The sequence below is a fragment of the Mus caroli genome, unplaced genomic scaffold, assembly GCF_978045245.1.
Source record: "Mus caroli unplaced genomic scaffold, Mus_caroli_1 scaffold_5, whole genome shotgun sequence".
In the NCBI taxonomy this organism is placed as follows: Eukaryota; Metazoa; Chordata; class Mammalia; order Rodentia; family Muridae; genus Mus; species Mus caroli.
In genome coordinates this window covers 7,852-78,063 of record NW_028227260.1, presented here as the reverse complement: position 1 = coordinate 78,063, position 70,212 = coordinate 7,852, and the positions used below count along the sequence as shown (strand labels likewise).

The following is a 70,212-nucleotide window of genomic DNA, read 5'->3' as shown; positions in this document are numbered from 1 at the left end:
GCCGGGCCGACTCTGCCTCCATGACCGGTGAGTGCGGGCCCCGGGCCCGGCCCTGCCCGAGCTCCCGACCTCCCTGCTCGCTCCCGGCCAGGCCCCTGCCTCAGACTCAGGCCCGCCCTGCTCCCCACAGGCCCCGCCGTGCCCAGACGGGGCTCCCTCGGCCCGCAGCCGCCGCCGCCAGGTTCCCCGGTTCCCGCCGGGTGACGCGAGGCCCGCCGTGTGCCGCCCGCCCGCCCGGGGTCCCCCGCTGCAGAGCCGTGACGTAAAATCGGGGTCTGGGGCGGCGCGGGGGACGTTTTGGGGCTTTTTTTAATCGCGACCCGACCATGCGGACTTAAGATGGAGGCACTTCCTGTCTGGGACAGGAAGAGAAGGCTGGGTGGGAGCGGGGCATGCTGGGAGCTGTAGTTGCGGTGCGGGAAGGAGCGCGTGCGCGGCTCTCTCTGGGTTTCCACGGCGATGCCGCCCGCCCGGGGTCCCCCAGCCACCCCCGCGCCCGCCCGGGGTCCCCCGCTGCAGAGCCGTGACGTAAAATCGGGGTCTGGGGCGGCGCGGGGGACGTTTTGGGGCTTTTTTTAATCTCGACCCGACCATGCGGTCTTAAGATGGAGGCACTTCCTGTCTGGAACAGGAAGAGAAGGCTGGGTGGGAGCGGGGCATGCTGGGAGCTGTAGTTCCGGTTTTTTTAGTTTTTTTTTTTTCTCTCTCCCTGACTCGGGGGCTCTGGGTTTCGTCCCGAGACGCCCGCGGGGCTCGGGCGCGTCCCCCCGTGGCGGGACCGCGTCACGCGCGCGCCCCGGTGTCTTTAATTATTATTTTTTGGGTGGGGCTCCTCTGGGGTGGGGGATTTCGTCGGCTCTGCACGTCTAACGTGCGTCTCTCTGCGTATGCATCCGGATCCCGCGCCAGCGCCCACCGCCGACCGCCGCCCACCGCCCACCGTGACGTCACCCGCGGACGCAGCACACACGCACACGTGGACGCCGCGGTCAAGATGTCTCTGCCCTCCCCGCTGGACGGACGGACACCCCGAGGTAGGAAGCCCGCGCCGCCCGCACCCGCCACAGCACGCACGACACACACACGCTAGGTCACGCACGAGCACACACGACACGCACACGGCAGGCACATGCATCCGCACCGGGACTCAGGACGCCGACGACACGGACGCCCGCCGCGGTCAAGATGTCTGCGTGAGCCCCCCGCCGCCGCCGTGCTGGACGGACGCCCCGACGAGGTAGGACGCACAGCGCCGACCACCGCCACACACACACACGCACACACAAACACACCCGCCCACAGGGGCTCAGGGACCCGGGCGGGCACCGCGACCTCCCAGCGTGGTTCCGCCCCGAGGAGACCCCGGCTCTGGGGCGCCACCCGGTGGCGACGGGACGTCACTGCCACGCTCCCGTTCTTTTTTTCAGACCTGGTCATTTTTTTTCCCATGATTTTATGTTTTTAATTTTTGGGTGTTCCTGTTGGAAACCTGCTCTGGGGCGCCACCCGGCGGCCACAGGACGTCACTGCGTCGCAACCAATTTTTTCTTAATCCTTTTATTTCAAATTATGATATATTTTTAATTGTGGAGTGTTTCTGACTTGGGATTTCTTTTATAATTGTTATTTTATTTTCATCTTTAGAGTTTTTTCTCTCAGAAATCAGCTCTGCCACGCGAACCCGTTGCAACAGGGCCTCACTGCAATGCTCCAATTTCTTTTTTTTTTTTTTTTGTTTTACGAGATAGGGTTTTTTATTTTGAATTTTATTTTGAATTTGTTGTTTTTTTTTAAATTATAATATATTTTTAATTTTGGAGTGTATCTGACTTGGGATTTCTTTTCCAATTATTATTTTATTTTCATCTTTTGAGTTTTTCTCTCAGAAATCAGCTCTGCCACACGAACCCGTTGCAACAGGGCGTTACTGCAATGCTCCAATTTCTTTTTTTTTTTTTTTTTTTTACGAGATAGGGTTTTTTATTTTGAATTTTATTTTGAATTTGTTTTTTTTTTCCAAATTATGATATATTTTTAATTTTGGAGTGTTTCTGACTTGGGATTTTTTTTTCCAATTATTATTTTATTTTCATCTTTTGAGTTTTTCTCTCAGAAATCAGCTCTGCCACGCGAACCCGTTGCAACAGGGCGTTACCGCAATGCTCCAATTTCTTTTTTTTTTTATTTTGTTTTACGAGATAGGGTTTTTTATTTTGAATTTTATTTTGAATTTGTTTTTTTTTTTCTTCAAATTATGATATATTTTTAATTTTTGCGTGTTTCTGACTTGGGATTTCTTTTCCAATTATTATTTTATTTTCATCTTTTGAGTTTTTCTCTCAGAAATCATTGCAACAGGGCCTCACTGCTCTCTCATATTTGCATAGTGATGCAGTCTGAACCCGCCCAGATATTTAAATTAGACACTCCCACTCTCGTCGTGGCATAGTGAGGCAGTCAGAGGTGCCAATGAGGCTCAGATTTGCCTCATGAGGCTCTCAGGAACCGCCCAGATATTCAAATTAGACACTCCCACCCTCATATTTGCATAGTAGGGCTGTCAGAACCCGCCCAGATATTTAAATTAGACACTCCCACTCTAGTCCTGGCATAGTGAGTCAGTCAGAGGTGCCAATGAGGGTCAGATTTGCATCATGAGGCTCTCAGAACCCGCCCAGATATTGAAATTAGACACTCCCACTAGTGGCAAAGTATCGTAGTGAGGCACTCAGAGGTGATGGGACGTTACTGCAACACTCGATTCTTTTTTTAAGACCTGGTAATATTTTTTCCAATTATTTTATATTTTTAATTTTTGAGTGTTTATGTTAGAAACCTGCTCTGGGGCGCCACCCGGCGGCCACAGGTCTTCACTTCATCACCTCAAATTTTTTTTAATTCATTTTTTTTTCAAATTATTATATATTTTTAATTGTGGAGTGTTTCTGACTTGGGATTTCTTTTCCAATTATTATTTTATTTTCATTTTTTGAGTTTTTCTCTCAGAAAACATCTCCGCCACACGAAACCATTGCAAAAGGGCCTTATTGCAACAGGGTCCAATTTTTTTTTGTCTTCTTTTTTGTTTTACAAGTTAGGGTTTTTTATTTTGAATGTGTAACTGTTGAATGTTTTTTGTAAATTTTTAAAAACGTTCCAATTTTGGGGGATTTTTCTCAATGCTCTATATTTTTTTCTAAAGCAGGAAAACTGGTGCAGGTTTAATTTAGAACAGTGAACACACCTGAAGGTTTAAATTGTGATCAGAGAAACTCGGGCGGGGTTAAATTAGGACCAGAGAAACTCGGGCAAGGTTAATTTAGAACCAGAGAAACTCGGGCAGGGTTAAATTAGAACCAGGGAAACTCGGGCAGAGTTAAATTAGAACCAGGGAAACTCGGGCAGGGTTAAATTAGAACCAGGGAAACTCGGGCGGGGTTAAATTAGAACCAGGGAAACTCGGGCAGGGTTAAATTAGAACCAGGGAAACTCGTGCAGGGTTAAATTAGAACCAGAGAAACTCGGGCGGGGTTAATTTAGAACCAGAGAAACTCGGGCAGGGTTAAATTAGAACCAGGGAAACTCGGGCAGGGTTAAATTAGAACCAGGGAAACTCGGGCAGGGTTAAATTAGAACCAGGGAAACTCGGGCGGGGTTAAATTAGAACCAGGGAAACTCGGGCAGGGTTAAATTAGAACCAGGGAAACTCGTGCAGGGTTAAATTAGAACCAGAGAAACTCGGGCGGGGTTAAATTAGAACCAGGGAAACTCGGGCGGGGTTAAATTAGAACCAGGGAAACTCGTGCGGGGTTAAATTAGAACCAGGGAAACTCAGGCAGGGTTAAATTAGAACCAGGGAAACTCGGGCGGGGTTAAATTAGAACCAGGGAAACTCGGGCGGGGTTAAATTAGAACCAGGGAAACTCGGGCGGGGTTAAATTAGAACCAGAGAAACTCGGGCAGGGTTAAATTAGAACCAGGGAAACTCGGGCGGGGTTAAATTAGAACCACGGAAACTCGTGCGAGTGTAAATTAGGACCAGAGAAGCGGGTTGACTCTCTGATTTGCATAATGAGGGAGTGAGAGGTGCAAAATCAGAAATCTCACACGCATGTTTGCATAAGGAGGCACACTGAGTGCAAATGACTGTCAGATTTGCATAGAGGCAGTGAGGACCCGCCCAGATATGCAAATTATACACAAACTTGAATCAAGTTTCAAAATAGACACTCCTCATCAAACCCTAACCCTAACCCTAACCCTACCCCTAACCCCAATCCTAACCCTAACCCTAACCCTAACCCCAATCCTAACCCTAACCCTAACCCCAATCCTAACCCTAACCCCAATCCTAACCCTAACCCCAAACCTAACCCCAATCCTAACCCGAACCCTAACCCCAATCCTAACCCTAACCCTAATCCTAACCCTAACCCCAATCCAAACCCTAACCCTAACTCTAACCCTAACCCCAATTTTAAACCTAACCCTAAACCCAACCCTAACCCTAATTCTAACCCTAATTCTAACCCTAACCCTAACCCTGACATCTAAACTTGGCTCAGATTTGCATCATGAGGCACTCAGGAACCGCCCAGACACTCCCACTCTCATATTTGCAAAATGAGGCAGTCAGAACCCGGCCATATATTTAAATTAGGGTTACTGAGGGCTAGGGTTAGTGGGGCCTAGGGTTAGTGGGGCCTAGGGTTACTGAGTTCTAGGGTTACTGAGGTCTACGGTTACTGAGTTCTAGGGTTACTGAGGGCTAGGGTTACTGAGTTCTAGGGTTACTGAGGTCTAGGGTTACTGAGTTCTAGGGTTACTGAAGTCTAGGGTTACTGAGGTCTAGGGTTACTGAGTTCTAGGGTTACTGAGGTCTAGGGTTACTGAGGGCTAGGGTTACTGAGGTCTAGGGTTACTGAGTTCTAGGGTTACTGAGTTCTAGGGTTACTGAGTTCTAGGGTTACTGAGGTCTAGGGTTACTGAGGGCTAGGGTTACTGAGGTCTAGGGTTACTGAGTTCTAGGGTTACTGAGTTCTAGGGTTACTGAGTTCTAGGGTTACTGAGGTCTAGGGTTACTGAGTTCTAGGGTTACTGAGGTCTAGGGTTACTGAGTTCTAGGGTTACTGAGTTCTAGGGTTACTGAGTTCTAGGGTTACTGAGTTCTAGGGTTACTGAGGTCTAGGGTTACTGAGTTCTAGGGTTACTGAGTTCTAGGGTTACTGAGGTCTAGGGTTACTGAGTTCTAGGGTTACTGAGTTCTAGGGTTACTGAGTTCTAGGGTTACTGAGTTCTAGGGTTACTGAGGTCTAGGGTTACTGAGGTCTAGGGTTAGGCCTAGGCATTCTCTTATTCAAATTATGTAACACTTGGTGGCAGTCAGCGATGCTAATTAGGCTCTGATTTGCATAATGAGGCTGTCAGAACCCGCCCAGATATTTAAATTAGACACTCCCCCTCTCAGATTTGCATAACGAAGCCGTCTGAGACTCACAATTGGCTCAGATTAGCATGATGAGTCACGTAGGACCGCCCAGATATTGAAATTAGACACTCCTTCTCTCAGATTTGCATAACGAAGCACTCTGAGACTCACAATTGGCTCAGATTAGCAGGACGAGTCACTTAGGACCGCCCAGATATTGAAATTAGACACTCCCCCTCTCAGATTTGCATAACGAAGCACTCTGAGACTCACAATTGGCTCAGATTAGCAGGATGAGTCACTTAGGACCGCCCAGATATTGAAATTAGACACTCCTACTCTCAGATTTGCATAACAAAGCACTCTGAGACTCACCATTGGCTCAGATTAGCAGGATGAGTCACTTAGGAACCGCCTAGATATTGAAATTAGACACTCCCCCTCTCAGATTTGCATAACAAAGCACTCTGAGACTCACCATTGGCTCAGATTAGCAGGATGAGTCACTTAGGAACCGCCTAGATATTGAAATTAGACACTCCCACTCTCATATTAGCATAATGATGCTGTCAGAACCCGCCCAGATATTGAAATTAGACACTCCCCCTCTCAGATTTGCATAACGAAGCACTGTGAGATTCGCAATTGGCTCAGATTAGCAGGACGAGTCACTTAGGACCGCCCAGATATTTAAATTAGACACTCCCACTCTCAGATTTGCATAATGGGGCAGTCTGAGATTCACAATTGGCTCAGATTAGCAGGACGAGTCACTTAGGACCGCCCAAATATTGAAATTAGACACTCCCACTCTCATATTAGCATAATGATGCTGTCAGAACCCGCCCAGATATTTATATTAGACACTCCTACTCTCAGATTTGCATAACGAAGCACTCTGAGATTCACAATTGGCTCAGATAGGCAGGATGAGTCACTTAGGACCGCCCAGATATTGAAATTAGACACTCCTACTCTCAGATTTGCATAACGAAGCAGTCTGAGATTCACAATTGGCTCAGATTAGCAGGACGAGTCACTTAGGACCGCCCAGATATTTAAATTAGACACTCCCCCTCTCAGATTTGCATAACGGGGCACTGTGAGATTCGCAATTGGCTCAGATTAGCAGGACGAGTCACTTAGGACCGCCCAGATATTTAAATTAGACACTCCCCCTCTCATATTTGCATCATGATGCTGTCAGAACCCGCCTAGATATTTAAATTAGACACTCCTACTCTCAGATTTGCATAACGAAGCACTCTGAGATTCACAATTGGCTCAGATTAGCAGGACGAGTCACTTAGGACCGCCCAGATATTGAAATTAGACACTCCCACTCTCAGATTTGCATAACGAAGCACTCTGAGACTCGCAATTGGCTCAGATTAGCAGGATGAGTCATTTAGGACCGCCCAGATATTAAAATTAGACACTCCCACTCTCAGATTTGCATAACAAAGCACTCTGAGACTCACCATTGGCTCAGATCAGCAGGACGAGTCACTTAGGACCGCCCAGATATTGAAATTAAATACTCCCACTCTCATATTAGCATAATGATGCTGTCAGAACCCGCCCAGATATTGAAATTAGACACTCCCACTCTCAGATTTGCATAACGAAGCACTCTGAGACTCACAATTGGCTCACATTAGCAGGATGAGTCACTTAGGAATCGCCGAGATATTGAAATTAGACACTCCCACTCTCATATTAGCATAATGGGGCTGTCATAGATGTAAATTAATCTCAGATTTGCATAATGAGGCAATTAGGACCACCTATTAATCAAATTAGACATTCCCACTGTCATAGACGCATATTCAAATTAGACACTCCCACTCTCAGATTTGCATAATGAGGCTCTCTGAGATTCACCATTGGCTCAGATTAGCATGATGAGTGATTTAGGACCGCCCAGATATTAAAATTAGACACTCCCCCTCTCTTATTTGCATAATGAGGCAGTCGTAGATGCAAAATTAGTCTCATATTTGCATGATGAGGAAATTAGGACCAACCACCTATGAATCAAATTAGACATTCCCACTGTCATAGACGCATATTCAAATTAGACACTCCCACTCTCAGGCTTGCATAATGAGGCTCTCTGAGATTCACCATTGGCTCAGATTAGCATGATGAGTGATTTAGGTCCGCCCAGATATTAAAATTAGACACTCCCCCTCTCTTATTTGCATAATGAGGCAGTCGTAGATGCAAAATTAGTCTCATATTTGCATGATGAGGCAATTAGGACCACCTATGAATCAAATTAGATATTCCAACTCTCATAGATGCATATTCAAATTAGACACTCCTACTCTCAGATTTGCATAAAGAAGCACTCTAAGATTCACAATTGGCTCAGAGCAGCAGGACGAGTTAGTTAGGACCGCCCAGATATTGAAATTAGACACTCCCACCCTCAGATTTGCATAAATTAGACACTCCCACTCTCAGATTTGCATAAAGAAGCACTGTGAGATTCACAATTGGCTCAGATCAGCAGGACGAGTCAGTTAGGACCGCCCAGATATTCAAATTAGAAACTCCCACCCTCAGATTTGCATAAATTAGACACTCCCACCCTCATATTTGCATCACGAGGCAGAGCTAGCTGCCCATTAGGTCAACTGGGGACGTTTTGGATAGCATTGGAAATGTAATGGAGGAAAAACCTAATTAAAAAGAAAAAAGAAAGAAAAAGAAAAAAAACAGATTTGCTTCATGAGCCTCTAGGGAACCGCGCAGATATTGAAATTAGACCCTCCCACTCTCGGACTTGCATAAATTAGACACTCCCACCCTCAAATTTGCATAAATTAGACACTCCCACCCTCATATTTGCATCACGAGGCAGAGCTAGCTGCCCATTAGGTCAACTGGGGACGTTTTGGATAGCATTGGAAATGTAATGGAGGAAAAACCTAATTAAAAAAAAAGAAAGAAAAAGAAAAAAAAAACATTTGCTTCATGAGCCTCTAGGGAACCGCGCAGATATTGAAATTAGACACTCCCACTCTCGGACTTGCATAAATTAGACACTCCCATCCTCATATTTGCATCACGAGGCAGAGCTAGCTGCCCATTAGGTCAACTGGGGACGTTTTGGATAGCATTGGAAATGTAATGGAGGAAAATACCTAATTAAAAAAAAAAGAAAGAAAAAGGAAAAAAACAGATTTGCTTCATGAGCCTCTAGGGAACCGCGCAGATATTGAAATTAGACACTCCCACCCTCAGATTTGCATAATGGGGCTGTCGCAACCCCCCCGTATATTGAAATTAGACACTCCCCCTCTCCTATTTGCATCGTGAGGCAGTCATAGATGTAAATTAGTCTCAGATTTGCTTGAGGAGGCAATTAGGACGGCCTATTAATCAAATTAGATCCTCCCACTCTCATAGACGCATATTCAAATTAGACACTCCCACTCTCAGGCTTGCATAATGAGGCAGCCTGAGACTCACAGTTGGCTCAGAATATAGCTTGACTGACGAGTCAGTTAGGACCGCCCAGATTAGACACTCCAATTAGCATTGGAAATGTAATTGAGGAAAATACCTAATTTAAAAAAAAAAAAAGAGAAAAAAAAAGATTTGCTGAATAGGGATTCAGCACAGACATTGACCGCTCTCTCTCTCTCTCTCTCTCTCTCTCTCTCTCTCTCTCTCTCTCTCTGCCTTTCCCAGTCAGGCGGAGGACACCGCGGGAAGGCTGCCTTCGGGACAGAGGAGGGTCGCGCATCGCCGTGGAGATGGAACCGCCGTCCCTCCCAGTTAATATGCACAAATGCACGCGCATGCAGACGGCGCTGAGACGCGTCTGTGAATGTCCCCTCCAATAAAATTGCTCTCGATGTGAAAACTATTCTGTGTGTCCACGCCTTTAATTCGCATAACACGCCCCTATTCGCATAAGACACGCCCATGGAGCTTTAGGCCACACCCCTACTCCTATAGGAACATCCCTACCTTCCACCCTCCCAACCAGAGATCAGACAGACAGAGATAGAGCACGCCCATCCAGTCAGAACCCGCCCAGATATTTAAATTAGACACTCCTATTTGCATAATGAGGCGGTCTGAGATTTACAATTGGCTCTGATTAGCATGAAGAGTCGGTTAGGACCGCCCAGATATTTAGACACTCCTACTTGCATAATGAGGCAGTCTGAGATTTACAATTGGCTCAGATTAGCATGATGAGTCAGTTAGGACCGCCCAGATATTTAAATTAGACACTCCCCCTCTCAGATTTGCATCCTGAGGAAGTCAGAACCCGCCCAGATATTTAAATTAGAGACTCCCCCTCTCAGATTTGCATAATGAGGCACTCTGAGATTTACAATTGGCTCAGATTAGCATGATGAGTCAGTTAGGACCGCCCAGATATTCAAATTAGACAGTCTCCCTCCCATATTTGCATCTTGAGGCTGTCAGAACCCGCCCAGATATTTAAATTAGACACTCCTACTCTCAGATTTGCATAATGGGGCGGTCTGAGACTCACAATTGGCTCAGATTAGCATGATGAGTCAGTTAGGACCGCCCAGATATTTAAATTATACACTCCCACTCCTATATTTGCATCCTGAGGATGTCAGAACCCGCCCAGATATTTAAATTAGACACTCCACCTCTCTTATTTGCATAATGAGCCTCTTCCCACCTTCCGCGCTCCCTACCAGAGATAACACGGACATACAGAGACAGAGAAAGACACCACGAAAGTGAAAGTTTCAAAAAAAAAAAGTTTCAAAAAAAAAAGTTTCAAAAAAAAAAGTTTCAAAAAAAAAAGTTTCAAAAAAAAAAGTTTCAAAAAAAAAAGTTTCAAAAAAAAAAGTTTCAAAAAAAAAAGTTTCAAAAAAAAAAGTTTCAAAAAAAAAAGTTTCAAAAAAAAAAGTTTCAAAAAAAAAAGTTTCAAAAAAAAAAGTTTCAAAAAAAAAAGTTTCAAAAAAAAAAGTTTCAAAAAAAAAAGTTTCAAAAAAAAAAGTTTCAAAAAAAAAAGTTTCAAAAAAAAAAAAGAGTCCAGCCCGCTCCTCCCCTCACCCGTGCTCCCGGTCTTCCCCCCTCCCTACCGCCCGTCCCCTCAGTCTGTCCTTCTGGTCTACCTCAGACCGACGCTGCCTCATCCCCCACCCGTGTCACCCGCCCAGGTCACCCCAGAGTCACAGTTTGACTGGGTCAGGCGGATGCACGGGTGCAGAGGCTCCGGGATGAGCGGGGACGGACCACGGCCGTGGCCGAGGTCGGAGGTCAGGTCTGTGTTGTGCCAGAAGGACAGACTCAGCCCTGGAGGCGCCCAGGGCTGGCGGGGACGGGCGGTCGGGAGTCGGGAAGACCGGGAGCACGGGCGAGAGGAGGAGCGGGGCTGGCCTCTCTGCCTGGCGGATGCAGGCGCGCGCGGACCTGACAGACAGACGGGTCTGTCTGACGGCGCGGTTGAGCACGGGGTTGGCATCGAGTTAGAGTTAGGCTTGGGGGAGGGACTGAGTGACGGGCGGACTCAGACTCCCACTTGGTATAGAGTTAGAGTTAGAGTTAGGGGAGGGACTGAGTGACGGGCGGACTCAGACTCCCACTTCCTGACAGACGCGTGGTCTGTCTGTCCCTGCCTGGGCCGCTCCAGGCGGGGTTGGTATAGAGTTAGAGTTAGGGGAGGAACTGAGTGACGGGCAGACTCAGACTCCCACTTCCTGACAGACGCGAGGTCTGTCTGTCCCTGCCTGGGCCGCTCCAGGCGGGGTTGGTATAGAGTTAGAGTTAGAGTTAGGGGAGAGACTGAGTGACGGGCGGACTCAGACTCCCACTTCCTGACAGACGCGTGGTCTGTCTGTCCCTGCGTCCCCGCCTGGGCCGCTCCAGGCGGGGTTGGCATAGAGTTAGAGTTAGGGGAGGGACTGAGTGACGGGAGGACTCAGACTCCCACTTCCTGACAGACTCGGGGTCTGTCTGTCCCCGCCTGGGCCGCTCCAGGCAGGGTTGGTATAGAGTTAGAGTTAGGGGAGGGACTGAGTGACGGGAGGACTCAGACTCCCACTTCCTGACAGACGCGTGGTCTGTCTGTCCCCGCCTGGGCCGCTCCAGGCGGGGTTGGTATAGAGTTAGAGTTAGGGGAGGGACTGAGTGGCGGGCGGACTCAGACTCCCACTTCCTGACAGACGCGTGGTCTGTCTGTCCCCACCTGGGCCGCTCCAGGCGGGGTTGGTATAGAGTTAGAGTTAGGGGAGGGACTGAGTGTCGGGAGGACTCAGACTCCCACTTCCTGACAGACTCGCTGTCTGTCTGTCCCTGTGTCCCCGCCTGGGCCACCCCAGGCGAGGGGTAGGAAGGAGCCCTCTCGGGCAGGGCTCCCACACGCACGGGAGGGCGCACACGGCATGTTGAGAGCGAGCGAGGGATCACGGGAGAGATCCAGACCCCGTCACAGACACCGGGGTGGAGCGGGGAAGGACGCGGCGTGCGTTCGGGCGCAGCGTAGGCGAGCGGAGGACGGACGGAAGGGGGGGAGGGTGACACACGGGGGGCGCAGACACAGACCCGAGCTGCACAGGTGGTGGCCAGTCACCAGGCAGGCCGGGTCTGCAGGAAGGGGGCGGGGGTGACGGGGACAGGGACAGACAGGGGGACAGACAGACCCCAGCCGCGCAGGCCACGGGCGACGCCAGGCAGGCCGGGTGAGAAGAGAGGGTGGGAGGGAGGAGGGAGGGAGATGGGACAGAGACAGACGGGGGAGACGGGGAGACGCACGGGCCGGGCCGGTGTCTCTCGGGCGGACGCGGACTCGGGCTGGGCCCCGGCCGGAAGCGAGGACGGCGGGAGAGGGAGAGACAGACAGAGAGGGAGGGAGAGACAGACAGAGAGAGACAGACAGAGAGAGAGGGAGAGACAGAGAGACAGAGAGACAGAGAGGCTCTGCCCCCACAGGGACCACGTGAGCGGGGGCTGCGTGGCTGAGCCGCCGCGGGCCCAGGGATACCCCCGACGCAGCCGTCCGCTTCCACGGGAACCCGGGCCGGGATCCGGGTCCCCGATGCGTCCCCGTGAGGTGGAGGAGGGAGGGAGGCAGGGACAGAGAAAGACCCGGGCTGCATGGGCCACAGGATAAGGCCAGGCCGCCCGGGTCAGAAGGGGAGAGGGGAGAGACCCGGGGTCGCGAGGCACGGGAGAAGCCGGGATGTCGCCTCGCGGTGGGACTCGGGCTCGGGCTTGGTCCCCGGGGAGAAGGGAGAGGGAAGGGGGAGAGACAGAGATAGAGACAGAGATAGAGATAGAGATAGACCCGGGGTCGGACTCGGGCTTGGTCCCCGGGGAGAAGGGAGAGGGGAAGGGGAAGGGGAGAGACAGACAGAGACAGAGACAGAGAGACAGACCCGGGGTCGCGAGGCACAGGAGAAGGCAGGATGTGACCTCGCGTTCGGACTCAGGCTCGGGCTTGGTCCCCGGGGAGAAGGGAGAGGGGAAGGGGGAGAGACAGAGGGACAGAGACAGAGACAGAGATAGAGAAAGAGATAGACCCGGGGTCGGACTCGGGCTTGGTCCCCGGGGAGAAGGGAGAGGGGAAGGGGAAGGGGAGAGACAGACAGAGACAGAGACAGAGAGACAGACCCGGGGTCGCGAGGCACAGGAGAAGGCAGGATGTGACCTCGCGTTCGGACTCAGGCTCGGGCTTGGTCCCCGGGGAGAAGGGAGAGAGGAAGGGGGAGAGACAGAGACAGAGGGACAGAGACAGAGAGACAGAGATAGAGATAGACCCGGGGTCGGACTCGGGCTTGGTCCCCGGGGAGAAGGGAGAGGGGAAGGGGGAGAGACAGAGAGACAGAGATAGAGATAGAGATAGACCCGGGGTCGGACTCGGGCTTGGTCCCCGGGGAGAAGGGAGAGGGTAGGGGGAGACACAGAGAGACTTAGAGACAGAGATAGAGATAGACCCGGGGTCGGACTCAGGCTTGGTCCCCGGGGAGAAGGGAGAGGGGAAGGGGGAGAGACAGAGACAGAGATAGAGATAGACCCGGGGTCGGACTCGGGCTTGGTCCCCGGGGAGAAGGGAGAGGGGAAGGGGGAGAGACAGAGACAGAGAGACAGAGACAGAGATAGAGATAGACCCGGGGTCGGACTCGGGCTTGGTCCCCGGGGAGAAGGGAGAGGGGAAGGGGAGAGACAGAGGGACAGAGACAGAGATAGAGATAGAGATAGACCCGGGGTCGGACTCGGGCTCGGGCTTGGTCCCCGGGGAGAAGGGAGAGGGGAAGGGGGAGAGACAGAGGGACAGAGACAGAGACAGAGATAGACCCGGGGTTGGGCTCGGGCTTGGTCCCCGGGGAGAAGGGAGAGGGGAAGGGGAGAGAGACAGAGAGACAGAGACAGAGACAGAGATAGAGATAGACCCGGGGTCGGACTCGGGCTTGGTCCCCGGGGAGAAGGGAGAGGGGAAGGGGGAGAGACAGAGAGACAGAGACAGAGACAGAGATAGACCCGGGGTCGGACTCGGGCTTGGTCCCCGGGGAGAAGGGAGAGGGGAAGGGGGAGAGACAGAGAGACAGAGAGACAGAGATAGAGATAGACCCGGGGTTGGACTCGGGCTTGGTCCCCGGGGAGAAGGGAGAGGGGAAGGGGGAGAGACAGAGAGACTTAGAGACAGAGACAGAGAGACAGAGATAGAGATAGACCCGGGGTCGGACTCGGGCTTGGTCCCCGGGGAGAAGGGAGAGGGAAGGGGAGAGACAGAGAGACTTAGAGACAGAGAGAGACAGAGAGAACCAGGACCCAGGGGCTGCGGGACCTATGCCGGGATCGGTCTCTCTTTGGCGGACGCCGACGCCAGGCAGCCCCCGGGAGGAGGGAGAGGAGGAGACAGAGAGAGAGACTTAGAGAGACAGAGAGACAGAGAGAGCCTCTGCGCCTACCCTTCCGCAGGTTCAACGGGAGCGGGGGCTGCGTGGCTGGGCCGCCAGGGGCCCAGGGACACCACCCACACAGCCACACCGCCCGCCTGGACCCCGGGTCGGGATTCGGGTGCCAGAAGGGAGGGAGACAGAGGGACGCAGGGACAGACAGAGACCCGAGCTGCGTGGGCCGCGGGTGAGGCCAGGCGGGCCGGGTCAGGAGGGAGGAGGGGAGCTTGGAGCGAGGGAGAGAGAGACAGGCAGGACCAGGGGCGGCGAGGCACCACACGGAAGCCGGGACGGTGCCCCGCGGTCGGACTCGGGCTTGGCCCCTGGTGAGAAGACAGACAGGCAGAGAAATCCTCCATCCCTACATCTCTACAGGTACCACGCTACCCCTACCCCTACCCCTACCCCTAGCTGAGGTCCTGTCCCTAGACCAAACCGTAAGTATAACCCTAACCCCGATTAAAGCCCTAGACCTACCCCTACCCCTACCCTACCCCTACCCCTACCCTACCCCTACCCCTACCCCTACACCTACCCCTACCCCTACCCCTACCCCAACCCCAACCCTAACCCTAACCCTAACCCTAGCCCTAAACCTAACTAGGGTTAGCCCTAAACCTAACTAGCACTAACCCTAACCCTAACCCTAACTCTAACCCTAACCCTAACCCTAACCCCTACCCCTAGTCCTACCCCAAGCTGAGGTCCTGGCCCTAGACCAAACCGTAAGTATAACCCTAACCCCGATTAAAGCCCTAGACCTACCCCTACCCCTACCCCAACCCCAACCCCAACCCTAACCCTAACCCTACCCCTATCCCTGGCCCTAGCCCTAGCCCTAAACCTAACTAGGGTTAGCCCTAAACCTAACTAGCACTAACCCTAACCCTAAACCTAACACTAACCCTAATTATAACCCTAACTCTAGCCCTAACCCTAACCATATCCATAACCCTAACCTAACTCTAGCCCTAACCCAACACTAACCTTAACCTAACACTAACCCTAACCCAACACTAACCCTAACCCAACACTAACCCTAGGGGAGAAGGAAGCCAGGGGGACAGAGAGACTCAGAGACCCCGGGCTGCACAGGCCATGGTAAAGGCCAGGCAGGCCAGGTCAGGAGGAAAGAAGGAAGAAGGAAGGAAGAAGGAAGGAGAACCGGGGCGGGGAGGCACGGAGAATGCACAGCCGGGATGGTGCCTCTCGGTCGGACGCGGACTCGGGCTTTGGTCCCCGGGGAGAAGGGAGAAGGAGGGACGGAGAGACAGGGGGACAGAGAGACAGACAGACCCGGGCTGCGCAGGCCACGGTCGAGGCCAGGCGGGCCGGGTGAGGAGGAAAGAAGGGAGAAGGAAAAAAGAAGGAAGGAGAACCGGGGCAGGCAGACCGGGGAGGCACAGAGGATGCACAGCCGGGATATGGGGCCTCTCGGTCGGACTCGGACTCGGGCTTGGTCCCCGGGGAGAAGGGAGAAGGAAGGGAGGAAGCCAGGGGGAAAAAGAGATGCAGAGATGCAGAGAAGGTAGGAGAAGGTAGGAGAAGGTAGGAGAAAATAGGAGAAGGTAGGAGACCAGGGCAGAGAGACGTGAGGAAGCCGGGATGGGTCTCTCGTTGGCGGACACCTACGCCAGGCAGCCCTGGGTGGAAGGGAGAAGGAGAGGCACAGCGAGACTTAGAGACAGAGAGAGAAACAGAGACACTTAGAGAATTAGAGACTTAGAGACTTAGAGACACAGCGAGACTTAGAGACAAAGACACAGAGACACAGCGAGACTTAGAGACTTAGAGACTTAGAAAAAGACACAGAGGGACAGAGAGAGGCTCTGTCCCTACACTTCTACAGGTACAACGTTTGCAGAGGACGGAGATCTGAGCCGCCACAGGCCCGGGGACGCCACCGACGAAGCCACACCGCTCGCCTGGAACCCGGGCTGGGAATCGGGTCTCAGATTCACCCCCATTCTGCAGAGAAGGGAGGGGGAGAGGGGGACAGAGAGACAACAGAGACCCGAGCTGCGCAGGCCACGGTGAGGCCAGGCGGGCCGGGTCGGGAGGAAAGAAGAGAGAAGGAGGGAGAAGGAGAGGAGAACCGGGGCAGACAGACCGGGGAGGCACGGAGGACGCACAGCCGGGATGGTGCCTCTCGGTCGGACGCGGACTCGGGATTCGGTCCCCGGTGAGAAGGGAGAAGGAAGGGACAAAGAGACAGGGGGACAGAGAGACAGATAGAGACCCGAACTGCGCAGGCCACGGTCGAGGCCAGGCGGGCCGGGTGAGGAGGAAAGAAAAAAGCTTGTCGCCAGGGCCAGCAAGACACAATGAGGCTAGGATGGTGCCTCGCGGTCGGGCGCTGACTCCTGGCTTGGTCCCCTGGGTGGAAGAAGGAAAAAAAAAGGGAGGAAGCCAGGGGGATAGAGAGATGCAGAGTCCCCAGCTGCGCGGGTCACGGTAAAGACCAGGCAGGCCGGGTCAGGAAGAAGGGAGCTCGGAGAGAGAGAGAGACAGACCCGGGGTAGCGAGGCACATGAGAAGCATGGATGTAGCCTCGCGGTCGGACACGGACTCGGGCTTGGTCCCCGGGGAGAAGGGAGAAGGAAAAAGAAGGTAGGAGAAAGAAGGAGAAGGTAGGAGACCAGGGCAGAGAGACGTGAGGAAGCCGGGATGGGTCTCTCGTTGGCGGACACCGACACCAGGCAGCCCTGGGAGGAAGGGAGAAGGAGAGGCACAGCGAGACTTAGAGACAGAGAGAGAAACAGAGACACTTAGAGAATTAGAGACACAGCGAGACTTAGAGACTTAGAAAAAAGAGACAGAGGGACAGAGAGAGGCTCTGTCCCTACACTTCTACAGGTACAACGGTTGAAGACGACGGAGATCTGAGCCGCCGCAGGCCCGGGGACGCCACCGACGAAGCCACACCCCTCGCCTGGAACCCGGGCTGGGATTCGGGTCTCAGATTCGCCCCCATTCTGCAGAGAAGGGAGGGGGAGAGGGGGACAGAGAGACAACAGAGACCCGAACTCGGTCGGACACGGACTCGGGCTTCGTCCCCCGGGAGAAGGGAGAAGGAGGGAGAAGGTAGGAGAACCAGGGCAGGCAGACCGGGGAGGCACGGAGGACGCACACCCGGGATGGTGACTCTCGGTCGGACACGGACTCGGGCTTGGTCCCCGGGAGAAGGGAGAAGGAGGGAGAAGGTAGGAGAACCGGGGCAGGCAGACCGGGGAGGCACGGAGGACGCATATCCGGGATGGTGACTCTCGGTCGGGCACGGACTCGGTCCCCGGGAGAAGGGAGAAGGAAGGAGAAGGTAGGAGAACCAGGGCAGGCAGACCGGGAAGGCACGGAGGACGCACACCCGGGATGGTGACTCTCGGTCGGACACGGACTCGGGCTCGGTCCCCGGGAGAAGGGAGAAGGAAGGAGAAGGTAGGAGAACCGGGGCAGGCAGACCGGGGAGGCACGGAGGACGCACACCCGGGATGGGGCCTCTCGGTCGGGCACGGACTCGGGCTCTGTCCCCGGGAGAAGGGAGAAGGAGGGAGAAGGTAGGAGAACCGGGGCAGGCAGACCGGGGAGGCACGGAGGACGCACACCCGGGATGGGGCCTCTCGGTCGGACACGGACTCGGGCTTGGTCCCCGGGAGAAGGGAGAAGCAGGGAGAAGGTAGGAGAACCGGGGCAGGCAGACCGGGGAGGCACGGAGGACGCACACCCGGGATGGGGCCTCTCGGTCGGGCACGGACTCGGGCTCGGTCCCCGGGAGAAGGGAGAAGGAAGGAGAAGGAAAGGAGAACCGGGGCAGGCAGACCGGGGAGGCACGGAGGACGCACACCCGGGATGGGGCCTCTCGGTCGGACACGGACTCGGGCTCGGTCCCCGGGAGAAGGGAGAAGGAGGGAGAAGGCAGGAGAACCGGGGCAGGCAGACCGGGGAGGCACGGAGGACGCACACCCGGGATGGGGCCTCTCGGTCGGACACGGACTCGGGCTCGGTCCCCGGGAGAAGGGAGAAGGAGGGAGAAGGTAGGAGAACCGGGGCAGGCAGACCGGGGAGGCACGGAGGACGCACACCCGGGATGGTGACTCTCGGTCGGGCACGGACTCGGGCTCTGTCCCCGGGAGAAGGGAGAAGGAGGGAGAAGGTAGGAGAACCGGGGCAGGCAGACCGGGGAGGCACGGAGGACGCACACCCGGGATGGGGCCTCTCGGTCGGGCACGGACTCGGGCTCTGTCCCCGGGAGAAGGGAGAAGGCAGGAGAAGGAAAGGAGAACCGGGGCAGGCAGACCGGGGAGGCACGGAGGACGCACACCCGGGATGGGGCCTCTCGGTCGGGCACGGACTCGGGCTCGGTCCCCGGGAGAAGGGAGAAGGAAGGAGAAGGAAAGGAGAACCGGGGCAGGCAGACCGGGGAGGCACGGAGGACGCACACCCGGGATGGGGCCTCTCGGTCGGACACGGACTCGGGCTCGGTCCCCGGGAGAAGGGAGAAGGAGGGAGAAGGTAGGAGAACCGGGGCAGGCAGACCGGGGAGGCACGGAGGACGCACACCCGGGATGGGGCCTCTCGGTCGGACACGGACTCGGGCTTGGTCCCCGGAAAGAAGGTAGAAGGAGGGAGAAGGAAAGGAGAACCGGGGCAGGCAGACCGGGGAGGCACGGAGGACGCACACCCGGGATGGGGCCTCTCGGTCGGGCACGGACTCGGGCTCGGTCCCCGGGAGAAGGGAGAAGGAAGGAGAAGGAAGGAGAAGGTAGGAGAACCGGGGCAGGCAGACCGGGGAGGCACGGAGGACGCACACCCGGGATGGGGCCTCTCGGTCGGGCACGGACTCGGGCTCGGTCCCCGGGAGAAGGGAGAAGGAAGGAGAAGGAAGGAGAAGGTAGGAGAACCGGGGCAGGCAGACCGGGGAGGCACGGAGGACGCACACCCGGGATGGGGCCTCTCGGTCGGGCACGGACTCGGGCTCTGTCCCCGGGAGAAGAGAGAAGGCAGGAGAAGGAAAGGTTTTTTCGCCACCGGGGGGCGCTGAGATAGGCCCTGTGTCCTATGGAAACTACATCTCCCATGAGCACCCGGTGCTCACTTCCTGTCTAAAATAGAGCCACTTCCAAACTAACTTTAAAAAAAAAATTAAGGTAAAATAAATATTTTTTAAATGTCCAATAAAATTATTTTTTTCAAGCATTACACTTGAAAATAATTTTTTTTTCAAAATCTCACTTAACTAATTTTTAAAAAAATTTTAAAGAAAGTATTTTTAAAATGTCCAAAAAAATTATTTTTTTCAAGCATTACACTTGAAAATAATTTTTTTTTCAAAATCTCACTTAACTAATTTTTAAAAAAATTTTAAAGAAAGTATTTTTAAAATGTCCAAAAAAATTATTTTTTTCAAGCATTACACTTGAAAATAATTTTTTTTTTCAAAATCTCACTTAACTAATTTTTAAAAAAATTTTAAAGAAAGTATTTTTAAAATGTCCAAAAAAATTATTTTTTTCAAGCATTACACTTGAAAATAAAATTTTTTCAAATTCTCAGTTACCCATTTTTTTCTAGGTAAACTGACATTAAGGTTCATTTAAAAATCTCAATCAAAAGGCGCGGGATCGCCCCGCGGAGAAGGAACGAGACAGAGGTACAGAGAGAGACTCTCTTCACCTATACTCCTACAGGTTCAACGGAACGGCGGGACGCGGGTCCGCGCCGCCGCCAGCCCGGGGACTCTGGCGGCCCCGCCACACTGCGCTCCTGGAACTCTGGCCTGGGAGCAGCCGCCAGATTCCTTCCCTTCCGCCGGAGAACCAGCGCGGCGGTTGCGTTTTTTCGCCACCGGGTGGCGCGGAGATAGGCTCTGTGTCCTGTGGAGACTACATCTCCCACGAGCACCCGGGGCTCACTTCCTGTCTAAAATGGAGCCACTTCCAAACTCATTTCTTAAAAAATTTTAAAGTCAAATAAATTTTTTTCAAATGTCCAATGAAATCATTTTTTTTCAAACGTTACGACACTGGAAAGTAAAATTTTCGCCTTTACAATCTTACTACAATCACAATTAAAATCAATTTGTGTCAAATTTAAATGGACGTTAAATTTTTTTTTTACATCTCCCATGAGCACCCGGGGCTCACTCCCTGTCTAAAATGGAGAATCTTAAAATCTAATTTTTAAAAAGTTTTTAAAGTTAAATAATTTTTTATTAAATTTCCAATAAAATTATTTTTTTAGAAAATTTTAAAAAATTGACATTTTTTTAAAATCTCAAAAAAATTTTTTTCAATTAGTATTGACTTTAAAATCTTATTACAATCTCGATTAAAATCCATTTCTGTCAAAATGAGATTGGACGTTAAAATTTTACTAAAATCTCAATTGAAATCAATTTTTTACTTTAAATCGACATTAGAATTTTCTTAAAACCTCAATTAAAATCAATTATCTACGTAAATTGACGTTAAAATATTTTTAAAATCTAAATCTAATTCCCTCATTTTCAATATAAAGGAGAGGAATTAAAACCCTGGGTGGATTCACAGGGAGTCAGTCCTGTGTGGCGAGCCCACCAGCCACCCGGGTCCACAAAAACTACATCTCCTACGAGGACCCGGGGCGCTCAATTCCGGTCCAAACTGGAGGCTCTTCCGGTTGGCCGGCAGTGACCGTGCCTGGTTTGCATAATGAGATTCAAATGAGCGTTGGATTTGCATATTGAGGTTGAGAACTTCATCTCCCATGAGGACGTGGGACTCACTTCCGGTGCAAAATGGAGTCACTTCCGGTTGTAGTCCAAAAGAGAACTACAACTCCCATGAGTACCCGGGGCTCACTTCCGGTCAGAAATGGAGGCACTTCCGGTTGTAGTCCAGCAAAGAACTGCATCTCCCATGAGGAACCCGGGGCTCACTTCCGGTGCAAAATGGAGGAACTTCCGGTTGTAGTCCAAAAAAGAACTACATCTCCCATGAGGACCCGGGGCTCACTTCCGGTTGTAGACCACAGAAGAACTACATCTCCCATGAGGACCCGGGGCTCACTTCCGGTTGTAGTCCACAGAAGAACTACGTCTCCCATGAGGACCCGGGGCTCACTTCCGGTCAGAAATGGAGACACTTCCGGTTGTAGTCCAGAAAAGAACTACAGCTCCCATGAGGATCCGGGGCTAACTTCCGGTGCAAAATGGAGGAACTTCCGGTTGGCCTGCAGTTACACTGCATAAACACCAGGGGGCGCTAGAGAATCTGTAGTCCACACCAAAAAACTACATCTCCCATGAGAACCCGGGGCTCACTTCCGGTCAGAAATGGAGGAACTTCCGGTTGTAGTCCACAGAAGAACTACATCTCCCATGAGGACCCGGGGCTCACTTCCGGTCCAAAATGGAGGAACTTCCGGTTGTAGTCCACAGAAGAACTACAGCTCCCATGAGGACCCGGGGCTCACTTCCGGTCCAAAATGGAGGAACTTCCGGTTGTAGTCCACAGAAGAACTACAGCTCCCATGAGGACCCGGGGCTCACTTCCGGTGCAAAATGGAGGCACTTCCGGTTGTAGTCCACAGAAGAACTACATCTCCCATGAGGACCCGGGGCTCACTTCCGGTTGTAGTCCACAGAAGAACTACGTCTCCCATGAGGACCCGGGGCTCACTTCCGGTTGTAGTCCACAGAAGAACTACAGCTCCCATGAGGACCCGGGGCTCACTTCCGGTCCAAAATGGAGGAACTTCCGGTTGTAGTCCACAAAAGAACTACATCTCCCATGAGGACCTGGGGCTCACTTCCGGTTGTAGTCCAGAAAAGAACTACAGCTCCCATGAGGACCCGGGGCTCACTTCCGGTCCAAAATGGAGGAACTTCCGGTTGTAGTCCACAAAAGAACTACATCTCCCATGAGGACCCGGGGCTCACTTCCGGTGCAAGATGGAGGCACTTCCGGTTGTAGTCCAGAAAAGAACTACAGCTCCCACGAGGACCCGGGGCTCACTTCCGGTCCATAATGGAGAAACTTCCGGTTGTAGTCCAGAAAAGAACTACATCTCCCACGAGGACCCGGGGCTCACTTCCGGACAAAAATGGAGGAACTTCCGGTTGTAGTCCAGAAAAGAACTACGTCTCCCATGAGGACCCGGGGCTCACTTCCGGTGCAAAATGGAGACACTTCCGGTTGTAGTCCAGAAAAGAACTACATCTCCCCTGAGGACCCGGGGCTCACTTCCGGTCAGAAATGGAGGAACTTCCGGTTGTAGATCACTGAAGAACTACATCTCCCATGAGAACCTGGGGCTCACTTCCGGTGCAAAATGGAGGAACTTCCGGTTGTAGTCCAGAAAAGAACTACATCTCCCATGAGGACCCGGGGCTCACTTCCGGTCAGAAATGGAATCACTTCCGGTTGTAGTCCACAGAAGAACTACATCTCCCATGAGGACCCGGGGCTCACTTCCGGTCAGAAATGGAGGCACTTCCGGTTGTAGTCCAGAAAAGAACTACATCTCCCATGAGGACCCGGGGCTCACTTCCGGTCCAAAATGGAGACACTTCCGGTTGTAGTCCAGAAAAGAACTACATCTTCCATGAGGACCCGGGGCTCACTTCCGGTGCAAAATGGAGGAACTTCCGGTTGTAGTCCAGAATAGAACTACATCTCCCATGAGCACCCGGGGCTCACTTCCGGTGCAAAATGGAGGCACTTCCGGTTGTAGTCCACAGAAGAACTACATCTCCCATGAGGACTCGGGGCTCACTTCCGGTGCAAAATGGAGGCACTTCCGGTTGTAGTCCACAAAAGAACTACATCTCCCATGAGGACCCGGGGCTCACTTCCGGTCCAAAATGGAGGTACTTCCGGTTGTAGTCCAGAAAAGAACTACATCTCCCATGAGGACCCGGGGCTCACTTCCGGTGCAAAATGGAGGAACTTCCGGTTGTAGTCCAAAAAAGAACTACAGCTCCCATGAGGACCTGGGGCTCACATCCGGTCCAAAATGGAGGCACTTCCGGTTGTAGTCCAGAAAAGAACTACATCTCCCATGAGGACCCGGGGCTCACTTCCGGTCCAAAATGGAGACACTTCCGGTTGTAGTCCACAAAAGAACTACATCTCCCATGAGTACCTGGGGCTCACTTCCGGTCAGAAATGGAGGAACTTCCGGTTGTAGTCCAGAATAGAACTACATCTCCCATGAGCACCCGGGGCTCACTTCCGGTCCAAGATGAAGGAACTTCCGGTTGTAGTCCACAGAAAAACTACAGCTCCCATGAGGACCCGGGGCTCACTTCCGGTCCAAAATGGAGAAACTTCCGGTTGTAGTCCACAAAAGAACTACAGCTCCCATGAGGACCCGGGGCTCACTTCCGGTTGTAGTCCACAGAAGAACTACAGCTCCCATGAGGACCCGGGGCTCACTTCCGGTTGTAGTCCACAGAAGAACTACAGCTCCCATGAGGACCCGGGGCTCACTTCCGGTTGTAGTCCACAAAAGAACTACAGCTCCCATGAGGACCCGGGGCTCACTTCCGGTTGTAGTCCACAGAAGAACTACAGCTCCCATGAGGACCCGGGGCTCACTTCCGGTTGTAGTCCACAGAAGAACTACAGCTCCCACCTCACTTCCTGTCGGGCACAGGAAGGAAGTCGGGGCTCAGGCCTGCTGGGAGCCGTAGTCCCCACGTGGGTGAGAGCACAGACCTCTCGATCCGTCCGTCTGTCTGTCGGGGGACGACGCCCCGGGGACCGACCGACCCCGACCCCCCAGGGCCCCCCGAGAACCCGGTGTCGGGGCGACCCTGAGGCGGATCTGGGGCCCGGGACTACAACCCCCCGGGGCATGCTGGGAGACGTAGTCCCCCCGTGGGTGAGAGCAGCCCTCTGTCCACCCGTCCTCACCCCTCTCTCTGCCCGCCTCCCCGTCTCCAGGCCCCGCCTCCCGGGAAACCGACCGAGGCCCCGCCCCCCGCGGCCCCCCAGACGTCCGGTCCCGGGGCGACCCCGAGGCCGCCGGGGAGGGCGGGTCCGCGGCCCCCCGAGGCATGCTGGGAGCCGTGGCCGCCACGTGGCCCAAAGCTCCCGTGCGTGTGCGCCAAGTCCACCCCACGCCTCTCACCCCAGAGCCAGAGACCCACTGAGGCAGAGGCAGGGGGATGGCTGAGGTCACACACAGCCCTGGGTGCACGCCGTGAGCCCAAGGACACACAGACACACAGACACACTGTGTGCTCAGCTCTGAGACCTGAAGCCCAGGCCTTTGAAACCTCCCAGGGGGCTCTGCTGGCTGTGTGACTGACTGACTGTGTGACTGACTGACTGTGTGCAGAGGCAGGGGACTGTCTGGGTTCCAGCCCGGCCTGCTGCACTCACTCACACACACACAGACACACACAGACACACAGACACACTGTGTGCTCAGCTCTGAGACCTGAAGCCCAGGCCTTTGAAACCTCCCAGGGGGCTCTGCTGGCTGTGTGACTGACTGACTGTGTGACTGACTGACTGTGTGCAGAGGCAGGGGACTGTCTGGGTTCCAGCCCGGCCTGCTGCACTCACACACACACACACACAGACACACAGACACACAGACACACTGTGTGCTCAGCTCTGAGACCTGAAGCCCAGGCCTTTGAAACCTCCCAGGGGGCTCTGCTGGCTGTGTGACTGACTGACTGTGTGACTGACTGACTGTGTGCAGAGGCAGGGGACTGTCTGGGTTCCAGCCTGGCCTGCTGCACTCACACACTCACAGACACACAGACACACAGACACACTGTGTGCTCAGCTCTGAGACCTGAAGCCCAGGCCTTTGAAACCTCCCAGGGGGCTCTGCTGGCTGTGTGACTGACTGACTGTGTGACTGACTGACTGTGTGCAGAGGCAGGGCACTGTCTGGGTTCCAGCCTGGCCTGCTGCACTCACTCACACACACACACACACACAGACACACAGACACACTGTGTGCTCAGCTCTGAGACCTGAAGCCCAGGCCTTTGAAACCTCCCAGGGGGCTCTGCTGGCTGTGTGACTGACTGACTGTGTGACTGACTGTGTCACTGACACACTGTGTGCTCAGCCCGCCCGGGGTCCCCCAGCCACCCCCGCGCCCGCCCGGGGTCCCCCGCTGCAGAGCCGTGACGTAAAATCGGGGTCTGGGGCGGCGCGGGGGACGTTTTGGGGCTTTTTTCAAACACGAACCGACCATGCGGTCTTAAGATGGAGGCACTTCCTGTCTGGCCCCGCCAGGCGGAGGCCGAGGCAGGGGGATGCCCGCCGTCACGGCGGGCTCGGGGCGCACAGTGGGGTCACGGGACGGCCACGCCCGGCCACGCGGGGAAACCCGGGCTCCGCCCGCACCCCCAGAATCGAGTCTCGGGTTCCAATTCTAGGCCTGGGGCACCACGTGTGTGTGTGGGGGGGATGCGGGCCCGAGGCATGCTGGGAGACGTAGTTCTGAGCCGGAGTCCTGCGGGTCCCGGGCCCGGCCCGTCCTATCAGGGTCCCGCGGGGTGACGTCACGGGGGACCGGGGCTCCCGATTGGCCGCCGGGGCCGGGTGGGCGGGGCGGTCCCCGCCGCGCATGCTCAGTCCGCCCGCCCGTCTCCCAGCATTCCTCACGAGCGCCCAGAGCGTGCGGACGTGCGCACGCCGCTCTGCAGACCGCGGGCTCTGCCCGGCCTCCGCCGCCTCCTCCGCCCGCACCGCGCTCGGCCCAGCATGGCTGCCCCTGCCTCCCTGAGACTCTGCCGCCCCCGCCAACGCCAGGAACCCAGCCTCCCCGGGCCCCGCGCGGGAGACGCCGCCGCCGCCGGGCCGACTCTGCCTCCATGACCGGTGAGTGCGGGCCCCGGGCCCGGCCCTGCCCGAGCTCCCGACCTCCCTGCTCGCTCCCGGCCATGCCCCTGCCTCAGACTCAGGCCCGCCCTGCTCCCCACAGGCCCCGCCGTGCCCAGACGGGGCTCCCTCGGCCCGCAGCCGCCGCCGCCAGGTTCCCCGGTTCCCGCCGGGTGACGCGAGGCGCGCCGTGTGCCGCCGGCCCGCCCGGGGTCCCCCGCTGCAGAGCCGTGACGTAAAATCGGGGTCTGGGGCGGCGCGGGGGACGTTTTGGGGCTTTTTTTAATCTCGACCCGACCATGCGGTCTTAAGATGGAGGCACTTCCTGTCTGGGGCAGGAAGAGAAGGCTGGGTGGGAGCGGGGCATGCTGGGAGCTGTAGTTGCGGTGCGGGAAGGAGCGCGTGCGCGGCTCTCTCTGGGTTTCCACGGCGATGCCGCCCGCCCGGGGTCCCCCAGCCACCCCCGCGCCCGCCCGGGGTCCCCCGCTGCAGAGCCGTGACGTAAAATCGGGGTCTGGGGCGGCGCGGGGGACGTTTTGGGGCTTTTTTCAAACACGAACCGACCATGCGGTCTTAAGATGGAGGCACTTCCTGTCTGGGACAGGAAGAGAAGGCTGGGGGGGAGCGGGGCATGCTGGGAGCTGTAGTTCCGGTTTTTTTAGTTTTTTTTTTCGCTCTCCCTGACTCGGGGGCTCTGGGTTTCGTCCCGAGACGCCCGCGGGGCTCGGGCGCGTCCCCCCGTGGCGGGACCGCGTCACGCGCGCGCCCCGGTGTCTTTAATTATTATTTTTTGGGTGGGGCTCCTCTGGGGTGGGGGGATTTCGTCGGCTCTGCATGTCTAACGTGCGTCTCTCTGTGTATGCATCCGGATCCCGCGCCAGCGCCCACCGCCGACCGCCGCCGCCCACCGTGACGTCACCCGCGGACGCAGCACACACGCAGACGTGGACGCCGCGGTCAAGATGTCTCTGCCCTCCACGCTGGACGGACGGACGGACACCCCGAGGTAGGAAGCCCGCGCCGCCCGCACCCGCCACAGCACGCACGACACACACACACGCTAGGTCACGCACGAGCACACAAGACACACACACGGCAGGCACACGCATCCGCACCGGGACTCAGGACGCCGACGACACGGACGCCCGCCGCGGTCAAGATGTCTGCGTGAGCCCCCCGCCACCGCCGCCGCCGTGCTGGACGGACGCCCCGACGAGGTAGGACGCACAGCGCCGACCACCGCCACACACACACACACACACACACACCCGCCCACAGGGGCTCAGGGACCCGGGCGGGCACCGCGACCTCCCAGCGTGGTTCCGCCCCGAGGAGACCCCGGCTCTGGGGCGCCACCCGGTGGCGACGGGACGTCACTGCCACGCTCCCGTTCTTTTTTTCAGACCTGGTCATTTTTTTTCCCATGATTTTATATTTTTAATTTTTGGGTGTTTCTGTTAGAAACCTGCTCTGGGGCGCCACCCGGCGGCCGCAGGACGCCACTGCGTCGCAACAAATTTTTTTTTTTAATCCTTTTATTTCAAATTATGAAATATGTTTAATTGTGGAGTGTTTCTGACTTGGGATTTCTTTTATAATTATTATTTAATTTTCATCTTTAGATTTTTTTCTCTCAGAAATCAGCTCTGCCACGCGAATCTGTTGCAACAGGGCGTTACTGCAATGCTCCAATTTCTTTTTTTTTTTTTTTGTTTTACGAGATAGGGTTTTTTATTTTGAATTTTATTTTGAATTTGTTTTCTTTTTCAAATTATGATATATTTTTAATTTTGGAGTGTTTCTGACTTGGGATTTCTTTTCCAATTATTATTTTATTTTCATCTTTTGAGTTTTTCTCTCAGAAATCATTGCAACAGGGCCTCACTGCTCTCTCATATTTGCATAGTGATGCAGTCAGAACCCGCCTAGATATTTAAATTAGACACTCCCACTCTCGTCGTGGCATAGTGAGGCAGTCAGAGGTGCCAATGAGGCTCAGATTTGCATCATGAGGCTCTCAGAACCCGCCCAGATATTCAAATTAGACACTCCCACCCTCATATTTGCATAGTGGGGCTGTCAGAACCCGCCCAGATATTTAAATTAGACACTCCCACTCTCGTCGTGGCATGGTGAGGCAGTCAGAGGTGCCAATGAGGCTCAGATTTGCATCATGAGGCTCTAAGAACCCGCCCAGATATTCAAATTAGACACTCCCACCCTCATATTTGCATACTGAGGCAGTCAGAGCTGCCAATTAGGATCAGATGTGCATCATGAGGCAGTCAGAACCCGCCCAGATATTGAAATTAGACACTCCCTCTCTCAGGTTTCCATGATGAGGAAGTCAGAACCCGCCCCGATATTTAAATTAGACAATCCCACTCTCAGATTTGCATCATGAGGCAGTCTGAGATTCACAATTGGCTCAGATTGGCATGATGAGTCAGTTAGGACCGCCCAGATATTTAAATTAGACACTCCCACTCCCATATTTGCATAATGAGGGAGTCAGAACTGCCCAGAGATTCAAATTAGGGTTAAACCTGCTCTGGGGCGCCACCCGGCGGCCACAGGACGTCACTGCGTCGCAACAAATTTTTTTTTAATACTTTTATTTCAAATTATGATATATGTTTAATTGTGGAGTGTTTCTGACTTGGGATTTCTTTTATAATTATTACTTAATTTTCATCTTTAGATTTTTTTCTCTCAGAAATCAGCTCTGCCACGCGAATCTGTTGCAACAGGGCCTTACTGCAATGCTCCAATTTCTTTTTTTTTTTTTTTTTGTTTTACGAGATAGCGTTTTTTATTTTGAATTTTATTTTGAATTTATTTTTTTTTCAAATTATGATATATTTTTAATTTTGGAGTGTTTCTGACTTGGGATTTCTTTTCCAATTATTATTTTATTTTCATTTTTTGAGTTTTTCTCTCAGAAAACATCTCCGCCACACGACACCATTGCAAAAGGGCCTTATTGCAACAGGGTCCAATTTTTTTTTGTTTTGTTTTTTGTTTTACCAGTTAGGGTTTTTTATTTTGAATGTGTAACTGTTGAATATTTTTTGTAAATTTTTAAAAACATTCCAATTTTGGGGGATTTTTCTCAATGCTGTATATTTTTTTTCTAAAGCAGGAAAACTGGTGCAGGTTTAATTTAGAACACTGGACACACCTGAAGGTTTAAATTAGGGCCACAGGAAGTCACTGCATCGCAACAAAATTTCTCTTAATCCTTTTATTTTCAATGTATGATATATTTTTAATTGTGGAGTGTTTCTGACTAGGGATTTCTTTTCCAATTATTATTTTATTTTTATATTTTGAGTTTTTCTCTCAGAAATCATTGCAACAGGGCCTCACTGCTATGGTCCAATTTTTTTTTTAAGAGATAGGGTTTTTTATTTTGATTTAAATTTTGAATTAGTAACTGTTGAATATTTTTTGTAAATTTTTAATAAACGTTCCAATTTTGGGGGATTTTTCTCAATGCTCTATATTTTTTTCTAAAGCAGAGAAACTGGTGCAGGTTTAATTTAGAACACTGAACACACCTGAAGGTTTAAATTAGGACCAGGGAAACTCGGGCTGGGTTAAATTAGAACCAGAGAAACTCGGGCTGGGTTAAATTAGAACCAGAGAAACTCGGGCAGGGTTAAATTAGAACCAGGGAAACTCGTGCGGGGTTAAATTAGAAGCAGGGAAACTCGGGCAGGGTTAAATTAGAACCAGGGAAACTCGGGCGGGGTTAAATTAGAACCAGGGAAACTCGGGCGGGGTTAAATTAGAACCAGGGAAACTCGTGCGGGGTTAAATTAGAACCAGGGAAACTCGGGCGGGGTTAAATTAGAACCAGGGAAACTCTGGCGGGGTTAAATTAGAACCAGGGAAACTCGGGCGGGGTTAAATTAGAACCAGGGAAACTCGGGCAGGGTTAAATTAGAACCAGAGAAACTCGGGCAGGGTTAAATTAGAACCAGGGAAACTCGGGCTGGGTTAAATTAGAACCAGAGAAACTCGGGCAGGGTTAAATTAGAACCAGGGAAACTCGGGCGTGTTTAAATTAGAACCAGGGAAACTCGGGCGGGGTTAAATTAGAACCAGGGAAACTCGGGCAGGGTTGACTCTCTGATTTGCATAATGAGGGAGTGAGAGGTGCAAAATCAGAAATCTCACACGCATGTTTGCATAAGGAGGCACACTGAGTGCAAATGACTGTCAGATTTGCATAGAGGCAGTGAGGACCCGCCCAGATATGCAAATTACACACAATCTTGAATCAAGTTTCAAAATAGACACTCCTCATCAAACCCTAACCCTAACCCTAACCCCAATCCTAACCCTAACCCTAACCCTAACCCTAACCCTAACCCCAATCCTAACCCTAACCCCAAACCTAACCCCAATCCTAACCCGAACCCTAACCCCAATCCTAACCCTAACCCTAACCCTAACTCTAACTCTAACCCTAACCCCAATTTTAAACCTAACCCTAAACCCAACCCTAACCCTAACCCTAATTCTAACCCTAATTCTAACCCTAACCCTAACCCTGGCATCTAAATTTGGCTCAGATTTGCATCATGAGGCACTCAGGAACCGCCCAGACACTCCCACTCTCATATTTGCAAAATGAGGCAGTCAGAACCCGCCCATATATTTAAATTAGGGTTACTGAGGGCTAGGGTTAGTGGGGCCTAGGGTTAGTGGGGCCTAGGGTTACTGAATTCTAGGGTTACTGAGTTCTAGGGTTACTGAGAGCTAGGGTTACTGAGTTCTAGGGTTACTGAATTCTAGGGTTACTGAGTTCTAGTGTTACTGAGTTCTAGGGTTACTGAGTTCTAGGGTTACTGAGTTCTAGGGTTACTGAGTTCTAGGGTTACTGAGGTCTAGGGTTACTGAGTTCTAGGGTTACTGAGGTCTAGGGTTACTGAAGTCTAGGGTTACTGAGTTCTAGGGTTACTGAGTTCTAGGGTTACTGAGGTCTAGGGTTACTGAGTTCTAGGGTTACTGAGGTCTAGGGTTACTGAGGTCTAGGGTTACTGAGGTCTAGGGTTACTGAGTTCTAGGGTTACTGAGTTCTAGGGTTACTGAGGTCTAGGGTTACTGAATTCTAGGGTTACTGAGTTCTAGGGTTACTGAGGTCTAGGGTTACTGAGGTCTAGGGTTACTGAGTTCTAGGGTTACTGAGTTCTAGGGTTACTGAGGTCTAGGGTTACTGAGGTCTAGGGTTACTGAATTCTAGGGTTACTGAGGTCTAGGGTTACTGAGTTCTAGGGTTACTGAGTTCTAGGGTTACTGAGGTCTAGGGTTACTGAGGTCTAGGGTTACTGAGTTCTAGGGTTACTGAGGTCTAGGGTTACTGAGTTCTAGGGTTAGTGGGGCCTAGGGTTACTGAGGTCTAGGGTTACTGAGGTCTAGGGTTACTGAGGTCTAGGGTTACTGAGTTCTAGGGTTACTGAGGTCTAGGGTTACTGAGTTCTAGGGTTAGTGGGGCCTAGGGTTACTGAGGTCTAGGGTTACTGAGGTCTAGGGTTACTGAGGTCTAGGGTTACTGAGTTCTAGGGTTACTGAGTTCTAGGGTTACTGAGTTCTAGGGTTACTGAGGTCTAGGGTTACTGAGGTCTAGGGTTACTGAGGTCTAGGGTTACTGAGTTCTAGGGTTACTGAATTCTAGGGTTACTGAGGTCTAGGGTTACTGAGTTCTAGGGTTACTGAGGTCTAGGGTTACTGAGTTCTAGGGTTAGTGGGGCCTAGGGTTACTGAGGGCTAGGGTTACTGAGGTCTAGGGTTACTGAGTTCTAGGGTTACTGAGGTCTAGGGTTACTGAGGTCTAGGGTTACTGAGTTCTAGGGTTACTGAATTCTAGGGTTACTGAGTTCTAGGGTTACTGAGGTCTAGGGTTACTGAGTTCTAGGGTTACTGAGTTCTAGGGTTACTGAGTTCTAGGGTTACTGAGGTCTAGGGTTACTGAGGTCTAGGGTTACTGAGTTCTAGGGTTACTGAGGTCTAGGGTTACTGAGGTCTAGGGTTACTGAATTCTAGGGTTACTGAGTTCTAGGGTTACTGAGTTCTAGGGTTACTGAGGTCTAGGGTTACTGAGGTCTAGGGTTACTGAGGGCTAGGGTTACTGAGGGCTAGGGTTACTAAGTTCTAGGGTTACTGAGTTCTAGGGTTACTGAGGTCTAGGGTTACTGAGTTCTAGGGTTACTGAGGTCTAGGGTTACTGAGGTCTACGGTTACTGAGTTCTAGGGTTACTGAGGTCTAGGGTTACTGAGTTCTAGGGTTACTGAGTTCTAGGGTTACTGAGGTCTAGGGTTACTGAGTTCTAGGGTTACTGAGGTCTAGGGTTACTGAGGTCTAGGGTTACTGAGGTCTAGGGTTACTGAGTTCTAGGGTTACTGAGGTCTAGGGTTACTGAGTTCTAGGGTTACTGAGGTCTAGGGTTACTGAGTTCTAGGGTTACTGAGGTCTAGGGTTACTGAGTTCTAGGGTTACTGAGGTCTAGGGTTACTGAGTTCTAGGGTTACTGAGGTCTAGGGTTACTGAGTTCTAGGGTTACTGAGTTCTAGGGTTACTGAGGTCTAGGGTTACTGAGGTCTAGGGTTACTGAGGTCTAGGGTTACTGAGGTCTAGGGTTACTGAGTTCTAGGGTTACTGAGGTCTAGGGTTACTGAGTTCTAGGGTTACTGAGTTCTAGGGTTACTGAGTTCTAGGGTTACTGAGTTCTAATTTTTTTTTAATTTTTAAAAACGTTCCAATTTTGGGGGATTTTTCTCAATGCTCTATATTTTTTTCTAAAGCAGGAAAACTGGTGCAGGTTTAATTTAGAACACTGAACACACGTGAAGGTTTAAATTGTGACCAGAGAAACTCGGGCGGGGTTAAATTAGGACCAGAGAAACTCGGGCAGGGTTAATTTAGAACCAGAGAAACTCGGGCAGGGTTAAATTAGAACCAGGGAAACTCGGGCAGGGTTAAATTAGAACCAGGGAAACTCGGGCAGGGTTAAATTAGAACCAGGGAAACTCGGGCGGGGTTAAATTAGAACCAGGGAAACTCGGGCAGGGTTAAATTAGAACCAGGGAAACTCGGGCGGGGTTAAATTAGAACCAGAGAAACTCGTGCGGGGTTAAATTAGAACCAGGGAAACTCGGGCGGGGTTAAATTAGAACCAGGGAAACTCGTGCGAGTGTAAATTAGGACCAGAGAAGCGGGTTGACTCTCTGATTTGCATAATGAGGGAGTGAGAGGTGCAAAATCAGAAAAATCACACGCATATTTGCATAAGGAGGCACACTGAGTGCAAATGACTGTCAGATTTGCATAGAGGCAGTGAGGACCCGCCCAGATATGCAAATTACACACAATCTTGAATCAAGTTTCAAAATAGACACTCCTCATCAAACCCTAACCCTAACCCTAACCCCAATCCTAACCCTAACCCTAACCCTAACCCCAATCCTAACCCTAACCCCAACCCTAACCCCAACCCTAACCCTAACCCTAACTCCAACCCTAACCATAACTCTAAACCTAACCCCAATCCTAACCCTAACCCTAACCCCAATTCTAACCCTAACCCTCACCCCAATCCTAACCCTAACCCTAACCCCAAACCTAACCCTAACCCTAATTCTAACCCTAACCCCAACCCTAGCCCTAACTCCAATCCTAACCCTAACCCCAAACCTTACCCTAAACCTAACCCTAACCCTAACCCCAATCCTAACCCTAACCCTAACCCTAGTTCTAACCCTAATTCTAACCCTAACCCTAACCCTGACATCTAAATTTGGCTCAGATTTGCATCATGAGGCACTCAGGAACCGCCCAGACACTCCCACTCTCATATTTGCAAAATGAGGCAGTCAGAACCCGCCCAGATATTTAAATTAGGGTTACTGAGGGCTAGGGTTAGTGGGGCCTAGGGTTAGTGGGGCCTAGGGTTACTGAGGGCTAGGGTTACTAAGTTCTAGGGTTACTGAGAGCTAGGGTTACTGAGTTCTAGGGTTACTGAGTTCTAGGGTTACTGAGTTCTAGGGTTACTGAGGTCTAGGGTTACTGAGTTCTAGGGTTACTGAGGTCTAGGGTTACTGAGTTCTAGGGTTACTGAGGTCTAGGGTTACTGAGTTCTAGGGTTACTGAGTTCTAGGGTTACTGAGTTCTAGGGTTACTGAGTTCTAGGGTTACTGAGGTCTAGGGTTACTGAGTTCTAGGGTTACTGAGGTCTAGGGTTACTGAGTTCTAGGGTTACTGAGGTCTAGGGTTACTGAGTTCTAGGGTTACTGAGGTCTAGGGTTACTGAGGTCTAGGGTTACTGAGGTCTAGGGTTACTGAGTTCTAGGGTTACTGAGGTCTAGGGTTACTGAGTTCTAGGGTTACTGAGTTCTAGGGTTACTGAGTTCTAGGGTTACTGAGTTCTAGGGTTACTGAGGTCTAGGGTTACTGAGTTCTAGGGTTACTGAGGTCTAGGGTTACTGAGGTCTAGGGTTACTGAGGTCTAGGTTTACTGAGGTCTAGGGTTACTGAGTTCTAGGGTTACTGAGTTCTAGGGTTACTGAGGTCTAGGGTTACTGAATTCTAGTGTTACTGAGGTCTAGGGTTACTGAGTTCTAGGGTTACTGAGAGCTAGGGTTACTGAGTTCTAGGGTTACTGAGGTCTAGGGTTACTGAGTTCTAGGGTTACTGAGTTCTAGGGTTACTGAGTTCTAGGGTTACTGAGTTCTAGGGTTACTGAGTTCTAGGGTTACTGAATTCTAGGGTTACTGAGGTCTAGGGTTACTGAGTTCTAGGGTTACTGAGTTCTAGGGTTACTGAGTTCTAGGTTTACTGAGTTCTAGGGTTACTGAGTTCTAGGGTTACTGAGTTCTAGGGTTACTGAGGTCTAGGGTTACTGAGGTCTAGGGTTACTGAGTTCTAGGGTTACTGAGTTCTAGGGTTACTGAATTCTAGGGTTACTGAGGTCTAGGGTTACTGAGTTCTAGGGTTACTGAGGTCTAGGGTTACTGAGGTCTAGGGTTACTGAGTTCTAGGGTTACTGAGTTCTAGGGTTACTGAGGTCTAGGGTTACTGAGTTCTAGGGTTACTGAGTTCTAGGGTTACTGAATTCTAGTGTTACTGAGGTCTAGGGTTACTGAGTTCTAGGGTTACTGAGAGCTAGGGTTACTGAGTTCTAGGGTTACTGAGGTCTAGGGTTACTGAGGTCTAGGGTTACTGAGGTCTAGGGTTACTGAGGGCTAGGGTTACTGATTTCTAGGGTTACTGAGTTCTAGGGTTACTGAGGTCTAGGGTTACTGAGTTCTAGGGTTACTGAGTTCTAGGGTTACTGAGGTCTAGGGTTACTGAGGTCTAGGGTTACTGAGTTCTAGGGTTACTGAGTTCTAGGGTTACTGAGTTCTAGGGTTACTGAGTTCTAGGGTTACTGAGTTCTAGGGTTACTGAGGGCTAGGTGGCAGTCAGAGATGCAAGTTAGGATCAGATTATCATAATGAGTCAGTTAGGACCGCCCAGATATTTAAATTAGACACTCCTACTCTGAGATTTGCATAACGAAGCACTCTGAGATTTGCATAACGAAGCACTCTGAGACTCACAATTTGCTCAGATTAGCATGACGAGTCAGTTAGGACCGCCCAGATATTGAAATTAGACACTCCCACTCTCTGATTTGCATAACGAGCACTCTGAGATTCACAATTGGCTCATATTAGCATAATGAGTCACTTAGGACCATCCAGATATTTTAATTAGACACTCCCACTCTCAGATTTGCATCATGATGCTGTCAGAACCCGCCCAGATATTTAAATTAGACACTCCTACTCTGAGATTTGCATAAAGAAGCACTCTGAGAGTTGCAATTGGCTCAGATTAGCAGGATGAGTCAATTAGGACCGCCCAGATATTGAAATTAGACACTCCCCCTCGCAGATTTGCATAAAGAAGCACTGTGAGACTCACAATTGGCTCAGATTAGCAGGACGAGTCACTTAGGACCGCCCAGATATTGAAATTAGACACTCCCACTCTCAGATTTGCATAATGAGGCTGTCAGAACCCGCCCAGATATTTAAATTAGACACTCCTACTCTGAGATTTGCATAAAGAAGCACTCTGAGAGTTGCAATTGGCTCAGATTAGCAGGATGAGTCACTTAGGACCGCCCAGATATTGAAATTAGACACTCCCCCTCGCAGATTTGTATAACGAAGCACTCTGAGATTCACAATTGGCTCAGATTTGCAGGATGAGTCAGTTAGGACCGCCCAGATATTGAAATTAGACACTCCCACTCTCAGATTTGCATAAAGAAGCACTGTGAGATTCACAATTGGCTCAGATTAGCATGACGAGTCACTTAGGACCGCCCAGATATTGAAATTAGACACTCCCACTGTCAGATTTGCATAAATTAGACACTCCCACTCTCAGATTTGCATCATGATGCTGTCAGAACCCGCCCAGATATTTAAATTAGACACTCCTACTCTGAGATTTGCATAACGAAGCACTCTGAGATTCACAATTGGCTCAGATTAGCAGGACGAGTCACTTAGGAACCGCCGAGATATTGAAATTAGACACTCCCACTCTCAGATTTGCATACATAATGAGACAGTCTGAGATTCACAATTGGCTCAGATTAGCATAACGAGTCACTTAGGACCGCCCAGATATTCAAATTAGACACTCCCACCCTCAGATTTGCATAATGAGGCTCTCTGAGATTCGCAATTGGCTCACAGTAGCACGATGAGTCATTTAGGACCGCCCAGATATTGAAATTAGACACTCCCACTCTCATATTAGCATCATGATGCTGTCAGAACCCGCCCAGATATTGAAATTAGACACTCCCCCTCTCAGATTTGCATAACGAAGCACTCTGAGACTCACAATTGGCTCACATTAGCAGGACGAGTCACTCAGGAATCGCCCAGATATTGAAATTAGACACTCCCACTCTCATATTTGCATAACGAAGCACTCTGAGATTCTCAATTGGCTCAGATTAGCATGATGAGTCACTTAGGACCGCCCAGATATTCAAATTAGACACTCCCACCCTCAGATTTGCATAATGGGGCTGTCATAGATGTAAATTAGTCTCAGATTTGCATAATGAGGCTATTAGGACCACCTATTAATCGAATTAGATACTCCCACTCTCACAGATGCACATTTAAATTAGACACTCCCACTCTCAGATTTGCATAACGAAGCACTCTGAGATTCACAATTGGCTCAGATTAGCAGGATGAGTCACTTAGGACCGCCCAGATATTGAAATTAGACACTCCCACTCTCAGATTTGCATAATGAGACAGTCTGAGATTCACAATTGGCTCAGATTAGCATGACGAGTCACTTAGGACCGCCCAGATATTCAAATTAGACACTCCCACCCTCATATTTGCATCATGAGGCAGAGCTAGCTGCCCATTAGGTCAATTGGGGACGTTTTGGATAGCATTGGAAATGTAATGGAGGAAAAACCTAATTAAAAAAAAAAAAGAAAGAAAAAGGAAAAAAACAGATTTGCTTCATGAGCCTCTAGGGAACCGCGCAGATATTGAAATTAGACACTCCCACCCTCAGATTTGCATAATGAGACAGTCTGAGACTCACAATTGGCTCAGATTAGCATGACGAGTCAGTTAGGACCGCCCAGATATTCAAATTAGACACTCCCACCCTCAGATTTGCACAAATTAGACACTCCCACCCTCATATTTGCATCATGAGGCAGAGCTGCCCATTAGGTCAACTGGGGACTTTTTGGATAGCATTGGAAATGTAATGGAGGAAAAACCTAATTAAAAAAAAAAAAAAGAAAAAGGAAAAAAAAAGATTTGCTTCATGAGCCTCTAGGGAACCGCGCAGATATTGAAATTAGACACTCCCACCCTCAGATTTGCATAATGAGACAGTCTGAGACTCACAATTGGCTCAGATTAGCATGACGAGTCAGTTAGGACCGCCCAGATATTCAAATTAGACACTCCCACCCTCAGATTTGCACAAATTAGACACTCCCACCCTCATATTTGCATCATGAGGCAGAGCTGCCCATTAGGTCAACTGGGGACTTTTTGGATAGCATTGGAAATGTAATGGAGGAAAAACCTAATTAAAAAAAAAGAAAGAAAAAGGAAAAAAAAAGATTTGCTTCATGAGCCTCTAGGGAACCGCCCAGATATTGAAATTAGACACTCCCACTTTCCTATTTGCATAATGGGGCTGTCGCAACCCCCCCGTATATTGAAATTAGACACTCCCCCTCTCCTATTTGCATCGTGAGGCAGTCATAGATGTAAATTAGTCTCAGATTTGCTTGAGGAGGCAATTAGGACCGCCTATTAATCAAATTAGATGCATATTCAAATTAGACACTCCCACTCTCAGGCTTGCATAATGAGGCAGCCTGAGACTCACCATTGGCTCAGAATAGCATGACGAGTCAGTTAGGACCGCCCAGATTAGACACTCCAATTAGCATTGGAAATGTAATGGAGGAAAATACCTAATTTTAAAAAAAAAAAAAAAAAAGAGAAAAAAAAAAAGATTTGCTGAATAGGGATTCAGCACAGACATTGACCGCTGTCTCTCTCTCTCTCTCTCTCTCTCTCTCTCTCTCTCTCTCTCTCTCTCTCTGCCTTTCCCAGTCAGGCGGAGGACACCGCGGGAAGGCTGCCTTCGGGACAGAGGAGGGTCGCGCATCACCGTGGAGATGGAACCGCCGCCGTCCCTCCCAGTTAATATGCACAAATGCACGCGCATGCAGACGGCGCTGAGACGCGTCTGTGAATGTCCCCTCCAATAAAATTGCACTCGATGTGAAAACTATTCTGTGTGTCCACGCCTTTAATTCGCATAACACGCCCCTATTCGCATAAGACACGCCCATGGAGCTTTAGACCACACCCCTACTCCTATAGGAACATCCCTACCTTCCACCCTCCCAACCAGAGATCAGACAGACAGAGATAGAGCACGCCCATCCAGTCAGAACCCGCCCAGATATTTAAATTAGACACTCCTATTTGCATAATGAGGCGGTCTGAGATTTACAATTGGCTCTGATTAGCATGAAGAGTCGGTTAGGACCGCCCAGATATTTAGACACTCCTACTTGCATAATGAGGCAGTCTGAGATTTACAATTGGCTCAGATTAGCATGATGAGTCAGTTAGGACCGCCACGATATTTATATTAGACACTCCCCCTCTCAGATTTGCATAATGAGGCACTCTGAGATTCACAATTGGCTCAGATTAGCAGGATGAGTCAGTTAGGACCGCCCAGATATTTAAATTAGACACTCCCCCTCCCATATTTGCATCCTGAGGATGTCAGAACCCGCCCAGATATTTATATTAGACACTCCCCCTCTCAGATTTGCATAATGAGGCACTCTGAGATTTACAATTGGCTCAGATTAGCATGATGAGTCAGTTAGGACCGCCCAGATATTTAAATTAAACACTCCCACTCCTATATTTGCATCCTGAGGATGTCAGAACCCGCCCAGATATTTATATTAGACACTCCCCCTCTCAGATTTGCATAATGAGGCACTCTGAGATTTACAATTGGCTCAGATTAGCATGATGAGTCAGTTAGGACCGCCCAGATATTTAAATTAAACACTCCCACTCCTATATTTGCATCCTGAGGATGTCAGAACCCGCCCAGATATTTAAATTAGAGACTCCCCTCTCAGATTTGCATAATGGGGCGGTCTGAGACTCACAATTGGCTCAGATTAGCATGATGAGTCAGTTAGGACCGCCAAGATATTTAAATTAGACACTCCCCCTCCCATATTTGCATAATGAGCCTCTTCCCACCTTCCGCCCTCCCTACCAGAGATAACACGGACATACAGAGACAGAGAAAGACACCACCAAAGTGTGAAAGTTTCAAAAAAAAACTTAAAAAAAAAAACTTAAAAAAAAAATAAATTTAAAAAAAAATAAATTTAAAAAAAAATAAATTTAAAAAAAAATAAATTTAAAAAAAAATAAATTTAAAAAAAAATAAATTTAAAAAAAAAAAGAGTTTCAAAAAAAAAGAGTTTCAAAAAAAAGAGTTTCAAAAAAAAGAGTTTCAAAAAAAAAGAGTTTCAAAAAAAAGAGTTTCAAAAAAAAAGAGTTTCAAAAAAAAAGAGTTTCAAAAAAAAAGAGTTTCAAAAAAAAAGAGTTTCAAAAAAAAAGAGTTTCAAAAAAAAAGAGTTTCAAAAAAAAAGAGTTTCAAAAAAAAAGAGTTTCAAAAAAAAAGAGTTTCAAAAAAAAAGAGTTTCAAAAAAAAAGAGTTTCAAAAAAAAGAGTTTCAAAAAAAAAGAGTTTCAAAAAAAAAAAGAGTCCAGCCCGCTCCTCCCCTCACCCGTGCTCCCGGTCTTCCCCCCTCCCTACCGCCCGTCCCCTCAGTCTGTCCTTCTGGTCTACCTCAGACCGACGCTGCCTCATCCCCCACCCGTGTCACCCGCCCAGGTCACCCCAGAGTCACAGTCTGACTGGGTCAGGCGGATGCACGGGTGCAGAGGCTCCGGGATGAGCGGGGACGGACCACGGCCGTGGCCGAGGTCGGAGGTCAGGTCTGTGTTGTGCCAGAAGGACAGACTCAGCCCTGGAGGCGCCCAGGGCTGGCGGGGACGGGCGGTCGGGAGTCGGGAAGACCGGGAGCACGGGCGAGAGGAGGAGCGGGGCTGGCCTCTCTGCCTGGCGGATGCAGGCGCGCGCGGACCTGACAGACAGACGGGTCTGTCTGACGGCGCGGTTGAGCACGGGGTTGGCATCGAGTTAGAGTTAGGCTTGGGGGAGGGACTGAGTGACGGGCGGACTCAGACTCCCACTTGGTATAGAGTTAGAGTTAGGGGAGGAACTGAGTGACGGGCGGACTCAGACTCCCACTTCCTGACAGACGCGTGGTCTGTCTGTCCCTGCCTGGGCCGCTCCAGGCGGGGTTGGTATAGAGTTAGAGTTAGGGGAGGGACTGAGTGACGGGCGGACTCAGACTCCCACTTCCTGACAGACGCGCGGTCTGTCTGTCCCCACCTGGGCCGCTCCAGGCGGGGTTGGTATAGAGTTAGAGTTAGGGGAGGGACTGAGTGACGGGCGGACTCAGACTCCCACTTCCTGACAGACGCGTGGTCTGTCTGTCCCCACCTGGGCCGCTCCAGGCGGGGTTGGTATAGAGTTAGAGTTAGGGGAGGGACTGAGTGACGGGCGGACTCAGACTCCCACTTCCTGACAGACGCGTGGTCTGTCTGTCCCCGCCTGGGCCACTCCAGGCGGGGTTGGTATAGAGTTAGAGTTAGGGGAGGAACTGAGTGACGGGCGGACTCAGACTCCCACTTCCTGACAGACGCGTGGTCTGTCTGTCCCCACCTGGGCCGCTCCAGGCGGGGTTGGTATAGAGTTAGAGTTAGGGGAGGGACTGAGTGACGGGCGGACTCAGACTCCCACTTCCTGACAGACGCGTGGTCTGTCTGTCCCTGCCTGGGCCGCTCCAGGCGGGGTTGGTATAGAGTTAGAGTTAGGGGAGGGACTGAGTGACGGGCGGACTCAGACTCCCACTTCCTGACAGACTCGGGGTCTGTCTGTCCCTGCCTGGGCCGCTCCAGGCGGGGTTGGTATAGAGTTAGAGTTAGGCTTGGGGGAGGGACTGAGTGACGGGAGGACTCAGACTCCCACTTCCTGACAGACTCGCTGTCTGTCTGTCCCTGTGTCCCCGCCTGGGCCACCCCAGGCGAGGGGTAGGATGGAGCCCTCTCGGGCAGGGCTCCCACACGCACGGGAGGGCGCACACGGCATGTTGAGAGCGAGCGAGGGATCACGGGAGAGATCCAGACCCCGTCACAGACACCGGGGTGGAGCCCCGAGCCGCCAGCGAGGGACGGCGGGGAAGGACGCGGCGTGCGTTCGGGCGCAGCGTCGGCGAGCGGAGGACGGACGGAGGGGGGGAGGGTGACACACGGGGGGCGCAGACACAGACCCGAGCTGCACAGGTGGTGGCCAGGCACCAGGCAGGCCGGGTCTGCAGGAAGGGGACGGGGGTGAGGGGGACAGGGACAGACAGGGGGACAGACAGACCCCAGCCGCGCAGGCCACGGGCGACGCCAGGCAGGCCGGGTGAGAAGAGAGGGTGGGAGGGAGGAGGGAGGGAGATGGGACAGAGACAGACGGGGGAGACGGGGAGACGCACGGGCCGGGCCGGTGTCTCTCGGGCGGACGCGGACTCGGGCTGGGCCCCGGCCGGAAGCGAGGACGGCGGGAGAGGGAGAGACAGACAGAGAGGGAGGGAGAGACAGACAGAGAGGGACAGACAGAGAGAGAGGGAGAGGGAGAGACAGAGAGACAGAGAGGCTCTGCCCCCACAGGGACCACGTGAGCGGGGGCTGCGCGGCTGAGCCGCTGCGGGCCCAGGGATACCCCCGACGCAGCCGTCCGCTTCCACGGGAACCCGGGCCGGGATCCGGGTCCCCGATGCGTCCCCGTGAGGTGGAGGAGGGAGGGAGGCAGGGACAGAGAAAGACCCGGGCTGCATGGGCCACAGGATAAGGCCAGGCCGCCCGGGTCAGAAGGGGAGAGGGGAGAGACCCGGGGTCGCGAGGCACGGGAGAAGCCGGGATGTCGCCTCGCGGTGGGACTCGGGCTCGGGCTTGGTCCCCGGGGAGAAGGGAGAGGGGAAGGGGAGAGAGACAGAGAGACAGAGATAGAGATAGACCCGGGGTCGGGCTCGGGCTTGGTCCCCGGGGAGAAGGGAGAGGGAAGGGGGAGAGACAGAGACAGAGACAGAGACAGAGAGACAGACCCGGGGTGCGAGGCACAGGAGAAGGCAGGATGTGACCTCGCGGTGGGACTCGGGCTCGGGCTTGGTCCCCGGGGAGAAGGGAGAGGGAAGGGGAGAGACAGAGACAGAGACAGAGACAGAGATAGACCCGGGGTCGCGAGGCACAGGAGAAGGCAGGATGTGACCTCGCGTTCGGACTCAGGCTCGGGCTTGGTCCCCGGGGAGAAGGGAGAGGGAAGGGGAGAGAGACAGAGACAGAGATAGAGATAGACCCGGGGTCGGACTCGGGCTTGGTCCCCGGGGAGAGGGGAGAGGGGAGAGGGGAAGGGGGAGAGACAGAGGGACAGAGACAGAGACAGAGACAGAGATAGACCCGGGGTAGGACTCGGGCTTGGTCCCCGGGGAGAAGGGAGAGGGGAAGGGGGAGAGACAGAGAGACTTAGAGACAGAGACAGAGACAGAGATAGACCCAGGGTCGGACTCGGGCTTGGTCCCCAGGGAGAAGGGAGAGGGGAAGGGGGAGAGACCGAGGGACAGACACAGAGACAGAGAGACAGAGATAGACCCGGGGTCGGACTCGGGCTTGGTCCCCAGGGAGAAGGGAGAGGGGAAGGGGGAGAGACAGAGGGACAGACACAGAGACAGAGACAGAGATAGACCCGGGGTCGGACTCGGGCTTGGTCCCCGGGGAGAAGGGAGAGGGGGGAGGGGGAGAGACAGAGGGACAGAGACAGAGACAGAGATAGACCCGGGGTCGGACTCGGGCTTGGTCCCCGGGGAGAAGGGAGAGGGGAAGGGGGAGAGACAGAGAGACAGAGAGACAGAGAGACAGAGACAGAGATAGACCCGGGGTTGGACTCGGGCTCGGGCTTGGTCCCCGGGGAGAAGGGAGAGGGGAAGGGGGAGACAGAGAGAGACAGAGATAGAGAGACAGAGATAGACCCGGGGTCGGACTCGGGCTTGGTCCCCGGGGAGAAGGGAGAGGGGAAGGGGGAGACAGAGAGAGACAGAGATAGAGAGACAGAGATAGACCCGGGGTCGGACTCGGGCTTGGTCCCCGGGGAGAAGGGAGAGGGGAAGGGGGAGAGACAGAGGGACAGAGACAGAGAGACAGAGATAGACCCGGGGTCGGACTCGGGCTTGGTCCCCGGGGAGAAGGGAGAGGGGAAGGGGAAGAGACAGAGAGACAGAGACAGAGACAGAGATAGACCCGGGGTCGGACTCGGGCTTGGTCCCCGGGGAGAAGGGAGAGGGGAAGGGGGAGAGACAGAGAGACTTAGAGACAGAGAGAGACAGAGACAGAGAGAGAACCAGGACCCAGGGGCTGCGGGACCTATGCCGGGATCGGTCTCTCTTTGGCGGACGCCGACGCCAGGCAGCCCCCGGGAGGAGGGAGAGGAGGAGACAGAGAGAGAGACTTAGAGAGACAGAGAGACAGAGAGAGCCTCTGCGCCTACCCTTCCGCAGGTTCAACGGGAGCGGGGGCTGCGTGGCTGGGCCGCCAGGGGCCCAGGGACACCACCCACACAGCCACACCGCCCGCCTGGACCCCGGGTCGGGATTCGGGTGCCAGAAGGGAGGGAGACAGAGGGACGCAGGGACAGACAGAGACCCGAGCTGCGTGGGCCGCGGGTGAGGCCAGGCGGGCCGGGTCGGGAGGGAGGGAGGAGGGGAGCTTGGAGCGAGGGAGAGAGAGAAAGGCAGGACCAGGGGCGGCGAGGCACCACACGGAAGCCGGGACGGTGCCCCGCGGTCGGACTCGGGCTTGGCCCCTGGTGAGAAGACAGACAGGCAGAGAAATCCTCCATCCCTACATCTCTACAGGTACCACGCTACCCCTACCCCTACCCCTACCCCTAGCTGAGGTCCTGTCCCTAGACCAAACCGTAAGTATAACCCTAACCCCGATTAAAGCCCTAGACCTACCCCTACCCTACCCCTACCCCTACCCCTACCCCTACCCCTACCCCTACCCCTACCCCTACCCCTACCCCTACCCCTACCCCTACCCCTACCCCTACCCCAACCCCAACCCCAACCCTAACCCTAACCCTAGCCCTAGCCCTAAACCTAACTAGGGTTAGCCCTAAACCTAACTAGCACTAACCCTAACCCTAACCCTAACTCTAACCCTAATCCTAACCCCTACCCCTAGTCCTACCCCAAGCTGAGGTCCTGGCCCTAGACCAAACCGTAAGTATAACCCTAACCCCGATTAAAGCCCTAGACCTACCCCTACCCCAACCCCAACCCCAACCCTAACCCTAACCCTAACCCTACCCCTATCCCTGGCCCTAGCCCTAGCCCTAAACCTAACTAGGGTTAGCCCTAAACCTAACTAGCACTAACCCTAACCCTAAACCTAACACTAACCCTAATTATAACCCTAACTCTAGCCCTAACCCTAACCATATCCATAACCCTAACCTAACTCTAGCCCTAACCCAACACTAACCCTACTAACCCAACACTAACCCTAACCCAACACTAACCCTAGGGGAGAAGGAAGCCAGGGGGACAGAGAGACTCAGAGACCCCGGGCTGCACAGGCCATGGTAAAGGCCAGGCAGGCCAGGTCAGGAGGAAAGAAGGAAGAAGGAAGGAAGAAGGAAGGAGAACCGGGGCGGGGAGGCACGGAGAATGCACAGCCGGGATGGTGCCTCTCGGTCGGACGCGGACTCGGGCTTTGGTCCCCGGGGAGAAGGGAGAAGGAGGGACGGAGAGACAGGGGGACAGAGAGACAGACAGACCCGGGCTGCGCAGGCCACGGTCGAGGCCAGGCGGGCCGGGTGAGGAGGAAAGAAGGGAGAAGGAAAAAAGAAGGAAGGAGAACCGGGGCAGGCAGACCGGGGAGGCACAGAGGATGCACAGCCGGGATATGGGGCCTCTCGGTCGGACTCGGACTCGGGCTTGGTCCCCGGGGAGAAGGGAGAAGGAAGGGAGGAAGCCAGGGGGAATAGAGAGATGCAGAGATGCAGAGAAGGTAGGAGAAGGTAGGAGAAGGTAGGAGAAGGTAGGAGACCAGGGCAGAGAGACGTGAGGAAGCCGGGATGGGTCTCTCGTTGGCGGACACCTACGCCAGGCAGCCCTGGGTGGAAGGGAGAAGGAGAGGCACAGCGAGACTTAGAGACAGAGAGAGAAACAGAGACACTTAGAGACTTAGAGACACAGCGAGACTTAGAGACTTAGAAAAAGAGACAGAGGGACAGAGAGAGGCTCTGTCCCTACACTTCTACAGGTACAACGGTTGCAGAGGACGGAGATACTGAGCCGCCACAGGCCCGGGGACGCCACCGACGAAGCCACACCGCTCGCCTGGAACCCGGGCTGGGAATCGGGTCTCAGATTCACCCCCATTCTGCAGAGAAGGGAGGGGGAGAGGGGGACAGAGAGACAACAGAGACCCGAGCTGCGCAGGCCACGGTGAGGCCAGGCGGGCCGGGTCGGGAGGAAAGAAGAGAGAAGGAGGGAGAAGGAGAGGAGAACCGGGGCAGACAGACCGGGGAGGCACGGAGGACGCACAGCCGGGATGGTGCCTCTCGGTCGGACGCGGACTCGGGATTCGGTCCCCGGTGAGAAGGGAGAAGGAAGGGACAAAGAGACAGGGGGACAGAGAGACAGATAGAGACCCGAACTGCGCAGGCCACGGTCGAGGCCAGGCGGGCCGGGTGAGGAGGAAAGAAAAAAGCTTGTCGCCAGGGCCAGCAAGACACAATGAGGCTGGGATGGTGCCTCGCGGTCGGGCGCTGACTCCTGGCTTGGTCCCCTGGGTGGAAGAAGGAAAAAAAAAGGGAGGAAGCCAGGGGGATAGAGAGATGCAGAGTCCCCAGCTGCGCGGGTCACGGTAAAGACCAGGCAGGCCGGGTCAGGAAGAAGGTAGCTCGGAGAGAGAGAGAGACAGACCCGGGGTAGCGAGGCACACGAGAAGCCTGGATGTAGCCTCGCTGGCGGACACGGACTCGGGCTTGGTCCCCGGGGAGAAGGGAGAAGGAAAAAGAAGGTAGGAGAAAGAAGGAGAAGGTAGGAGACCAGGGCAGAGAGACGTGAGGAAGCCGGGATGGGTCTCTCGTTGGCGGACACCGACACCAGGCAGCCCTGGGAGGAAGGGAGAAGGAGAGGCACAGGGAGACTTAGAGACAGAGAGAGAAACAGAGACACTTAGAGAATTAGAGACACAGCGAGACTTAGAGACTTAGAAAAAAGAGACAGAGGGACAGAGAGAGGCTCTGTCCCTACACTTCTACAGGTACAACGGTTGAAGACGACGGAGATCTGAGCCGCCGCAGGCCCGGGGACGCCACCGACGAAGCCACACCCCTCGCCTGGAACCCGGGCTGGGATTCGGGTCTCAGTTTCGCCCCCATTCTGCAGAGAAGGGAGGGGGAGAGGGGGACAGAGAGACAACAGAGACCCGAACTCGGTCGGACACGGACTCGGGCTTCGTCCCCCGGGAGAAGGTAGAAGGAGGGAGAAGGTAGGAGAACCAGGGCAGGCAGACCGGGGAGGCTCGGAGGACGCACACCCGGGATGGTGACTCTCGGTCGGACACGGACTCGGGCTTGGTCCCCGGGAGAAGGGAGAAGGAAGGAGAAGGTAGGAGAACCGGGGCAGGCAGACCGGGGAGGCACGGAGGACGCACACCCGGGATGGGGCCTCTCGGTCGGGCACGGACTCGGGCTTGGTCCCCGGGAGAAGGGAGAAGCAGGGAGAAGGTAGGAGAACCGGGGCAGGCAGCCCGGGGAGGCACGGAGGACGCACACCCGGGATGGGGCCTCTCGGTCGGGCATGGACTCCGGCTCGGTCCCCGGGAGAAGGGAGAAGGAGGGAGAAGGTACAAGAACCGGGGCAGGCAGACCGGGGAGGCACGGAGGACGCACACCCGGGATGGGGCCTCTCGGTCGGGCACGGACTCGGGCTCTGTCCCCGGGAGAAGGGAGAAGGCAGGAGAAGGAAAGGTTTTTTCGCCACCGGGGGGCGCTGAGATAGGCCCTGTGTCCTATGGAAACTACATCTCCCATGAGCACCCGGTGCTCACTTCCTGTCTAAAATGGAGCCACTTCCAAACTAACTTTTAAAAAAAATTTAAGGTAAAATAAATATTTTTTAAATGTCCAATAAAATTATTTTTTTCAAGCATTACACTTGAAAATAATTTTTTTTCAAAATCTCACTTAACTAATTTTTAAAAAAATTTTAAAGAAAGTATTTTTAAAATGTCCAAAAAAATTATTTTTTTCAAGCATTACACTTGAAAATAATTTTTTGTTCAAAATCTCACTTAACTAATTTTTAAAAAAATTTTAAAGAAAGTATTTTTAAAATGTCCAAAAAAATTATTTTTTCAAGCATTACACTTGAAAATAATTTTTTTTCAAAATCTCACTTAACTAATTTTTAAAAAAATTTTAAAGAAAGTATTTTTAAAATGTCCAAAATAATTATTTTTTTCAAGCATTACACTTGAAAATAATTTTTTGTTCAAAATCTCACTTAACTAATTTTTAAAAAAATTTTAAAGAAAGTATTTTTAAAATGTCCAAAAAAATTATTTTTTCAAGCATTACACTTGAAAATAATTTTTTTTCAAAATCTCACTTAACTAATTTTTAAAAAAATTTTAAAGAAAGTATTTTTAAAATGTCCAAAAAAATTATTTTTTTCAAGCATTACACTTGAAAATAAAATTTTTTCAAATTCTCAGTTACCCATTTTTTTCTAGGTAAACTGACATTAAGGTTCATTTAAAAATCTCAATCAAAAGGCGCGGAATCGCCCCGCGGAGAAGGAACGAGACAGAGGTACAGAGAGAGACTCTCTTCACCTATACTCCTACAGGTTCAACGGAACGGCGGGACGCGGGTCCGCGCCGCCGCCAGCCCGGGGACTCTGGCGGCCCCGCCACACTGCGCTCCTGGAACTCTGGCCTGGGAGCAGCCGCCAGATTCCTTCCCTTCCGCCGGAGAACCAGCGCGGCGGTTGCGTTTTTTCGCCACCGGGTGGCGCGGAGATAGGCTCTGTGTCCTGTGGAGACTACATCTCCCACGAGCACCCGGGGCTCACTTCCTGTCTAAAATGGAGCCACTTCCAAACTCATTTCTTAAAAAATTTTAAAGTCAAATAAATTTTTTTCAAATGTCCAATGAAATCATTTATTTTCAAACGTTACGACAAATGAAAGTAAAATTTTTGACTTTACAATCTTACTACAATCACAATTAAAATCAATTTGTGTCAAATTTAAATGGACGTTAAATTTTTTTTTTTACATCTCCCATGAGCACCCGGGGCTCACTCCCTGTCTAAAATGGAGAATCTTAAAATCTAATTTTTAAAAAGTTTTTAAAGTTAAATAATTTTTTATTAAATTTCCAATAAAATTATTTTTTTAGAAAATTTTAAAAAATTGACAATTTTTTTAAAATCTCAAAAAAATTTTTTTCAATTAGTATTGACTTTAAAATCTTATTACAATCTCGATTAAAATCCATTTGTGTCAAAATGAGATTGGACGTTAAAATTTTACTAAAATCTCAATTGAAAGCAATTTTTTACTTTAAATCGACATTAGAATTTTCTTAAAACCTCAATTAAAATCAATTATCTACGTAAATTGACGTTAAAATATTTTTAAAATCTAAATCTAATTCCCTCATTTTCAATATAAAGGAGAGGAATTAAAACCCTGGGTGGATTCACAGGGAGTCAGTCCTGTGTGGCGAGCCCACCAGCCACCCGGGTCCACAAAAACTACATCTCCTACGAGGACCCGGGGCGCTCAATTCCGGTCCAAACTGGAGGCTCTTCCGGTTGGCCGGCAGTGACCGTGCCTGTTTTGCATAATGAGATTCAAATGAGGGTTGGATTTGCATATTGAGGTTGAGAACTACATCTCCCATGAGGACCCGGGGCTCACTTCCGGTCAGAAATGGAGGAACTTCCGGTTGTAGTCCAGAAAAGAACTACAGCTCCCATGAGGACCCGGGACTCACTTCCGGTGCAAAATGGAGGCACTTCCGGCTGTAGTCCAGAAAAGAACTACAGCTCCCATGAGGACCCGGGGCTCACTTCCGGTGCAAAATGGAGGAACTTCCGGTTGTAGTCCAGAAAAGAACTAAATCTCCCATGAGTACCCGGGGTTCACTTCCGGTCCAAGATGGAGGAACTTCCGGTTGTAGTCCACAAAAGAACTACATCGCCCATGAGGACCCGGGGCTCACTTCCGGTCAGAAATGGAGGAACTTCCGGTTGTAGTCCACAAAAGAACTACGTCTCCCATGAGGACCCGGGGCTCACTTCCGGTCCAAAATGGAGGCACTTCCGGTTGTAGTCCACAAAAGAACTACACCTCCCATGAGGACCCGGGACTCACTTCCGTTCCAAGATGGAGAAACTTCCGGTTGTAGTCCAGAAAAGAACTACATCTCCCATGAGGACCCGGGGTTCACTTCCGGTGCAAAATGGAGGAACTTCCGGTTGTAGTCCACAAAAGAACTACATCTCCCATGAGTACCCGGGGTTCACTTCCGGTCCAAGATGAAGGAACTTCCGGTTGTAGTCCACAAAAGAACTACATCGCCCATGAGGACCCGGGGCTCACTTCCGGTGCAAAATGGAGGCACTTCCGGTTGTAGTCCACAGAAGAACTACGTCTCCCATGAGGACCCGGGGCTCACTTCCGGTGCAAAATGGAGGCACTTCCGGTTGTAGTCCACAAAAGAACTACATCTCCCATGAGGACCCGGGGCTCACTTCCGGTTAGAAATGGAGAAACTTCCGGTTGTAGTCCAAAATAGAACTTCATCTCCCATGAGGACCCGGGGCTCACTTCCGGTCCAAAATGGAGGCACTTCCGGTTGTAGTCCAGAAAAGAACTACATCTCCCATGAGGACCCGGGGCTGACTTCCGGTCAGAAATGGAGGAACTTCCGGTTGTAGTCCACAAAAGAACTACATCTCCCATTAGGACCCGGGACTCACTTCCGGTCCAAGATGGAGGAACTTCCGGTTGTAGTCCACAGAAGAACTACATCTCCCATGAGGATCCGGGGCTAACTTCCGGTCCAAGATGGAGGAACTTCCGGTTGTAGTCCACAGAAGAACTACATCTCCCATGAGTACCCGGGGCTAACTTCCGGTCCAAGATGGAGGAACTTCCGGTTGTAGTCCACAGAAGAACTACATCTCCCATGAGGACCCGGGGCTCACTTCCGGTCCAAAATGGAGGCACTTCCGGTTGTAGTCCAGAAAAGAACTACATCTCCCATGAGGACCCGGGGCTGACTTCCGGTCAGAAATGGAGGAACTTCCGGTTGTAGTCCACAAAAGAACTACATCTCCCATTAGGACCCGGGACTCACTTCCGGTCCAAGATGGAGGAACTTCCGGTTGTAGTCCACAGAAGAACTACATCTCCCATGAGGATCCGGGGCTAACTTCCGGTCCAAGATGGAGGAACTTCCGGTTGTAGTCCACAGAAGAACTACATCTCCCATGAGTACCCGGGGCTAACTTCCGGTCCAAGATGGAGGAACTTCCGGTTGTAGTCCACAGAAGAACTACATCTCCCATGAGGACCCGGGGCTCACTTCCGGTTGTAGTCCACAAAAGAACTACATCTCCCATGAGGATCCGGGGCTAACTTCCGGTCCAAGATGGAGGAACTTCCGGTTGTAGTCCACAGAAGAACTACATCTCCCATGAGTACCCGGGGCTCACTTCCTGTTTAAAATGGAGAAACTTCCGGTTGTAGTCCAAAAAAGAACTACAGCTCCCATGAGGACCCGGGGCTCACTTCTGGTGCAAAATGGAGGAACTTCCGGTTGTAGTCCAGAAAAGAACTACATCTCCCATGAGGACCCGGGGCTCACTTCCGGTTGTAGTCCACAGAAGAACTACATCTCCCATGAGGACCCGGGGCTCACTTCCGGTTGTAGTCCAGAAAAGAACTACATCTCCCATGAGGACCCGGGGCTCACTTCCGGTTGTAGTCCACAGAAGAACTACAGCTCCCATGAGGACCCGGGGCTCACTTCCGGTGCAAAATGGAGGAACTTCCGGTTGTAGTCCAGAAAAGAACTACATCTCCCATGAGGACCCGGGGCTCACTTCCGGTTGTAGTCCAGAAAAGAACTACATCTCCCGGGGTTCACTTCCTGTGCAAAATGGAGGCACTTCCGGTTAGCATGCAGTTACACTGCATAAACACCAGGGGGCGCTAGAGAATCTGTAGTCCACACCAAAAAACTACATCTCCCATGAGAACCCGGGGCTCACTTCCGGTCCAAAATGGAGGAACTTCCGGTTGTAGTCCACACCAAAAAACTACATCTCCCATGAGGACCCGGGGCTCACTTCCGGTGCAAAATGGAGGAACTTCCGGTTGTAGTCCAAAAAAGAACTTCATCTCCCATGAGGACCCGGGGCTCACTTCCGGTCCAAATGGAGGCACTTCCGGTTGTAGTCCACAAAAGAACTACATCTCCCATGAGGACCCGGGGCTCACTTCCGGTGAAAAATGGAGGCACTTCCGGTTGTAGTCCAGAAAAGAACTACAGCTCCCATGAGGACCCGGGGCTCACTTCCGGTTGTAGTCCACAGAAGAACGACATCTCCCATGAGGACCCGGGGCTCACTTCCGGTTGTAGTCCACAGAAGAACTACAGCTCCCACCTCACTTCCTGTCGGGCACAGGAAGGAAGTCGGGGCTCAGGCCTGCTGGGAGCCGTAGTCCCCACGTGGGTGAGAGCACAGACCTCTCGATCCGTCCGTCTGTCTGTCGGGGGACGACGCCCCGGGGACCGACCGACCCCGACCCCCCAGGGCCCCCCGAGAACCCGGTGTCGGGGCGACCCTGAGGCGGATCTGGGGCCTGGGACTACAACCCCCCGGGGCATGCTGGGAGACGTAGTCCCCCCGCGGGTGAGAGCAGCCCTCTGTCCACCCGTCCTCACCCCTCTCTCTGCCCGCCTCCCCGTCCCCAGGCCCCACCTCCCGAGAAACCGACCGAGGCCCCGCCCCCCGCGGCCCCCCAGACGTCCGGTCCCGGGGCGACCCCGAGGCCGCCGGGGAGGGCGGGGCCGCGCCCCCCGAGGCATGCTGGGAGCCGTGGCCGCCACGTGGCCCAAAGCTCCCGTGCGTGTGCGCCAAGTCCACCCCACGCCTCTCACCCCAGAGCCAGAGACCCACTGAGGCAGAGGCAGGGGGATGGCTGAGGTCACACACAGCCCTGGGTGCACGCCGTGAGCCCAAGGACACACAGACACACAGACACACAGACACACTGTGTGCTCAGCTCTGAGACCTGAAGCCCAGGCCTTTGAAACCTCCCAGGGGGCTCTGCTGGCTGTGTGACTGACTGACTGTGTGACTGACTGACTGTGTGCAGAGGCAGGGGACTGTCTGGGTTCCAGCCCGGCCTGCTGCACTCACTCACACACACACAGACACACACAGACACAGACACACTGTGTGCTCAGCTCTGAGACCTGAAGCCCAGGCCTTTGAAACCTCCCAGGGGGCTCTGCTGGCTGTGTGACTGACTGACTGTGTGACTGACTGACTGTGTGCAGAGGCAGGGGACTGTCTGGGTTCCAGCCCGGCCTGCTGCACTCACTCACTCACTCACACACACAGACACACACAGACACACTGTGTGCTCAGCTCTGAGACCTGAAGCCCAGGCCTTTGAAACCTCCCAGGGGGCTCTGCTGGCTGTGTGACTGACTGACTGTGTGACTGACTGACTGTGTGCAGAGGCAGGGCACTGTCTGGGTTCCAGCCCGGCCTGCTGCACTCACTCACACACACACACACACACAGACACACACAGACACACTGTGTGCTCAGCTCTGAGACCTGAAGCCCAGGCCTTTGAAACCTCCCAGGGGGCTCTGCTGGCTGTGTGACTGACTGACTGTGTGACTGACTGACTGTGTGCAGAGGCAGGGGACTGTCTGGGTTCCAGCCCGGCCTGCTGCACTCACTCACACACTCACACACACACACACAGACACACGGACACACTGTGTGCTCAGCTCTGAGACCTGAAGCCCAGGCCTTTGAAACCTCCCAGGGGGCTCTGCTGGCTGTGTGACTGACTGACTGTGTGACTGACTGACTGTGTGCAGAGGCAGGGCACTGTCTGGGTTCCAGCCCGGCCTGCTGCACTCACACACACACACACACAGACACACAGACACACAGACACACTGTGTGCTCAGCTCTGAGACCTGAAGCCCAGGCCTTTGAAACCTCCCAGGGGGCTCTGCTGGCTGTGTGACTGACTGACTGTGTGACTGACTGACTGTGTGCAGAGGCAGGGCACTGTCTGGGTTCCAGCCCGGCCTGCTGCACTCACTCACACACACACACACACACAGACACACAGACACACAGACACACTGTGTGCTCAGCTCTGAGACCTGAAGCCCAGGCCTTTGAAACCTCCCAGGGGGCTCTGCTGGCTGTGTGACTGACTGACTGTGTGACTGACTGACTGTGTGCAGAGGCAGGGCACTGTCTGGGTTCCAGCCCGGCCTGCTGCACTCACTCACACACACACAGACACACACAGACACACTGTGTGCTCAGCTCTGAGACCTGAAGCCCAGGCCTTTGAAACCTCCCAGGGGGCTCTGCTGGCTGTGTGACTGACTGACTGTGTGACTGACTGTGTCACTGACACACTGTGTGCTCAGCCCGCCCGGGGTCCCCCAGCCACCCCCGCGCCCGCCCGGGGTCCCCCGCTGCAGAGCCGTGACGTAAAATCGGGGTCTGGGGCGGCGCGGGGGACGTTTTGGGGCTTTTTTCAAACACGAACCGACCATGCGGTCTTAAGATGGAGGCACTTCCTGTCTGGCCCCGCCAGGCGGAGGCCGAGGCAGGGGGATGCCCGCCGTCACGGCGGGCTCGGGGCGCACAGTGGGGTCACGGGACGGCCACGCCCGGCCACGCGGGGAAACCCGGGCTCCGCCCGCACCCCCAGAATCGAGTCTCGGGTTCCAATTCTAGGCCTGGGGCACCACGTGTGTGTGTGTGGGGGGGAAGCGGGCCCGAGGCATGCTGGGAGACGTAGTTCTGAGCCGGAGTCCTGCGGGTCCCGGGCCCGGCCCGTCCTATCAGGGCCCCGCGGGGTGACGTCACGGGGGACCGGGGCTCCCGATTGGCCGCCGGGGCCGGGTGGGCGGGGCGGTCCCCGCCGCGCATGCTCAGTCCGCCCGCCCGTCTCCCAGCATTCCTCACGAGCGCCCAGAGCGTGCGGACGTGCGCACGCCGCTCTGCAGACCGCGGGCTCTGCCCGGCCTCCGCCGCCTCCTCCGCCCGCACCGCGCTCGGCCCAGCATGGCTGCCCCTGCCTCCCTGAGACTCTGCCGCCCCCGCCACCGCCAGGAACCCAGCCTCCCCGGGCCCCGCGCGGGAGACGCCGCCGCCGCCGGGCCGACTCTGCCTCCATGACCGGTGAGTGCGGGCCCCGGGCCCGGCCCTGCCCGAGCTCCCGACCTCCCTGCTCGCTCCCGGCCATGCCCCTGCCTCAGACTCAGGCCCGCCCTGCTCCCCACAGGCCCCGCCGTGCCCAGACGGGGCTCCCTCGGCCCGCAGCCGCCGCCGCCAGGTTCCCCGGTTCCCGCCGGGTGACGCGAGGCCCGCCGTGTGCCCCCCGCCCGCCCGGGGTCCCCCGCTGCAGAGCCGTGACGTAAAATCGGGGTCTGGGGCGGCGCGGGGGACGTTTTGGGGCTTTTTTCAAACACGAACCGACCATGCGGTCTAAGATGGAGGCACTTCCTGTCTGGAACAGGAAGAGAAGGCTGGGTGGGAGCGGGGCATGCTGGGAGCTGTAGTTCCGGTTTTTTTAGTTTTTTTTTCTCTCTCCCTGACTCGGGGGCTCTGGGTTTCGTCCCGAGACGCCCGCGGGGCTCGGGCGCGTCCCCCCGTGGCGGGACCGCGTCACGCGCGCGCCCCGGTGTCTTTAATTATTATTTTTTGGGGTGGGGCTCCTCTGGGGTGGGGGATTTCGTCGGCTCTGCACGTCTAACGTGCGTCTCTCTGCGTATGCATCCGGATCCCGCGCCAGCGCCCACCGCTGACCGCCGCCCACCGTGACGTCACCCGCGGACGCAGCACACACGCAGACGTGGACGCCGCGGTCAAGATGTCTCTGCCCTCCACGCTGGACGGACGGACGGACACCCCGAGGTAGGAAGCCCGCGCCGCCCGCACCCGCCACAGCACGCACGACACACACACACGCTAGGTCACGCACGAGCACACACGACACGCACACGGCAGGCACACGCATCCGCACCGGGACTCAGGACGCCGACGACACGGACGCCCGCCGCGGTCAAGATGTCTGCGTGAGCCCCCCGCCGCCGCCGCCGTGCTGGACGGACGCCCCGACGAGGTAGGACGCACAGCGCCGACCACCGCCACACACACACACACACAAACACACCCGCCCACAGGGGCTCAGGGACCCGGGCGGGCACCGCGACCTCCCAGCGTGGTTCCGCCCCGAGGAGACCCCGGCTCTGGGGCGCCACCCGGTGGCGACGGGACGTCACTGCCACGCTCCCGTTCTTTTTTTCAGACCTGGTCATTTTTTTTCCCATGATTTTATATTTTTAATTTTTGGGTGTTCCTGTTAGAAACCTGCTCTGGGGCGCCACCCGGCGGCCGCAGGACGCCACTGCGTCGCAACAAATTTTTTTTTTAATCCTTTTATTTCAAATTATGATCTATGTTTAATTGTGGAGTGTTTCTGACTTGGGATTTCTTTTATAATTATTATTTAATTTTCATCTTTTGAGTTTTTCTCTCAGAAATCAGCTCTGCCACGCGAACCCGTTGCAACAGGGCGTTACCGCAATGCTCCAATTTCTTTTTTTTTTTTTTTTTTGTTTTACGAGATAGGGTTTTTTATTTTGAATTTTATTTTGAATTTGTTTTTTTTTTCAAATTATGATATATTTTTAATTTTGGAGTGTTTCTGACTTGGGATTTCTTTTCCAATTATTATTTTATTTTCATCTTTTGAGTTTTTCTCTCAGAAATCATTGCAACAGGGCCTCACTGCTCTCTCATATTTGCATAGTGATGCAGTCTGAACCCGCCCAGATATTTAAATTAGACACTCCCACTCTCGTCGTGACATAGTGAGGCAGTCAGAGGTGCCAATGAGGCTCAGATTTGCCTCATGAGGCTCTCAGGAACCGCCCAGATATTCAAATTAGACACTCCCACCCTCATATTTGCATAGTAGGGCTGTCAGAACCCGCCCAGATATTTAAATTAGACACTCCCACTCTCATATTTGCATAGTGATGCAGTCAGAACACGCCCAGATATTTAAATTAGACACTCCCACCCTCATATTTGCATAGTAGGGCTGTCAGAACCCGCCCAGATATTTAAATTAGACTCTCCCACTCTCGTCGTGGCATAGTGAGGCAGTCAGAGGTGCCAATGAGGGTCAGATTTGCATCATGAGGCTCTCAGGAACCGCCCAGATATTGAAATTAGACACTCCCACTAGTGGCAAAGTATCGTAGTGAGGCACTCAGAGGTGATGGGACGTTACTGCAACACTCAATTCTTTTTTTAAGACCTGGTAATATTTTTTCCAATTATTTTATATTTTTAATTTTTGAGTGTTTATGTTAGAAACCTGCTCTGGGGCGCCACCCGGCGGCCACAGGTCTTCACTTCATCACCCCAAATTTTTTTTAATTCATTTTTTTTTCAAATTATGATATATTTTTAATTTTGGAGTGTTTCTGACTTGGGATTTCTTTTCCAATTATTATTTTATTTTCATTTTTTGAGTTTTTCTCTCAGAAAACATCTCCGCCTCACGAAACCATTGCAAAAGGGCCTTATTGCAACAGGGTCCAATTTTTTTTTGTCTTCTTTTTTGTTTTACAAGTTAGGGTTTTTTATTTTGAATGTGTAACTGTTGAATGTTTTTTTTTAATTTTTAAAAACGTTCCAATTTTGGGGGATTTTTCTCAATGCTCTATATTTTTTTCTAACGCAGGAAAACTGGTGCAGGTTTAATTTAGAACAGTGAACACACCTGAAGGTTTAAATTGTGACCAGAGAAACTCGGGCGGGGTTAAATTAGGACCAGAGAAACTCGGGCAAGGTTAATTTAGAACCAGAGAAACTCGGGCAGGGTTAAATTAGAACCAGGGAAACTCGGGCAGGGTTAAATTAGAACCAGAGAAACTCGGGCAGGGTTAAATTAGAACCAGGGAAACTCGGGCGGGGTTAAATTAGAACCAGGGAAACTCGGGCGGGGTTAAATTAGAACCAGGGAAACTCAGGCGGGGTTAAATTAGAACCAGGGAAACTCGGGCGGGGTTAAATTAGGACCAGGGAAACACGGGCGGGGTTAAATTAGAACCAGGGAAACTCGGTCAGGGTTAAATTAGAACCAGGGAAACTCGGGCGGGGTTCTCACACGCATGTTTGCATGAGGAGGCACACTGAGTGCAAATGACTGTCAGATTTGCATAGAGGCAGTGAGGACCCGCCCAGATATGCAAATTACACACAATCTTGAATCAAGTTTCAAAATAGACACTCCTCATCAAACCCTAACCCTAACCCTACCCTAACCCTAACCCTAACCTAACCCTAACCCCAATCCTAACCCTAACCCTAATTCTAACCCTAACCCTAACCTAACCCTAACCCCAATCCTAACCCTAACCCTAACCCTAACCCCAACCCTAACCCTAACCCTAACCCCAATCCTAACCCTAACCCTAACTCTAACCCTAACTCTAACCCTAACCCTAACCCCAATCCTAACCCTAACCCTAACCCTAACCCCAATCCTAACCCTAACCCTAACCCTAACCCTAACTCTAACCCTAACCCTAACTCTAACCCTAACTCTAACCCTAACCCTAACCCCAATCCTAACCCTAACCCTAACCCCAATCCTAACCCTAACCCCAATCCTAACCCTAACCCTAACCCCAATTCTAACCCTAACCCTAACCCTAACCCTAACCCCAATCCTAACCCTAACCCTAACCCTAACCCCAATCCTAACCCTAACCCTAACCCTAACCCTAACCCTAACCCTAACCCTAACCGCAATCCTAACCCTAACCCCAATCCTAACCCTAACCCTAACCCCAATCCTAACCCTAACCCCAATCCTAACTCTAACCCTAACTCTAACCCTAACCCAAATCCTAACCCTAACCCTTACCCTAACCCTAACCCTAGTTCTAACCCTAATTCTAACCCTAACCCTAACCCTGACATCTAAATTTGGCTCAGATTTGCATCATGAGGCACTCAGGAACCGCCCAGACACTCCCACTCTCATATTTGCAAAATGAGGCAGTCAGAACCCGCCCAGATATTTAAATTAGGGTTACTGAGGGCTAGGGTTAGTGGGGCCTAGGGTTAGTCGGGCCTAGGTTTACTGAATTCTAGGGTTACTAAGTTCTAGGGTTACTGAGGTCTAGGGTTACTGAGTTCTAGGGTTACTGAGGTCTAGGGTTACTGAGTTCTAGGGTTACTGAGTTCTAGGGTTACTGAGTTCTAGGGTTACTGAGGTCTAGGGTTACTGAGGTCTACGGTTACTGAGTTCTAGGGTTACTGAGGTCTAGGGTTACTGAGTTCTAGGGTTACTGAGTTCTAGGGTTACTGAGTTCTAGGGTTACTGAGGTCTACGGTTACTGAGTTCTAGGGTTACTGAGTTCTAGGGTTACTGAGTTCTAGGGTTACTGAGGTCTAGGGTTACTGAGGTCTAGGGTTACTGAATTCTAGGGTTACTGAGTTCTAGGGTTACTGAGGTCTAGGGTTACTGAGGTCTACGGTTACTGAGTTCTAGGGTTACTGAGGGCTAGGGTTACTGAGTTCTAGGGTTACTGAGGTCTACGGTTACTGAGTTCTAGGGTTACTGAGGGCTAGGGTTACTGAGTTCTAGGGTTACTGAGGTCTAGGGTTACTGAGGTCTACGGTTACTGAGTTCTAGGGTTACTGAGTTCTAGGGTTACTGAGTTCTAGAGTTACTGAGGTCTACGGTTACTGAGTTCTAGGGTTACTGAGGGCTAGGGTTACTGAGTTCTAGGGTTACTGAGGTCTAGGGTTACTGAGGTCTAGGGTTACTGAAGTCTAGGGTTACTGAGTTCTAGGGTTACTGAGTTCTAGGGTTACTGAGGGCTAGGGTTACTGAGTTCTAGGGTTACTGAGTTCTAGGGTTACTGAGGGCTAGGGTTACTGAGGTCTAGGGTTACTGAGGGCTAGGGTTACTGAGTTCTAGGGTTACTGAGGTCTAGGGTTACTGAGTTCTAGGGTTACTGAGGTCTAGGGTTACTGAGTTCTAGGGTTACTGAGGTCTAGGGTTACTGAGTTCTAGGGTTACTGAGTTCTAGGGTTACTGAGTTCTAGGGTTACTGAGGGCTAGGGTTACTGAGGTCTAGGGTTACTGAGGGCTAGGGTTACTGAGGTCTAGGGTTACTGAGGTCTAGGGTTACTGAGTTCTAGGGTTACTGAGGTCTAGGGTTACTGAGTTCTAGGGTTACTGAGTTCTAGGGTTACTGAGTTCTAGGGTTACTGAGGTCTAGGGTTACTGAGGTCTAGGGTTACTGAGTTCTAGGGTTACTGAGGTCTAGGGTTACTGAGGTCTAGGGTTACTGAGTTCTAGGGTTACTGAGTTCTAGGGTTACTGAGTTCTAGGGTTACTGAGGTCTAGGGTTACTGAGTTCTAGGGTTACTGAGGTCTAGGGTTACTGAGGTCTAGGGTTACTGAGTTCTAGGGTTACTGAGTTCTAGGGTTACTGAGTTCTAGGGTTACTGAGGTCTAGGGTTACTGAGTTCTAGGGTTACTGAGGTCTAGGGTTACTGAGTTCTAGGGTTACTGAGGTCTAGGGTTACTGAGGTCTAGGGTTACTGAGTTCTAGGGTTACTGAGGTCTAGGGTTACTGAGTTCTAGGGTTACTGAGTTCTAGGGTTACTGAGTTCTAGGGTTACTGAGTTCTAGGGTTACTGAGGTCTAGGGTTACTGAGGTCTAGGGTTACTGAGGTCTAGGGTTACTGAGGTCTAGGGTTACTGAGTTCTAGGGTTACTGAGGCCTAGGCATTCTCTTATTCAAATTATGTAACACTTGGTGGCAGTCAGCGATGCTAATTAGGCTCTGATTTGCATAATGATGCTGTCAGAACCCGCCCAGATATTGAAATTAGACACTCCCTCTCTCAGATTTGCATAACGAGCACTCTGAGACTCACAATTGGCTCAGATTAGCATGATGAGTCACTTAGGACCGCCCAGATATTGAAATTAGACACTCCCACTCTCATATTAGCATAACGATGCTGTCAGAACCCGCCCAGATATTGAAATTAGACACTCCTACTCTCAGATTTGCATAACGAAGCACTCTGAGATTCGCAATTGGCTCAGATCAGCAGGATGAGTCACTTCGGACCGCCAAGATATTGAAATTAGACACTCCCACTCTCATATTAGCATAATGATGCTGTCAGAACCCGCCCAGATATTGAAATTAGACACTCCCTCTCTCAGATTTGCATAACGAAGCACTCTGAGATTCACAATTGGCTCAGATTAGCAGGATGACTCACTTAGGACCGCCCAGATATTGAAATTAGACACTCCCACTCTCAGATTTGCATAATGATGCTGTCAGAACCCGCCCAGGTATTGAAATTAGACACTCCCTCTCTCAGATTTGCATAACGAGCACTCTGAGACTCACAATTGGCTCAGATTAGCAGGATGAGTCACTTAGGACCGCCCAGATATTGAAATTAGACACTCCCACTCTCATATTAGCATAACGAAGCAGTCTGAGATTCACAATTGGCTCAGATTAGCAGGACGAGTCACTTAGGACCGCCCAGATATTTAAATTAGACACTCCCTCTCTCAGATTTGCATAACGAAGCAGTCTGAGATTCACAATTGGCTCAGATTAGCAGGATGAGTCACTTAGGACCGCCCAGATATTGAAATTAGACACTCCCACTCTCAGATTTGCATAACGAAGCAGTCTGAGATTCACAATTGGCTCAGATTAGCAGGATGAGTCACTTAGGACCGCCCAGATATTGAAATTAGACACTCCCACTCTCTTATTTGAATAATGAGGCAGTCGTAGATGTAAATTAGTCTCATATTTGCATGATGAGGCAATTAGGACCACCTATGAATCAAATTAGATATTCCTACTCTCATAGATGCATATTTAAATTAGACACTCCCACTCTCAGATTTGCATAACGAAGCACTCTGAGACTCACAATTGGCTCAGAATAGCAGGACGAGTCAGTTAGGACCGCCCAGATATTGAAATTAGACACTCCCCCTCTCAGATTTGCATAATGAGGCTCTCTGAGACTCACCATTGGCTCAGAATAGCATGACGAGTCAGTTAGGACCGCCCAGATATTGAAATTAGACACTCCCACCCTCAGATTTGCATAATGAGGCTCTCTGAGACTCACCATTGGCTCAGAATAGCATGACGAGTCAGTTAGGACCGCCCAGATATTGAAATTAGACACTCCCACCCTCAGATTTGCATAATGAGGCTCTCTGAGACTCACCATTGGCTCAGAATAGCATGACGAGTCAGTTAGGACCGCCCAGATATTGAAATTAGACACTCCCCCTCTCAGATTTGCATAATGAGGCTCTCTGAGACTCACCATTGGCTCAGAATAGCAGGACGAGTCACTTAGGACCGCCCAGATATTGAAATTAAATACTCCCACTCTCATATTAGCATAATGATGCTGTCAGAACCCGCCCAGATATTGAAATTAGACACTCCCACTCTCAGATTTGCATAACGAAGCACTCTGAGACTCACAATTGGCTCACATTAGCAGGATGAGTCACTTAGGAATCGCCGAGATATTGAAATTAGACACTCCCACTCTCAGGCTTGCATAATGAGGCTCTCTGAGATTCACCATTGGCTCAGATTAGCATGATGAGTGATTTAGGACCGCCCCGATATTAAACTTAGATACTCCCCCTCTCTTATTTGCATAATGAGGCAGTCGTAGATGCAAAATTAGTCTCATATTTGCATGATGAGGCAATTAGGACCAACCACCTATGAATCAAATTAGATATTCCAACTCTCATAGATGCATATTCAAATTAGAAATTCCCACTCTCAGATTTGCATAAAGAAGCACTGTGAGATTCACAATTGGCTCAGAGCAGCAGGACGAGTCAGTTAGGACCGCCCAGATATTGAAATTAGACACTCCCACCCTCAGATTTGCATAAATTAGACACTCCCACTCTCAGATTTGCATAAAGAAGCACTGTGAGATTCACAATTGGCTCAGATCAGCAGGACGAGTCAGTTAGGACCGCCCAGATATTCAAATTAGACACTCCCACCCTCAGATTTGCATAGATTAGACACTCCCACCCTCATATTTGCATCATGAGGCAGAGCTAGCTGCCCATTTGGTCAACTGGGGACTTTTTGGATAGCATTGGAAATGTAATGGAGGAAAAATCTAATTAAAAAAAAAAAAGAAAAAGGAAAAAAAAAAAGATTTGCTTCATGAGCCTCTAGGGAACCGCGCAGATATTGAAATTAGACACTCCCACTCTCCTATTTGCATAATGGGGCTGTCGCAACCCCCCCCGTATATTGAAATTAGACACTCCCCCTCTCCTATTTGCATCGTGAGGCAGTCATAGATGTAAATTAGTCTCAGATTTGCTTGAGGAGGCAATTAGGACGACCTATTAATCAAATTAGATGCATATTCAAATTAGACACTCCCACTCTCAGGCTTGCATAATGAGGCAGCCTGAGACTCACCATTGGCTCAGAATAGCATGACGAGTCAGTTAGGACCGCCCAGATTAGACACTCCAATTAGCATTGGAAATGTAATGGAGGAAAATACCTAATTTAAAAAAAAAAGAAAAACGAAAAAAAAAAAAAGATTTGCTTCATGAGGCGCTCAGGAACCGCCCAGATATTGAAATTAGACACTCCCACCCTTAGATTTGCATCATGAGGCAGTCATAGATGTAAATTAGTCTCAGATTTGCTTGAGGAGGCAATTAGGACCGCCTATTAATCAAATTAGATGCATATTCAAATTAGACACTCCCACTCTCAGGCTTGCATAATGAGGCAGCCTGAGACTCACCATTGGCTCAGAATAGCATGACGAGTCAGTTAGGACCGCCCAGATTAGACACTCCAATTAGCATTGGAAATGTAATGGAGGAAAATACCTAATTTAAAAAAAAAAAAAAAGAGAAAAAAAAAAGATTTGCTGAATAGGGATTCAGCACAGACATTGACCGCTCTCTCTCTCACTCTCTCTCTCTCTCTCTCTCTCTCTCTCTCTCTCTCTCTCTCTCTCTCTGCCTTTCCCAGTCAGGCGGAGGACACCGCGGGAAGGCTGCCTTCGGGACAGAGGAGGGTCGCGCATCACCGTGGAGATGGAACCGCCGTCCCTCCCAGTTAATATGCACAAATGCACGCGCATGCAGACGGCGCTGAGACGCGTCTGTGAATGTCCCCTCCAATAAAATTGCTCTCGACGTGAAAACTATTCTGTGTGTCCACGCCTTTAATTCGCATAACACGCCCCTATTCGCATAAGACACGCCCATGGAGCTTTAGGCCACACCCCTACTCCTATAGGAACATCCCTACCTTCCACCCTCCCAACCAGAGATCAGACAGACAGAGATAGAGCACGCCCATCCAGTCAGAACCCGCCCAGATATTTAAATTAGACACTCCTACTTGCATAATGAGGCAGTCTGAGATTTACAATTGGCTCAGATTAGCATGATGAGTCAGTTAGGACCGCCCAGATATTTAAATTAGACACTCCCCCTCCCATATTTGCATAATGAGGCTGTCAGAACCCGCCCAGATATTTAAATTAGAGACTCCCCCTCTCAGATTTGCATAATGAGGCACTCTGAGATTTACAATTGGCTCAGATTAGCATGATGAGTCAGGTAGGACCGCCCAGATATTTAAATTAGACACTCCCCCTCCCATATTTGCATCCTGCGGCTGTCAGAACCTGCCCAGATATGGAAATTAGACACTCCTACTCTCTGATTTGCATAATGAGGCTGTCTGAGACTCACAATTGGCTCAGATTAGCATGATGAGTCATTTAGGACCGCCCAGATATTTAAATTAGGCACTCCCCCTACCATATTTGCATCATGAGGCTGTCAGAACCCGCCCCGATATTTAAATTAGACACTGCCCCTCTCTTATTTGCATAATGAGCCTCTTCCTACCTTCTGCCCTCCCAACCAGAGATTAGACAGACAGACATAGACAGAGAAAGACACCACCAAAGTGTGAAAGTTTCAAAAAAAAAGTTTCAAAGAAAAGAGTTTCAAAAAAAAAAGTTTCAAAAAAAAAAGTTTCAAAAAAAAAAGTTTCAAAAAAAAAAGTTTCAAAAAAAAAAGTTTCAAAAAAAAAAGTTTCAAAAAAAAAAGTTTCAAAAAAAAAAGTTTCAAAAAAAAAAGTTTCAAAAAAAAAAGTTTCAAAAAAAAAAGTTTCAAAAAAAAAAGTTTCAAAAAAAAAAGTTTCAAAAAAAAAAGTTTCAAAAAAAAAAGTTTCAGGGTTTAGGGTTAGGGTTAGGGTTAGGGTTAGGGTTAGGGTTAGGGTTAGGGTTAGGGTTAGGGTTAGGGTTAGGGTTAGGGTTAGGGTTAGGGTTAGGGTTAGGGTTAGGGTTAGGGTTAGGGTTAGGGTTAGGGTTAGGGTTAGGGTTAGGGTTAGGGTTAGGGTTAGGGTTAGGGTTAGGGTTAGGGTTAGGGTTAGGGTTAGGGTTAGGGTTAGGGTTAGGGTTAGGGTTAGGGTTAGGGTTAGGGTTAGGGTTAGGGTTAGGGTTAGGGTTAGGGTTAGGGTTAGGGTTAGGGTTAGGGTTAGGGTTAGGGTTAGGGTTAGGGTTAGGGTTAGGGTTAGGGTTAGGGTTAGGGTTAGGGTTAGGGTTAGGGTTAGGGTTAGGGTTAGGGTTAGGGTTAGGGTTAGGGTTAGGGTTAGGGTTAGGGTTAGGGTTAGGGTTAGGGTTAGGGTTAGGGTTAGGGTTAGGGTTAGGGTTAGGGTTAGGGTTAGGGTTAGGGTTAGGGTTAGGGTTAGGGTTAGGGTTAGGGTTAGGGTTAGGGTTAGGGTTAGGGTTAGGGTTAGGGTTAGGGTTAGGGTTAGGGTTAGGGTTAGGGTTAGGGTTAGGGTTAGGGTTAGGGTTAGGGTTAGGGTTAGGGTTAGGGTTAGGGTTAGGGTTAGGGTTAGGGTTAGGGTTAGGGTTAGGGTTAGGGTTAGGGTTAGGGTTAGGGTTAGGGTTAGGGTTAGGGTTAGGGTTAGGGTTAGGGTTAGGGTTAGGGTTAGGGTTAGGGTTAGGGTTAGGGTTAGGGTTAGGGTTAGGGTTAGGGTTAGGGTTAGGGTTAGGGTTAGGGTTAGGGTTAGGGTTAGGGTTAGGGTTAGGGTTAGGGTTAGGGTTAGGGTTAGGGTTAGGGTTAGGGTTAGGGTTAGGGTTAGGGTTAGGGTTAGGGTTAGGGTTAGGGTTAGGGTTAGGGTTAGGGTTAGGGTTAGGGTTAGGGTTAGGGTTAGGGTTAGGGTTAGGGTTAGGGTTAGGGTTAGGGTTAGGGTTAGGGTTAGGGTTAGGGTTAGGGTTAGGGTTAGGGTTAGGGTTAGGGTTAGGGTTAGGGTTAGGGTTAGGGTTAGGGTTAGGGTTAGGGTTAGGGTTAGGGTTAGGGTTAGGGTTAGGGTTAGGGTTAGGGTTAGGGTTAGGGTTAGGGTTAGGGTTAGGGTTAGGGTTAGGGTTAGGGTTAGGGTTAGGGTTAGGGTTAGGGTTAGGGTTAGGGTTAGGGTTAGGGTTAGGGTTAGGGTTAGGGTTAGGGTTAGGGTTAGGGTTAGGGTTAGGGTTAGGGTTAGGGTTAGGGTTAGGGTTAGGGTTAGGGTTAGGGTTAGGGTTAGGGTTAGGGTTAGGGTTAGGGTTAGGGTTAGGGTTAGGGTTAGGGTTAGGGTTAGGGTTAGGGTTAGGGTTAGGGTTAGGGTTAGGGTTAGGGTTAGGGTTAGGGTTAGGGTTAGGGTTAGGGTTAGGGTTAGGGTTAGGGTTAGGGTTAGGGTTAGGGTTAGGGTTAGGGTTAGGGTTAGGGTTAGGGTTAGGGTTAGGGTTAGGGTTAGGGTTAGGGTTAGGGTTAGGGTTAGGGTTAGGGTTAGGGTTAGGGTTAGGGTTAGGGTTAGGGTTAGGGTTAGGGTTAGGGTTAGGGTTAGGGTTAGGGTTAGGGTTAGGGTTAGGGTTAGGGTTAGGGTTAGGGTTAGGGTTAGGGTTAGGGTTAGGGTTAGGGTTAGGGTTAGGGTTAGGGTTAGGGTTAGGGTTAGGGTTAGGGTTAGGGTTAGGGTTAGGGTTAGGGTTAGGGTTAGGGTTAGGGTTAGGGTTAGGGTTAGGGTTAGGGTTAGGGTTAGGGTTAGGGTTAGGGTTAGGGTTAGGGTTAGGGTTAGGGTTAGGGTTAGGGTTAGGGTTAGGGTTAGGGTTAGGGTTAGGGTTAGGGTTAGGGTTAGGGTTAGGGTTAGGGTTAGGGTTAGGGTTAGGGTTAGGGTTAGGGTTAGGGTTAGGGTTAGGGTTAGGGTTAGGGTTAGGGTTAGGGTTAGGGTTAGGGTTAGGGTTAGGGTTAGGGTTAGGGTTAGGGTTAGGGTTAGGGTTAGGGTTAGGGTTAGGGTTAGGGTTAGGGTTAGGGTTAGGGTTAGGGTTAGGGTTAGGGTTAGGGTTAGGGTTAGGGTTAGGGTTAGGGTTAGGGTTAGGGTTAGGGTTAGGGTTAGGGTTAGGGTTAGGGTTAGGGTTAGGGTTAGGGTTAGGGTTAGGGTTAGGGTTAGGGTTAGGGTTAGGGTTAGGGTTAGGGTTAGGGTTAGGGTTAGGGTTAGGGTTAGGGTTAGGGTTAGGGTTAGGGTTAGGGTTAGGGTTAGGGTTAGGGTTAGGGTTAGGGTTAGGGTTAGGGTTAGGGTTAGGGTTAGGGTTAGGGTTAGGGTTAGGGTTAGGGTTAGGGTTAGGGTTAGGGTTAGGGTTAGGGTTAGGGTTAGGGTTAGGGTTAGGGTTAGGGTTAGGGTTAGGGTTAGGGTTAGGGTTAGGGTTAGGGTTAGGGTTAGGGTTAGGGTTAGGGTTAGGGTTAGGGTTAGGGTTAGGGTTAGGGTTAGGGTTAGGGTTAGGGTTAGGGTTAGGGTTAGGGTTAGGGTTAGGGTTAGGGTTAGGGTTAGGGTTAGGGTTAGGGTTAGGGTTAGGGTTAGGGTTAGGGTTAGGGTTAGGGTTAGGGTTAGGGTTAGGGTTAGGGTTAGGGTTAGGGTTAGGGTTAGGGTTAGGGTTAGGGTTAGGGTTAGGGTTAGGGTTAGGGTTAGGGTTAGGGTTAGGGTTAGGGTTAGGGTTAGGGTTAGGGTTAGGGTTAGGGTTAGGGTTAGGGTTAGGGTTAGGGTTAGGGTTAGGGTTAGGGTTAGGGTTAGGGTTAGGGTTAGGGTTAGGGTTAGGGTTAGGGTTAGGGTTAGGGTTAGGGTTAGGGTTAGGGTTAGGGTTAGGGTTAGGGTTAGGGTTAGGGTTAGGGTTAGGGTTAGGGTTAGGGTTAGGGTTAGGGTTAGGGTTAGGGTTAGGGTTAGGGTTAGGGTTAGGGTTAGGGTTAGGGTTAGGGTTAGGGTTAGGGTTAGGGTTAGGGTTAGGGTTAGGGTTAGGGTTAGGGTTAGGGTTAGGGTTAGGGTTAGGGTTAGGGTTAGGGTTAGGGTTAGGGTTAGGGTTAGGGTTAGGGTTAGGGTTAGGGTTAGGGTTAGGGTTAGGGTTAGGGTTAGGGTTAGGGTTAGGGTTAGGGTTAGGGTTAGGGTTAGGGTTAGGGTTAGGGTTAGGGTTAGGGTTAGGGTTAGGGTTAGGGTTAGGGTTAGGGTTAGGGTTAGGGTTAGGGTTAGGGTTAGGGTTAGGGTTAGGGTTAGGGTTAGGGTTAGGGTTAGGGTTAGGGTTAGGGTTAGGGTTAGGGTTAGGGTTAGGGTTAGGGTTAGGGTTAGGGTTAGGGTTAGGGTTAGGGTTAGGGTTAGGGTTAGGGTTAGGGTTAGGGTTAGGGTTAGGGTTAGGGTTAGGGTTAGGGTTAGGGTTAGGGTTAGGGTTAGGGTTAGGGTTAGGGTTAGGGTTAGGGTTAGGGTTAGGGTTAGGGTTAGGGTTAGGGTTAGGGTTAGGGTTAGGGTTAGGGTTAGGGTTAGGGTTAGGGTTAGGGTTAGGGTTAGGGTTAGGGTTAGGGTTAGGGTTAGGGTTAGGGTTAGGGTTAGGGTTAGGGTTAGGGTTAGGGTTAGGGTTAGGGTTAGGGTTAGGGTTAGGGTTAGGGTTAGGGTTAGGGTTAGGGTTAGGGTTAGGGTTAGGGTTAGGGTTAGGGTTAGGGTTAGGGTTAGGGTTAGGGTTAGGGTTAGGGTTAGGGTTAGGGTTAGGGTTAGGGTTAGGGTTAGGGTTAGGGTTAGGGTTAGGGTTAGGGTTAGGGTTAGGGTTAGGGTTAGGGTTAGGGTTAGGGTTAGGGTTAGGGTTAGGGTTAGGGTTAGGGTTAGGGTTAGGGTTAGGGTTAGGGTTAGGGTTAGGGTTAGGGTTAGGGTTAGGGTTAGGGTTAGGGTTAGGGTTAGGGTTAGGGTTAGGGTTAGGGTTAGGGTTAGGGTTAGGGTTAGGGTTAGGGTTAGGGTTAGGGTTAGGGTTAGGGTTAGGGTTAGGGTTAGGGTTAGGGTTAGGGTTAGGGTTAGGGTTAGGGTTAGGGTTAGGGTTAGGGTTAGGGTTAGGGTTAGGGTTAGGGTTAGGGTTAGGGTTAGGGTTAGGGTTAGGGTTAGGGTTAGGGTTAGGGTTAGGGTTAGGGTTAGGGTTAGGGTTAGGGTTAGGGTTAGGGTTAGGGTTAGGGTTAGGGTTAGGGTTAGGGTTAGGGTTAGGGTTAGGGTTAGGGTTAGGGTTAGGGTTAGGGTTAGGGTTAGGGTTAGGGTTAGGGTTAGGGTTAGGGTTAGGGTTAGGGTTAGGGTTAGGGTTAGGGTTAGGGTTAGGGTTAGGGTTAGGGTTAGGGTTAGGGTTAGGGTTAGGGTTAGGGTTAGGGTTAGGGTTAGGGTTAGGGTTAGGGTTAGGGTTAGGGTTAGGGTTAGGGTTAGGGTTAGGGTTAGGGTTAGGGTTAGGGTTAGGGTTAGGGTTAGGGTTAGGGTTAGGGTTAGGGTTAGGGTTAGGGTTAGGGTTAGGGTTAGGGTTAGGGTTAGG

The 70,212-nt window shown here is 51.6% G+C and overlaps 2 protein-coding genes and 2 long non-coding RNA genes across 9 annotated transcripts in view; all 4 read left to right on the top strand.

Moving 5' to 3' along the window:
- The window catches only part of LOC147004443 (uncharacterized), a 52,599-nt gene extending 43,291 nt beyond the window's left edge, over positions 1-9,308 (top strand). Inside the window, exon 6 of the mRNA XM_085837851.1 lies at positions 9,135-9,308. The gene's annotated coding sequence lies outside the window, so the exon portion shown is untranslated. The remainder of the gene's footprint in view (positions 1-9,134) is intronic.
- LOC147004442 (uncharacterized) overlaps positions 1-9,308 on the top strand; it is a 10,151-nt gene extending 843 nt beyond the window's left edge. The window contains exons 1-4 of one of the 2 annotated variants that reach the window (XM_085837850.1): positions 1-27; positions 131-262; positions 910-1,034; positions 9,131-9,308. The exon at positions 1-27 is cut by the window's left edge and continues 843 nt beyond it. In XM_085837850.1, coding sequence (XP_085693976.1) covers positions 1-27; positions 131-204 — 101 coding nt within the window. In that variant the 3' untranslated portion in view covers positions 205-262; positions 910-1,034; positions 9,131-9,308. Of the gene's footprint in view, positions 28-130; positions 529-909; positions 1,035-9,130 lie in introns of both variants that reach the window. The other variant, XM_085837849.1, reaches the window with a different exon arrangement.
- Positions 9,309-25,293: 15,985 nt separating this feature from the next.
- LOC147004441 (uncharacterized) lies at positions 25,294-44,887 on the top strand. 4 transcript variants are annotated; one of them, XR_015047120.1, is made up of 4 exons: positions 25,294-26,162; positions 26,266-26,663; positions 27,044-27,168; positions 44,791-44,887. It is a non-coding gene; the product is annotated as an uncharacterized LOC147004441 (long non-coding RNA). The 4 variants fall into 4 exon arrangements; XR_015047123.1 differs by lacking the exon at positions 44,791-44,887 and adding an exon at positions 38,842-39,018; XR_015047121.1 differs by lacking the exon at positions 44,791-44,887 and adding an exon at positions 38,838-39,018.
- A 10,112-nt stretch (positions 44,888-54,999) lies between these two features.
- Positions 55,000-64,548, top strand: LOC147004440 (uncharacterized). 2 transcript variants are annotated; one of them, XR_015047117.1, is made up of 4 exons: positions 55,000-55,422; positions 55,526-55,657; positions 56,036-56,157; positions 64,371-64,548. It is a non-coding gene; the product is annotated as an uncharacterized LOC147004440 (long non-coding RNA). The 2 variants fall into 2 exon arrangements; XR_015047118.1 differs by lacking the exon at positions 55,526-55,657.
- The last annotated feature ends 5,664 nt before the right edge of the window (positions 64,549-70,212 follow it).